This window comes from Jaculus jaculus, chromosome 12, assembly GCF_020740685.1.
Source record: "Jaculus jaculus isolate mJacJac1 chromosome 12, mJacJac1.mat.Y.cur, whole genome shotgun sequence".
Classification (NCBI taxonomy): Eukaryota; Metazoa; Chordata; class Mammalia; order Rodentia; family Dipodidae; genus Jaculus; species Jaculus jaculus.
Window position 1 is genome coordinate 104374615 of NC_059113.1, and position 72089 is coordinate 104446703.

The 72089-nt window shown below is 44.6% G+C and overlaps 1 protein-coding gene across 1 annotated transcript; it reads right to left on the reverse strand.

Annotated features, from left to right (window-relative positions):
• Positions 1–13261: 13261 nt before the first annotated feature.
• On the reverse strand, positions 13262–59094 carry Gask1b (golgi associated kinase 1B). The gene is made up of 5 exons (XM_045131924.1): positions 58887–59094; positions 57049–58158; positions 39812–40026; positions 18421–18647; positions 13262–13793 (listed from the first exon to the last, which is right to left on the reverse strand). The coding sequence occupies exons 2-5, from the start codon at positions 57923–57925 to the stop codon at positions 13586–13588; spliced, it is 1527 nt and encodes a 508-aa protein (XP_044987859.1). The 5' UTR covers positions 57926–58158; positions 58887–59094; the 3' UTR covers positions 13262–13585.
• Positions 59095–72089: the final 12995 nt, after the last annotated feature.

The window sequence follows — 72089 nt, forward strand, 5'->3', positions numbered from 1 at the left end:
TGCAAACAAAATCCAGACACATGTGCCACCTTGTACATCTGGCTTACATTGGTACTGGGGAATTGAACCTAGGTTCTCTGGCTTTGTAAGCAAGTGTCTTAGCCACTAAGCCATTTCCTCACTTAGCACTTAACACTGAGAAACTTGAGGCAGTAATTGCATATCAAGTCGCAGGCACATCAACCTCAGATAGGAACTCCCGTCCTAATGATAGTCAATTATTTCGTTTGTAAATAACAATGATAAGAATTTACCCTGTTTATCACAAGCAAGGACAAAGAACATTACCTATCACTTTGAGTTGATTTGATGTGTGTGTGTGTGTGCACCTGTTGGTCTGTGTTCTTCTGAATCTCAGGTTGCCCTTTTCTGGTTCACATAAGTCTCTTGAGAAGCTACTAATATGACAGCTTTCTTCAGCCTAAAAGATTAAAGCAGCCTGTTTTTGCAGTTTCTAAAATATATTTTAAGCTATCTTCCTCAGTAATATTTTCCTCACAGGTTAGTAAGTTTGTTATCAATCTTAAAACATGAAATGGTCCATAATTACCTATGAAAAACATGTCAAAACTACATGCATCCTACCTCCTTCCCTGATTATCTCATGTTTAAGAAACTTCTAGGGCTGGAGAGATAGTTTAGCGATTAAGGCACTTACCTGTGAAACCTAAGGACCTAAGTTAGACTTCTGAGGCACATAGGCGCGCATGGTATGACACGCATCTGGAATTCATTTGCAGTGGCTAGAGGTCCTGGCACACCCCTTCTGCATCTCTCTCAAATAAATAAATAAATAAATATTTTTATAAAAAGAAACTTCTAGAGCCAGGCGTGGTGGCACACGCCTTTAATCCCAGCACTCGGGAGGCAGAGGTAGGAGGATCGCCGAGTATTCGAGGCCACCCTGAGACTACATAGTGAATTCCAGGTCAGCCTGAGCCAGAGTGAGACCCTACCTCGAAAAACAAAAAAAAAAGAAAAAGAAAAAAAGAAACTTCTAGGGCTGGAGAAATGGCTTAGCAGTTAAGTCGTTTGCCTGTGAAGCCTAAGGACCCATATTCAACTCTCCAGATCCCAAGAAAGCCAGACACACAAAGGTGAGGCAAGCACAAGGTCACACAAGCCCACTAGGTGGCATATGTATCTGGAGTTCAATTGCAGTAGCTGTGGGCCCTGGTGCACCAGTTCTGTCTGTCTGTCTGTCTGTCAATCTCTCTCTCTCTCTCTCTCTCTCTCTCTCTCTCTCTATTGTTCTCTTGCATAAAAATGCCAGTCTGTTGAGCTTCCTCAAGAAAAAGAAATTTCTAGCGCTTCCTCAATTAGTCCCCATGTCGTCCCACTCCTTCCACAACACACTAAGGTCCAGTATAACACTACTCTGTCACACAGCTGCCTTCCTCAAAACTAAAGGCCCTCTATAAATCATGACAGGAAAGATGTCCTAACGCTTAGCAGGAGCCACTGAAATTAACAAAGGAGAGAAACATGGGAAAGGATGTAACTCTTTAGGCTGACTACCACCAAAAACAGACTGTGACTATCAAAGAATCATTCCCATTTCTTCCAGTTGAAGAAGGCAAAAAAAAAAAGAAAGAAAGAAAGAAAGAAAGAAAGAAAGAAAGAAAGAAAGAAAGAAAGAAAGAAAGAAAGAAAGAAAGGGCATGAGCTTATTTCCCAGTAAGCACTGTGTAGGTCTTTTATAGTAAGTGACAGGGTTCTTTGTGAGTGCATGTGGGGCAGCACCCAGTAGCTTGCCTGAGGTGAAGGGCACTCACCAAAGTGACCAGAGCAGAACACTGAGTATCTAGTGTGTGGAAATGCCAGTGATTGGCAGAGAACCGTGAGTGGGATTAGAACTCCCACACCGGAAGCTCTCAAGTTTTGAGTTCTTATTTGCGTTAGCAAAGAATTGAAAACAGATTCATGGGAGGGTAAATTATGACATTTATTTTAAGAATAGTTAAGATAAGAGGGAAAACAAAGCAAAAGAAGTTCTCCTTCTCAGAAGGCTGAAAATGGGGAGAATCTCCCCCCACCCATAGGGAAAAGTCTCTGGGGAGGAAGCCTTTGGGCAAGGGAAGGGAGGAGACGGAGCTCACACACATGTTCCAGGCCCTTTTATATGAATCAGACATCCAATTAGAGTGAGCCTCATCACCAGGCCCAGGTGTGGAGAGATTAAAATATCAAGTGAGCAGGGTGTGGTGGTGCACGCCTTTAATCCCAGCACTCCGGAGGCAGAGATAAGAGGATCACTGAGAGTTCGAGGCCACCCTGAGACTGCATAGTGAATTCCAGGTCAGCCTGGGCTAGAGTGAGACCCTACCTGGAAAAACCAAAAAATTAATTAATTAATTAATTAATTTAAAAAGCGGTGAACCCAGCAGGAATACTGACTCGGGAAGGCCCCCTCATGGGGGGCTGAGTCCTGGAAATTGGGGAAGAAACAGGAAGCTGTTACTATTGTTGAGGAGTTGTCTTCATGCATCTTGGATGACACTTGACCAGAGAGCAGTTCTAATCTCGTCAGGGCAGCTAAGGTGGCATCCATGTCTCTGTGGGCCAGTCCCTAGCTAATTACCTGTCAGGAAAAAGCTCCTTTACTCCTAGCGGGTATCATGAGGCCGTTCCGAAGTCTTCCACCCAAGGATGGAAATACCTGAGCTCTTCCATCAGCTTGGGTGCTGGGAGTCCACAAAGGGCAAAAGTTCCTGTCCACCTTGGAGGCGCTGCGCTGCACGAAGTCACTGAGACCTTGTGGCATTTTGTTCCTGCAGCGTGACTAGCCTGTGGTTTCCGAAAGTGGCCTCAAAGGCCCATGTGTTGAAGACTCCATCCCCTTTGAGCAGCACTAGGGAGACTGTGGAAGCTTTTGAAAGTGGGGCATAGTAGAAGGTCCTTAGGTCATTAACAGATGGCCCAGCGGCTAAAGCTGCTTGCTTGCAAAGTCTGACGGGCCAGGTTCAATTCCCCAGGACCCAGGTAAAGCAACATAAACCAAGTGGTGTATGTCTCTGAAGTTCATTTGCAGTGGTGAAAGACCTCACCTTCTCTCTTCTCTTTCTTTCTTTCTTTCTTTCTTTTTTCTTTCTTCCTCCCTCCCTCCCTCCCTCCCTCCCTCCCTCCTTCCCCTCCTCCTTCTCCGCCTCCTCCTCCTCCTTCTTCTTCTTCTTCCCTCTCTCTCTCTCTCTCCCTCCCTCCCTCTGCTTGCAAATAAACAATAAGTAAAAGCTATTTTTAAAAATTAAAGAAGAGGGCTGGGGAAATTGCTCAGTGGTTAAGGCACTTGCCCACAAAGCCCAGCAACCTGGGTTTGATTCCCCAGTACCCATGAAAAGCCAGATGCACAAAGTTGTGCACCTTTCTCTTCCTCTCTCTTCTCTCCTCTCTCTCTCTAATAATAATAATAATAATAATAATAATAATAATAATAAAAGATTTAAGAAAAGAAAATCTTCTTCTGAAGCTCACTGGGAGCAGACAAAGAAGAAAGCTCCAAGTTTGTCTTTTAGGAAAGAGGGAGGAGCTGAAAGGTGACAGTGACTGCAGCATCTGGAGCCTCACGTGTCTCATCAGAGGCAGAGGCAGGGACACTGCTCAGCCACCAGCCGTGGTCAGCGCAGCAGACTTCCACTAAGACACGTCTCCAGCGCTGAGCTCGAGAAACCCAAACTGAAGTCAAGGCTTAGTTAGAAACGTTTGTCTTAGAATACATGCCTGGCACTGAGAACCTTACCAACAGCCTGTCATGGGGGAGCTCGTGAGCCGCAGCTGTGTAGCGTCTGCTCTTGTCTGGCTAAATGCATCCGTTATGCTCACCAAACTGCCCTGTAAGCACTTTACTTAACGTTCACACCCATATATTAATGCTACTCTCACTTTTTTTGGTTAGAGCAGTTTCTCTTTTCAGATGGCAGTGACCACTGGGATGACTCAAAAGGTACCACGATGCTAAGAAGTGACAGAGGAGCACTCAGCACTGAAACATCTCTACCACACCTTCACACCATCCGAGGCTCAGGGTCTATTGTGGAAGAGGTGGTGGAAAGAATGGAAGAGCCAAAGAAAGGACAGGACTCCTTACAACGCAATCGACCAGACAGGTATTGGCCTTCATGTCCATGACCTCTCAGTGCCTAGCAAGACTTTCACAAGACCTTCATAATAGGAGGAAACAATGATGACATCAAAATAAGAGAGACTAATGGAGAGAGGGAGGGGATATGAGGGAGTGTGGGTTTGTGAAGGGGGAAGTGAGGGAGGGAATTATCATGGTTTTTAATCTTAAATTATAAACTTGCTAATCTGGATCTTGCCATGTTACTCTGTTTTTAACACCTTAACATATATCTAATTAAAATTTAACATAAAATTTCAGGATGAACAGAATATCTCAATTTTATATCATTTTAAATGCCATACAAAATACTGCTTATGTTACTCAGTGTATTGCCACCCATTCAACTCTATACCTAAACAAAATGCTTCAAGTGCCACACCCTAGTCCTGGCCCTTTAGGAAATCTGGAAAGCCAAGGATTTCTTGAAGTAAGGGATCACTGAATAGTTGGTGTTTCACACTATTTTAATCATTGTCTGGTGTGCTCTATCTAACATGCAAAGGGAGATATATGGGATTTAAATGTGTTGCCCTAAATGCCATTTCTTTCACATAGTAAACAGAAAAAAAGTTTAGAATTAAGAAAACATTGAACTTGGACTTTTGGCATATCCTGTTCCTCTCCTCCTTCCCCCAGGCAAGACCCCAAATATATTGAGTATGGTCCACTAGCATTTCTATGACAACCTTAAAATAGACAAGCCAAAAAGTTCCAGTACTATTTATTGCCTTGCATCCTGGCTAAGGTTAGAGGCAAACAGCATCTGCCTCTCAAGAGACTTAAGACGTCACCCCTTCCTTACACAAGTCCCCTCTCGGCCAACAAGGAGGGTAAGACAAAGGAAATGGTGTGGTAATCATACAAATTTATACTGCCACAGTAACCACATTCATGGGAATGCCTTACATTTTAAAACTGTGGCTCGTTAACTGATTAGACACATAGGTTCTTCCTCACAGAAGAAGGTAAGCTGTAAATTATTTCATGCCTCATTGTCATTGTTGTTTTAAGTAGGGTCTCGCTCTAGCTCAGGCCGACCTGGAATTCACTATGTGGTCTCAGGCTAACCTCAAACTCACAGCAATCCTCCTACCTCTGCCTCCTGAGTGAAAGAGAATAGACACTTTACATGGATATTGGGGAATTTCATGGACAAGCACCTTAATGGCTGAGCCATCTCTCCAGCCCTCATTCCTCTTTTTATTTATTTAAGAGAGAGAGAGAGGAAGAGAGGGAGGTAGAGAAAATAGGCACACCAGAGCCACCAGCCACTGCAAACAAACTCAGAGGCATGTATCACTTTGTGTATCTGGCTTACATTGGTACTGGGAAACCAAATCTGGGTCCTTTGGCTTTGCAGACACTAAGCCATCTCTCCAGCCCATCATTCCTCTTTTTAAACACACCTTAGTCTTCAAGACTCATCCAAGTTCTGAGAAGTGACAGCAATGACCCCAGCACCAAATGAGACATATTTATCACATCCATCAAATGTCAGGGAACATTGCAAAAGATGTGGTGTAAGGAATGTAAGAGACAGGATGGGGAAGAGTGCTTTGAAACACTTGAGGCCATTGCATTTGTGACCTGACAGCAGCTGTTGTTACCTGAACAATGTTGGGTCCATCAAAATGTCTCCTTGGATGATGGAAGAAGGTAAAAAAAAAAAAAAAACTCAACTTCAAAGTAGAAGAAGTAGTTGGAAAAGAAGCTTAATTGAAGGAGTGTGGAGGAGGGGAGAAAGGAAACTAATGGGAGGGAAGTATGATCATTTTGCAAGCTTAATAGTGCATTCTCACAAAGTTAGAAAGGGTATCTGGATCATAGTTGATTTTTTTTAAGTTTAAAAAAAAAATTGCTGACCTCGGTTTGCAATACTCCTGGGAGCCTGATAGGAGAATGGAGGACAAAGTCTTTTCTTCTGCTAAACAGAAGACAAGCCAATAACACGTAGCACTTTATAAACCAAATAGTGCCTCTTGTCTTGGAGCTAAAGAAACTGTTGGCAGAACCTGCAAAATCGCAGCTGTTGGAGTCTCACTTAGTGGCTGGTCCCGTCTCAGAAGTCCATGTTGCGTTTTGAACTACAGCCCAGCTCGCTCTTCTGTAGCTTGCTTTTGAGACAAAGGAGGCTGTCTGTAGAGCTTAGTTCTTGGTTTCAAGAGCTTTAGAAAAAATCTTGACAAGTACTGTTAAGAAATACAGACCCCTTTTTCAACTTAAGACAGACACATAACGTTGCATATGTTTATCAACAAAATAAATGCATTTTAGAAATCATGAAGTGAAAAGGGTACCCCAAACCTTTCCACAATGAAAAATAATGTTGAGTTCATCATATGTCACACCCTTATAGGAAAGGATCTCTGGGATTTCGTTTACTCACCATGTGCATTTTTAGATGCTGGAAAAGGCTGCCAGCAGTTCTGAGTCAGACCTTTCTGACAGCAAAGCCCCGTCCCAGGGGACTAACGAGCCTAAAAAGTAGGGAAAGTGCCACATTTGGACAGAATGCGGCTGTGTGTGAATGCAGAAAGGGCAAGAAGGGAGCCAGTGAGGACACGACACTTGCCTGAGAGCCAAAGGCACAGGGAAGGAGGCTCAAAGGTTTTTGCAGTATCAACTAATTCCACTGGAAAAGTTCCTTAATTTGTTTAGGAAATCAGTTTATTAAATGTGGAAGCATTGTACTAATGTCCAGTAAGCCATTAGCAATCATAGAGTAACTTTTTTTTTAGTTCTATGTATTAACTTAGCCCCTCTCATCCTCTTAAAACAATAATAAAAAGGAACCAAGGGCTTTGGAGATGACTCAGTGGCTAAAGGTGTTTGTTTGCAAAGCCTGATGGCCTGAGCTCTGTTCCTCAGCGCCCTCATAAAGCCTGATGCACAAAGTGGCACACCCATGCACTCTCTGACTCTCTCATTGCAAATAAATAATATGCTTAAAGTAACTAGCCTTTAGTAACTCAGAGGAAGAAAGATACAAAATAATCATTAATAAATTAAAATGTTAAATAAAAATGAACTCAAAGGATTTCATTCAATAGTAATTAAGTTATTGTCAGCAGATTGAGAACTGGTGGTACTGACTGAAAAGTTTAAAGATTGCTGAAATTAATGGTTCCTTAACTTAGTGTGTTATTAATTTTTTCCAAAAGTGAGGTGTTGAATTTTGTACACAATTTATTTTTTGGTTTATTGGGGCAGAGTCTTACTCCAGCCCAGGCTGATCTAGAATTTACTCTAGAGCCCAGGCTGGCCTCGAATTCAGAGATCTTCTACCTCAGCCTCCTCTGAGTGCTGGGATTACAGACATGATGACTGTGTCAACCTGCATAGGTAAAGAGCTTTGTAAAACATATGATATCATTTCCCACCCTGCTAATTATGATGGAAGGCAAGCCTTCTCAAGCTGGAAGACTACAGGCCTGGAGGGAAGTTTCTCCACTGAGTTATTTAGACAGACTGTACTTTCAGCAGTTCTTCAAAGGGACCAAGAGCTCACACAAGCTGCTGGGCCTTGGTGCAACACAGAACAGAAGTGAATGGACTGCTTAGCGGTCAGGGGTTCAGTGTGGGTCTCATCACCACACTGGTGCATGGTGAGGCATGTGGGACACAGTGAAGTTACAGAACAGCTACAAAATGACTCAAGACCATCACGAAGGACAGCTAGCGAAAAAGAACAGGGACGTTAAATCCACTAACAGTATAAACCCTTCTCAGATCTGAACTTTATTTAATTTTTGGACAGTCCTCAAAAGAGGACTAAGACACAGAGGCTTCCAAGACCTCCTGTCACTGAAATAGACCTAAAATGAGCCCAACATGGCTCAGGGAAATCCACTGAAGAGGGGGCGGAAAGATCGTTAGAGCCATAAGTTGGGTCATTATGCACAGAGACATTGCGTCTCCCCCATAATTGATGGCCACCCCTACAATGCAACACTCACAATCTGCAGAGGGGTATGACAGGGAGAAAGCTAATGATGGTACCATCATGGCTGTATACACACTATATACATAACTAATAAAAATAAATAAATTGATTAATTAATTAAAATTGCTTTCCTAAAATTTGTTACTAAAGATGTAGTCTAGCCATTGAGACTTAGGACATTAAAGGTCTGCTTATAGTTTGAACATTTTCATTGCCTAACATTCTAGATTTCATGTCAAGTATGCAAAAGTGATTATCAAAAATTTGTGGTCATTTCACTCCTGAAATTTTACAAAAAATATGCCCTTAAATTATTACTACACCTGAATATGCCCACATAAAACCTTCAGGGTTGGGCTGAGGAGATGACTCAGCAGTTAAAGGTGCTCAATTGCAAAACCTGATGGCCCCAGTTCAAATTCCTCAGTACCTGTGTAAGATGCACAAAGGGACACATGTGGCTGGAGTTCCTTTGCAGCAGCAGGAGGCACTAGTGCATACTTTCTGTGTGTGTGTGTGTGTGTGTGTGTGTGTGTGTCTCATAAATAAAATATGTTTAAAACCTTTAGGGTTTATTCAGATGGGATTCCTTCTTTTATTGGTAGATAATAAAATCTAAGTCAATTCAAATAATTAATATTCTAAGTCAACTATTAGCAGAAAGTAGAGTAAGTCACGTGGCCTCATAGCTCTACAACTTTATCCCCCCGGGTGAGGGCAAATGCTGACTCCATAGTATCACTAAGTTATAAAGTTATACAACTGTGATGTCATGAGTGCAATGGCCACTTCAGGTCCAAAGATGATGTTCCAATGCACTCCTCTCCATGCCCTGGCTCTTACATTCTCCCAACTCCCTCTTCCGAGTGTCTCCTGAGCCTTGGAACGGGTGATATAGATGTCTCACTTAGCACTGAGCACTGGACAGTCAGTTATTATCAGCATTTTGATGATTTTAAGTCTTCCCAGCAGTCACCTCTATCTGAAAAAAGAAGTTTCTCTGACCAACGGTGAGAACAGCATTAATTTATGAGCATAAATATTTATAGGACAATTTGACGGGCACAACATATCCAGTTAGCCAAACCACAGTAGTAGCTTCCTTCCCAGGACCTACAGATTATAAATATTTTAAGAATAAATCTAAGATATTTATATACTTTTTAAAATATTTTATTTTTATTTATTTATATGAGAAAGAGGCAAAGAGAGAGAGAATGGGCACTCCAGGGCCCCCAGACACTGCAAACAAACTCCAGACACATTTACCAGCTTGTGCATCTGGCTTACATGGGTCCTGGGGAATTGAACCTGGGTCCTTTGGCTTTGCAGGCAAGTGCTTTAACTGCTAAGCCATCTGTGTAGCTTGATATTTTATATTTTAATAAGTTCTCTAGGCGCCTAACAAATTGAATAAATATGAATAATACAGAGAAAACCTTAAACATATTGTAAGACTTATGTCAAACAAGTAAAGTGAACCAAACATTAAATTTTCTTAGAGTATGTGGTATCCACCCTTATAATGCTATATGTTCACCAAGAGAAAGCATAAGGATCCTAGTGACCATATCAAATATATGCATGCAGAATGCAACCCCCTTTTGGGGTTGAGAAGGTGAAGTAGGGTCTGTCTTAAAATGACCTGGAATTCATTCCATAGACCAAACTAGTCTCAAACCCTTGGCAAGCCTCCTACCTCATCCTCCAAAGTGCAGGGATTACAGACATGAATGATCACACCCAGCCTAATAAAAATCTTGACCATTAAGTTGCTTCTTTATTTGTGGAGAAAATAACATTTTCTTGTATTTAACTTTTTATTCCCAGAAGTTGTGTTTAGCAAAGTAGAGGATAGTATGCCCCAGAGAGAAACTGGAGTGTAATGACCTAAAGGGTGGGGTTAGTTATATTAGCTTTTTAAAACAAATACACACACACACACACACACACACACACACACAGTCATATATACAATAAATGGGATATGTGTATACACACAAAAAAAATGTTCACATATTTTAATAGCTAGGATTTTATTACAGATGTTAAGATATATATTCATTTTCATATCATCTCTAATAAAAAAGAGAATAAGTCACACTAGAATAATTTCTTGTATGTCTGCCAAGGTCAGTTATTCTACTTTAAATTTGTTATAATAGTACAAAAACATCACATAGTGTACTTATATAAGCAACAGCAAACGTAGGTACACTGGAAATGCACAAAATCTCCTCATTGTTCCAATCAGAGAAGAAGGTTATTAGAATTAAATGTTTGGACTTCAGCTAGTCATTATTCAAAAGTAATAATCCATCAATTATTCACTGATTACAAAATGCATTGTTAATAAGTAAATGAAACTAAAATAAACATGTCTTCTTGGACGATTCATTTAGTATTAAGTGCTCTGGAATAACTGGAGGTAAATACAAGCAGACTCACGTATCGTCGCACCAGGCTGCCCAGAAGGATAGCTGGAGACCACATTAAAGCTTGCCTCTGGGGCTGGAGAGATGGCTCAGTGGTTAAGGTGTTTGCCTGTGAAGCCTAAGGAACTGTGTTCAATTCCCCAGTACCCACGGAAGGATGCACAAAGTAGCACACAAGTCTGGAGTTATTTTGCAGTGGCTAGAGGCCCTGGTGTGCCCCTTCTCTCTCTCTATCTGCTTCTTTCTCTCACTCTCAAATGGGGAAATAAATAAAATATTTTTTAAATGTTAGCTTATAAGGAGCTTGGAATTCCCATCATTAATATCACAATTTGAATTAAAATGGTAAATTCTGGGGCTGGAGAGATGGCTTAGCGGTTAAGCGCTTGCTTGTGAAGCCTAAGGATCCCGGTTCGAGGCTCGGTTCCCCAGGTCCCACGTTAGCCAGATGCACAAGGGGGCGCATGCGTCTGGAGTTCGTTTGCAGACGCTGGAAGCCCTGGCGCACCCATTCTCTCTCCCTCCTTCTATCTGTCTTTCTCTCTGTCTGTCTGTTGCTCTCAAATAAATAAATAAATAATTTTTAAAAAATGGTATCTGTTTCAAAATGCAAATCTGTCACCTTGATAAGGCATGAGGCACTTTGCCCCAAAAAATCCTATTTCAGTTCAGTGGCACAAAGTAGAATGGGCAGTCTTCAAACATTTTGGGGGGTGGGAGGTTGAGGGAGGGACTCACTCTAGCTGACCTACAGTTCACTCTATAGAGTTCCCAGAAGGCCTTGAACTCACAGCAGTCCTCCTACCTCTGCTTCTCAAGTGCTGGGACTAAAGGCGTGCACCACCACACCAGGATCATGAAAATTTGTTACGCTAACTTTTCATGAAGGTGGTTTATGAGAGAAAAGCTCATAAAGGGCCAAGTGGGGACTCGGGGGAGCTAACAACACGTTTTGGTTTTGTGGGAATAAAGAGAAGCACTTAGTGCCATAAAGAGGAGATGGAAGAGAAGAATATACCGAGTCTGCTTTCCAAGGGCACACAATTATGTTGACGAATATATTGCCTGGATGCGAGCCTAGAAGAGCTATAATTGGATAATCAGTTGATTCCTCTCTCCTTGTTCATCTCCTCTTACACTTCACATGCTATTTGACAATCTGATGCATTTGTGTTAATGAGAATCCACAGAAGTGTCTTTCTTGTACAAACCTAGCCTTTCACTACAAATGTCTCTAACAGAAAACACTGATGACGTCATCCTTGACCAGAACACAGAAAATGTGGTGCACATTAGTAACAACTGAGAAAAGAGAGACTACAATATATTATAAAAGTTCATTATTCTTTTTTTATTTTTAAGCTTCCAAGGAAAGAAAAAGTCACTAAATCTGCTGGGGGTGAAGGAGCATGTCAGACAAGACCTCACGATGCAGATCGGGCGGATCGTGGACTTCCACTCCACCTACCGCGGACGCCTGCGTCTGCTGAACCTCAGGTTCGCATCAGCAAGCCGAACTAATGAATCAGCTTTTAAATATGGGATAGGAGAGGGGACAGTGGGAGAGAAATGATGGCTTGTTCTAGATTTGTACCTGTGACACGTGACAGCCTTGCAGATGTCCCAAGGGCAAGGTGACACACACATAAGCATTGTGTGTCCAAGTCCTTCCCACCCAACAAGCAAGTTGGCAGAAGAGTCTGAGGAAGAGTTATTTGAAATTTGACTTTGCCCAATTTGTTTTGGCTCCAGTCATGAGCTCTCCTTGAGAAAAATTGATCAGTCAGGTTTTATTTTGTTTTTACTTCTCATAGCAATTGACTTTAATAATAGATTTAAATGCACTTAGTAGCTGGACATATTGTCAATACCTGGGTAATATCAATTAAATCAGATTAAATCTAATGACACAGGAAAGTCTTCTATCATCAAAACATATAGAAATCATCACATGTCCTTTGTAAGATGACAGCTTTATAATGTGCTCATTAAAAATGATACTCTGCAAGCATGTTTTCAAAAAAGGTAATATCGTGCTTTATACTTGTTTGATTTCTAAGCCTCAAGGTATAAATTAAATCAAAATTCACAGAGCAAAACTAGCTAATAGTAAATTGTTAGATGTGGATGTATCCATGCTGACAATAAGTTTCTAAATAGGAATGGACTGTGTGATGCTTGGGGGTCAAAGATGACTGATTGTAGGAAATGTTATGGTGGTTTTCGATTCATTTTCCATTTCTATGGAGAACATACTTAGAGACTGGTGCTTCCGCAAATGTGCCTCGATTGTCCAACGCAAAAGTGTCTGTGGATAGTGTCAGGGGAGCTGTTTGGCCATTGGCAAAGAAGGAATGCCAATAAAGTTTCCCATTAGCAGTTGGTCACATCAATCAAATGTCATAAAGTATAGCTTATTAGAAGAGTCAATCCTCTTGTGCATATTGATCTATTAAATGGCATGAGAATGATTTAACATTAGTTGAAAAAATAATCAAGCTTGTTTGGTAAGAAATATATTAAGGCACACATGGCATGGTATGGGGCAAAAAAAAAAAGTTGAGGTGATCTGATTCAGGTGTTCCCCATAAACTCAGATGTTGTGAATGCTAGGTTCCCAGCTGATGGAGATTTGGGAATTAAGGCCTCCTGGAGGCCCTGTATTGTTGTGGGCGGGCTTATGGATGTTAAAGCCAGTTTCCCCATGCCAGTGTTTGGTACACTCTCCTGTTCTTGTTGTCCACCAGATGTTGGCCAGGGGGTGATGTCCACCCTCTGCTCATGCCATCATTTTCCCTGCCATCATGGAGCTTCTCCTTGAGCCCATAAGACAAGCTGCTCTTGGTTGGGTGTTTTCTGCCAGGAATGCAAACCTGACTGTAACAAAAGCATTTGTCAGCAGTATGTTTTTCTAAACCTTCTTAAATCTGCACAGCCTTCATCGCTTTCTTAGTCAGGTCCATCATATCTATCAGATCAAATTCATTTGTTACGTGTATCCATCTCACTCCCAGGAGGACTTGAAGCAGATGTACTTGATTAACAAACAAAACCAATACGGGGTAGCACTGTAGCCAGACCTTTCTGTCAGCCGCTCATAGGCAGAACTTTGAGCCCACGTGCGTTGATATAAGTGACGAGAATCCTGGCTCTCTGTTCTATGACGTCGATGAGCTTCTCGATGCCTTGCCTGCCACCTTGGCTTTCCCAGAAAACCTTGTCAAGAAACAGAGACTGGAGGAGCTTCTGCCGCAAGCTCTGGCTCTTCAAAACAGAAACTGCAGAGTCAGGAAACCTGAAACGACAATGTAATAATAATTGCTTGGAAAATATTATTCCATCCTTCAATTGTTCTGCCCTTTATTAATTTAGCATAGATCACACTATCAAATGACATCCTTAGGAAAAAAACATGTTATTTATGTTTATTATATAATAATAATATAATATAATGGATTTTTGTTTTGTTTTGTTTTGTTTGCCTTCCAAACTGCCCTCCAAACACTTATGTTTATGCCCATATATTAATGTCATTCTCACTTTTGGTTGCAGAAGCTACTCTTTTCAGTTGGGTTGACTCAAAACTCATGATAGTGACAGAGAAGTATTCAGCACTAAGTGAGACATCTCTGTCACATCCTCAAGGCTCGGGGTCCATTGCGGAACAGGAGGTGGAAAGAATGTAAGAGCCAAAGGAAGTATAGGGCTGCTTACAATGTTGCCTTCCAAACATAAAATGGTCTTGATATCCATGACCTCATAGTGCCTGACACTACCTACCCAATACCTTCATAATAGGAATGAAAACAAATGATGACATTAAAATAGAAGAGAGACTAATTGGAAAGAAGATGTAATTTAATGGAGAGTGGACAGTGGGAGGGCATTGGGTTGGTAGAGAGGAATTATCACGGTTTATTGTCTATACTCATGGAATTTATCAATAAAAAGTTTAAATAGAACTGGAGAAAAGGCTTAGTGGTTAAGGTGCTTTGCCTGCAAAGCACAAGGACCCTAGTTCGATTCCATAGGACCCACATAAGGCAGATGCACAAGGTGGCACATGTGTCTGGAATTAGATTGCAGTGGCTGGAGCTCTGGTGTGCCAACTCTCTCTCTCCCTCTTTGTCACATAAATAAAAATATTTTAATTTTTTAAAATATTTTTTAAAAAATTTAAATATGCATATATATACATGTATGTATGTGTGTGTATATATATATATATATATATGTATATATATATATATATATATATATATATATATATATATATATATATATATATGAAGTTTTAAGTGAAGTAAATTTTCTAAACCATTTAGAATCTGGCTGGAGTAACTTGAATGAAAAAAATGTCCCCATAGCCTCAAGTGTTTGTGATTCAGACTCCCAGCTGGTAGAGACTTTTCTTTGCAGCAGTTAGAGGTCCTGGTGTACCCATTCTCACTGTCTGTCTTTCTCCTCTATCTCTCTCTCTCTGCTTGCAAATAAGTGGAGTCATTGTCTCCACCCCAAAACTGACTGCTGCTCCCACAACACATAACCCACAACCCCCTGGGGATTACCTGCAACCCCACTGAGGGGGGTCCCCAGCAGAATGGGGATAGGGATGAGGGAAAAGAGAGTACCCACACATGATGTGTCTATACAAAATGTGTTTTTATGTTATTAATAATAATAAATAAATAAAAGAAAAAAAATATTTTTAAAAACTACATTAAGGATATACACTTATTTAAAGAGTAAAAGTAACCAAAATCTCATGCCTTTCCACACTGTAATGCGTGACCAGGACAGACCCCAGAGTACAGCGTTATGATGCCGTTATGGAAGGTCAAAGGCCACAGAACTGGACACACTTAATGAATCTGAGAACTATAGAATTAAATGATAAGTATTGAGTGCTTTGGGTTCCCTCAAGATGTGCACTATGTAGTCTGTGGTCTATAGTTTTATCTGGGTAGCACTTTGGCTTTATAAAGTACTATTAATCCATGATTAGTAAATTCCACAGCCCTTCAACTAATTTCGCCGTGGCAGGCGGCATGGGATGAAAGTGGGGCACTGTTAGCCTCCTCAGTGACTAATGCTTTTCATAAAAGAATTACTGGTCTTTACGTTACGTTGATGAATGGGAATATTCAGTGCCTGAAACTGGGATTAGCAAAGTCTTTCATTTTTGCTTCTTAATATATGAATTATATATTCAAAGAAGGCTTAACCTTAAACCCATTACTCCTCATAATGCATTTAAGATTTAATCCTCTTTGAAAGAATAAATAAGGGAATTCATATTTATGTGAATGTTGAGATGGATAGACTGTATGCCCCAGAGACACTCAACTCTGCAAGGAAATTTAAGGCCTAGTAGTATCAATCCAGTAAGTGATGTCTCCAGAATGTAAATGTTTCTTTACATAAATTTTCCTTAGCTTACACACTAGTTCGCCTTGTGTTCACAAACAGATGTGAGGAACAGGTATGTGGAAGTTTCAATGTGAAATTCCACCCCACCCCCGCACAGCCTCATGTTTTGTTTTGTTTTTTGTTTTCCGAGGTAGGGTCTCACTCTAGCTCAGGCGTACCTGGAATTCACTATGTAGTCTCAGGGTGGCCTCGAACTCACAGCGATCCTCCTACCTCTGCCTCCCGAGTGCCGGGGTTAAAGAAGCCTCATGTTTGTGATTAACCCTTATCTCAATCCCCAGCTGGTGTGGCTTTTAGCAGATGCAGCCTTGCTGGAAGAAGTGTGTCTCTGGAGGCAGACCTTGAGGCTATTAGTCCAGCCCACTGGGTGTTCAGGACCAGCTCGCTCTTGTCTCTGCCTCCCAGCTGCCCTGGGACGACGTGACGCCTAGCCTCCGCTCTTCCACGCCATGATGAGACTCGCAACTGTAAACCTAAGTAAACCCTTTCCTTGTGTATGAAAGCTGCTGCTGGTCCCAGCAACGGGAAGGCAGCTGTACAAGGTGCCAGTGGAGAAGCACAAGGCAAAATTAAACTCACAGGAAGAGTATCACTTTAAATGTGGAAGTCACATGAAATCTCCACTCTCTAACGCCATACAATTTAGTAAAATATGCTGTAGAGTCTGACTAACAGAGTTTTGTGCTTTTTGCGTTTTTATGCATTTGACTGTACTTTAAGAGCTGAGGATGGAACCCAGGGCCTCACGCTATGCAAGTGCTTTACCACTGAGCCATGCCCAGCCCTCCTTGATGACAATAACAGTGAAGTTATTGCAAGAAGAAGATGACTTGGGCTTGGAAAATCTGATTTCTACCCTCAGTTTAAAGCCATAGAGGTGATTTTCTTACTAATGCACCCCTATATTTTCTAGTTTCCAACTTACCCCAGGTCCTTAGTCGACCTGATTTCCAGCTAAGGTGGTAGTGGACAGGGCTGGTTCTATTTGCTACAGAGTGAAGCTTGATGTCTAGATACCAATTCCACAACTGGGCAAGAATGGCTCAGACTTTACAGCTATGTGCCTCTATCTCAGCCTCCCCCGTCTCCCCATCAGTGGACGAAGATCGGGGTGCCATAGTGTGTGTTAACTTCGGCCATGCAGAGCTGTTGTCACTTCACATTGATCCCCTCTCTACTCTGTACCCCTCCTGAGCCCTGACAGATGTTCCCAAATGTTTGACATCTCCCTTGAATTCTCGGCTGGTCCTGACTATGTCAATACTTTTTAAAAAAATTATTTATTTATTTATTTGCAAGCAGAGAGAGGCAGACAGAATGGGCCTGTGAGGGTTTCCCCAGCTGCAGATGAACTCCAGATGCATGCACCACTTTGTGCATCTGGCTTGATGTGAGTCCTGGGGAATCAAACCTGGGTCCTTTGGCTTTGCAGGCAAGTACTATAACTGCTAAGCCATCTCCCCAGCCCCTGAGTATATCAATACTTTCTTTTCTTGTTTGTTTGTTTTTTGGTTTTTTGAGGTAGGGTCTCACTCTAGTTCAGGCTGACCTGGAATTTGCCATGTAGTCTCAGGGTGGCCTGGAACTCTCGGCGATCCTCCTACCTCTGCCTCCCAAGTGCTGGGGTTAAAGGCGTGTGCCACCATGCCTGGTTTATGAATACTTTTTCAACTACAGCCCCCTCTCCTTTCTAATGTTTAAGGTTTTCCCCATAATCAATGTGTTCTGGGTGGATTTCCAAGTCCCCAATAGCTTTCCTGCCCATCCACCGTAAACAAGCCAGCTCTCCTTCAATCCTGCGCCTTGCTCATCAGATGGCTTTTTCCACTGTATTCAGAACAGCCAGTCGGGTTTATCGTGGGTTTGGACACCGCATCATGCCCACTAGTTCTACTGACGTGCCAGTTAGTTTGTTGGGAATCTGGACATCTGCATATCTATTGTTTCCCTCCACAGTCTACCATGCGCCAATAATAGCCTCGACCACCTGCTTATCCCGACTCGACCAGGCCTGACTCCACCATCCCTGCACCCTTCCAACCTCACCCACGTGGGTGCTCACAAGGGCCGAACAAGGTGCTGAATGCAAAATACAGAAGGCGCTTTGCAGTCGTGGGCCACTGGGGGAGCCCGGGCTGCATCCAGGGTTTCTTTCCCTCCCCTGAGTCTCTAACACCACATACATACTCACACTGCCTTCAAGGGGTAAACCTATCCGACATAGGGGGACAGTTTACCTGAGAACCTTATGACTTATTTGGCATAAACATTATAATACTAGGGTGTCACTGCACCCTACAACTTGCCCCTTATGTCAGGTGTGCTGGCGTCCACCTGTTATACCTGACAGACCAATGGAACTCTGGTGGCTGACGCAGAAGGATTGCTATGAGTTCAAGGCCTTCCTGGACAACAGAGATGTCCAGGACAGCCTGAGCTACAAAGTGAAACCCTGCAAAATAATGGTAATGATAATATAAATAATCACTTACTCTTTGATGCCTTCTAACAATTTGAAGTTTAAGTTATCTTCGCTTCTGTCAAAGAAGCCCTTGTTGTCTATAAAGACCAAATGCCTTGGGTCATGCTTTCTCTGGATAATGTGTGCTAGTATCACAGAATCTTGGTCATCACAGTGTGACCTCAGTCTGTTCACTACACAGGCATCTTCCTTGCGAGGTCGGAATCCACAGCAATTTGTATCTAAGCGGTTATAAATCTGAAAATGCAAAAAAAAAAATGCAATCTGAGATATAAGTAAAATCTTGAGAAAGTCAGAGCACTTCCAAGAAGCTGGAGTCCTCTGGATTGCTGACTTGCCAGAAGCCAAGCAGGCCAGGCGTGTTTAATCAAAGACAACTGTGAGAGTGAGTCCCTGGTTCACAGCCTTCCGACCCAGGCATGGATCTCAGCATTGCCAGCTTCCACCAACAGCTCCAAAGTTAGGCCATCCAGGCCAGGCATCCCCACCCTGACTATTCAAAGTTTCCACTGACATCGTAGCCAGCAGTATCTTGAAGTCCATTCAGAAAAGACAACTGTTGTACTTTTACATATCTAAGAGGGTAGCTCTTGTTTTCCCCCTGAGTTGAATTACACAGAAATTGATGATCTCATTGACTATCAAGTCTGTTGCACTGGACTTCAGTGTGATAGTGCCTAACCTGAAATAATATAGGAGTCTATTGGAAAAGTAAGGGATTTGGTAATGAAGGACAAAGCCATTAGCTGCATGGAGGTTAGATCTAGGTTCCGAATAAGTGAGCAAATTGTGGGGATTCTTGTGGGGAGCAGAACTATGATCCCAGAGAAGAGAGTAAAACAGTAATTAGAACATTGTGTAACTCCATTTCTTTGGGCCAGGGAAAAATTATTTCATAATCCCATTGAAATAAAGCCTGAACTCAGGAATTAGGTCATCTTAAAAGTCAAATCTCTTAAACTTGTTAGATCTGTGGTTTGTGTATGTTAATGTGTGTCTCTGGCACTCAGTTAGTCACCCGTGTGATAGGAATGACATTATTTATGTTGCAGAGTTGATAGGGAGATTAGTGAAAACATCTGGCTACCTTCCAGCTCTGACTAGAGTGCCTTGGGGACAGTGGCTGTACTTTGGTTTTCTATGTTCCCTGTAAGGTCCATGTGCCAAAGGCTTAGTCCCAAGCTGGGCAATATTGGGAGGTGGTGGAGACCTTTGGAGTTGAGGCCCAGAGGTTACTCCTAAGTAATTCCAGCCATGCCTGAGAAAAGGATTAGGGTCCCTAACACTCCTCTCCCCCCCCTCTCCCTCCCTCCCTCCATCCCTCCCTCCCTTCCTCTCTCCCTCCTTCTCTTTCTCTCTCTCTCTCTCTCTCTCTCTCTCTCTCTCTCTCTCTCTCTCTAATTTTTATTTATTTATTTGTAAGTTGAAATAGAAAAAATGAGTATGGGTGTCGAAGAGCCTCTTGCTGGTTCAAACAAACTCCAGATGTATGCACCACTTTGTGCATCTTGATTCATGTGGGTCCAGGGGAATCAAACCCAGGCCAGCAGGCTTTGCAAGTAAGTGCCTTTAATTGCTGAACCATCGCTGTAGCCCTGACTGTTCTGTTTTGCTTCATTGCCACCATGATGTGAACACCTTCCTCCACCAGGCGCAACAAAGATGTACTAGTTTCCTGACACTTTAACAAATATCTAAGAAAATCATTTTATATAAAGAAAAAGGTCTCTTTGGCTCAAGTTCTAGAGGTTTCAGTCATGATTGGCTGGCCTCACTGCTTTGTGCCTGGGGAAGCAACCCTGGCGGGTGGGACAAAAGCAAACCATTTATCTCATGACTGAGATGCAAAAGAGAGGATCACAAAGGAGCTTGTATCTCATACACCCAAGGGACCTGAAGATCCCAAAACGACACCAGCTCTTGAAAGGTTCCAACACCTCCCAACAAGTTGGGGGAACCCAGCCTTTAACACATAGGCCTGTAAGAGAGACTTTAGATCTAAACTATAACAAAAGCCCATGAATATTGAATTCATTTCTTTAAATAATAAGCTCTTAGGTGTTCAGGCCCTGGGCTAGAGAGATGGCTTGGAGGTTAAAAGTGCATTTTCACAAGGAAGAATGGCTTTAACTCCCCAGGACTCAGGCAAAGCCACACGCATGAAGTAGCGCATGTGTCTGGAGTTTGTTTGCAGTGGTAGGAGGCCCTGGCATACCTATATTCTCTCTCTCTCTCTCAAATTTTTTTTTAGTTTTTCAAAGGAGGGTCTCGCTCTAGCCCAACTAACCAGGAATTCACTAAGTAGTGTCAGGCTGACCTCAAACTCATAGCAATCCTCCTACCTCAGCCTCCCAAATGCTGGGATTAAAGTTGTGCACCACCAAGCCAAGCCTGGCTCAAATAATTTTTTTTTTTTCTTTTTGGTTTTTTGAGGTAGGGTCTCACTCTAGCCCAGGCTCACCTGGAATTCACTAGGAGTCTCAGGGTGGCCTCGAACTCACGGTAATCCTTTTATCTCTGCCTCCCAAGTGCTGGGATTAAAGGCATACGCCACCACGCCTGGCTCAAATAAATATTTTTTAAAAAAAGAATTCAAGACTGGAGAGATTGCTTCGTGGTTAAGGCACTTGCCTGTGAAGCCTAAGAACCCAGGTTCAATTCCCCAGTACCCATCTAAGCCAGATGCACAAGGTGGCGCATGTCTGGAGTTCATTTGCAGTGGCTAGAGGCCCTGGTGCACGCATTCTCTCTGTCTCTATCTGGCTGTCATTCTCAAATAGATAAATAAAATGTTGTTTTAAAAAGAATTCAGACCCTAACATTCAATATTTCTATAAATATTACATTTTATATTTTTAGATGACATGAATTCTTGGAGTTAACAGGCAGGAAAGGCAGATGTAGGTCATCGTTTTATTGCCTTACCAGTTAGACAGTTTCCTACAGTGTGTTTTTAAAGTGTTCTGTCTGGTCTAATTTTGAATCACTCAACATTCCAATGATTTCACCATGTTTCTGACAGCCGGTCACCCCATGCAAGTCTAACAAACATTATTCTTCAAAACGGGCCTGTGGGTTCAGTTTAACTCCTCGGAAATGTCAACAATTGTTTTATTTAGATTTACATATCTACTTGATGGTATATTATCATGTGTGTAAGAGAATGCATGTGCATGTGTGTGGATGTATGTATATGTGTGTGTATAGAATCAGACTTCAAAGCCTCAGATAATTTATTTCACTGTTTTTCTTATCATTCAACACTAGTAAATTATGTCTTTATATTTTGCCCTTGTCTAGAAAGGCTTCGGTGCCTATTAAATCATGCTCTCTAGTTCTTCTCAGAAGTTTTTTATGTTCTATTTATTTGCAAGCAGAGATAGAGAGAAAAGAGACAGACAGAATGGGCACAACAGGCATCAGCCACTACAAAGTCCAGATGCATGTGCCCCCTTGTGCATTTGGCTTTTGTGGGACCTGGGGAACCACATTTTGAACAGGTGTCCTTAGGCTTCATAGGCACGTGCTTAACCACTAAGCCATCTCTCCAGCCCAGTTTAGTAGTTGTGGTTTCTTTTTTGTTTGGTTGTTTGTTTGTTTCTCAAGGTAGGGTCTCACTCTAGCTCAGTCTAACCTGGAATTCACTATGTAGTCTCAGGGTGGCCTTGAACTCACAGCGATCCTCCTACCTCTGCCTCCCAAGTGCTGGGATTAAAGGCATGCGCCACCATGCCCAGCCAGTTTACTAGTTTTTAAAAGATAATAATGCATACCCCACATAGCTATGAGTACATAATAGGGTCTAAATGAACTTGTCCCCACTGCACACATTGCATTAATCATTTCATTTAACTATTTCATGGCCAAGCACCATGGTTCACATCTTCATTTTATACTCCTGGACACTTTCCCAACAATTACAGCTGATGGGGGTATGTTTATCCAGGTAAACAATGGTGAATGTTAATTACCACCACTACTTGCTGGAATTCACTTCTCCTCATTCTTTTTAAAAATTGTCTATTTATTTTATGAAAGAGAGAGAGAGAAAAGCAGATAGAGAAAGAGAGAGAATGGGTGTTCCAGGGCCTATAGCCACTACAAACAAACTCCAGATGCATGTGCAACCTTGTGCATCTGGCTTTACGTGGGTACTGGGGAATCAAACCTGGGTCCAAACGCTTTGTAGACAAGTTCCTTAACTACTCAACCATCTCTCCAGCCCATCTTCATTCTTTAAAACAAGGAAAATATTTTGGCACAACCAATCTGCATCTGAGGATGGCTGCCAATCACCATTTTCCATAAAAGTGACTCTTTCCTTTTTTTTTTTTTTAAGGAAAATATATCTTTTTCAGTGTTTACTTAACTAAAATTAGACTTGGAAAAATCCAGGTGTTCCAGCCAATTCTTTTTTCAGGGATGGGATATTTTTAGACGTTTTTCCTTCTAAAGGTTTTAATCCCATTTTCCTTTGGTAAAAATGGTTTTGCCTGTAGGAGCAAAGTTATCTGCTGAGTGAATTGTGTTTGGCTGGCAACACTTAAAGGAGGGTCCCTCCCCCTCACTGCACAGCCCCCCGGGTGCCAAAAGAAAGCTGCAGAAACCCAGCAACCGTGTTCACGTTTGCACACCGCCCACCTGTTTTCAAAAGTGGGCCAGGTGAGGAATTTGTTGAGTTTCTTCATATTTTCTTTTTCCTCAGAGCAATGTGATTAAATAATTCATCTCAGGCAATGTCAGAACAAAGGCAATAAAAATTATCTTAAATTTGCTCCTAATATTAATAATCAGCAACACAATACCGGCCGTGTACCAAGTGTGTACAGTAAGAGCCCAGGGCTGTACCCTTGACGTTTCTCATACACCAGCTTACTCGGCCCTCACCGTGACTTTAAGAGAAAGCTATGCCCAATAGTCTCACTGCATAAATGAGGAAGCCGGGACAGAAACAAGCTAGGTGACTTCCCCACGGTTTCTCATCTTACTCACCAAGGACAGAACTCAGTGTTCCCACCCAGATATCCATGCTCTCATCCACCAGCCATACAACAAAACAGCCCTGTCCTGCACAAAGTGTAAGTGGTTGAAGGTTCATTAGCTGTTGAGCATAAGGGCTTCGACGGAGTGCAAAGCAGTTCTGCACAGAGCGTCGCGGGAAGGGCTTGACGGAGAGGGTATGACAGGCGCTGGGAAGACCTAGGTAGTATGATCTGAAGGCCAAATGTTCACTGCATCCTGTGGACAAAGCTTACTCTACAACAATGGAGCACATGCAGTCACTTAAAGAGTCCTCCAGCTGGACTGGGGAAATGACCACCATTAAAGTCACTTGTTTGTAAAGCCTGCTGACCCGGGTTCAAGTGCCCAGCTCCCACAAAAGCCAGAGCATGCAAAGGGCATTCACTTGTGGTGGCAAGAAATCCTGGCACACACACAAAACAAATAAATAAATATTGGGGGAAAAAAAGGGATTAGAGAGATGGCTTAGTGGTTAAGATATTTGCCTGTAAAGCCTAAGGACCCATGTTCTATTCTCCAGGTCCCACGTAAGCCAGTTGCACAAGGTGATGCAAGCATCCAAGGTCACTCATACGTACCAGGCGGCACACATGTCTGAGTTCAATTACAGTGGCTGGAGGTCCTTGTACTTCTCTCTCTCTCTCTCTCTCACACTCTTTTGCATTAATAAAAGGCCAGTCTGTTGGGCTTGCCTCAAAAAAAATTGAAAAAAGATACTGGCTGAGAGCAAGGCCAGGGTCCATGCTGTCCAGGCTGAGGCAATCTTTGGGTCATAACTTTACTCTCTTATCTCTGCCCCGTCCTGCCCCACCCCAACCCTATCAGGAGCAGGAGCAGAACAGCTGCCCTCTAGGGACTTTGAAGGACAGATAGAGAGGCCTTCTTCATGCCGCACTCCCTCTTGTCTCCATGGCTCCCAGTACGAATAGGCCGAGTCATGTGGAGTAGAACATTCCCTCCTCTGAAAATATACAAATAGGGTACCACCTCACTTTGCTCAGATTGCTAGTCTCTCTCTCCCTCTCTCTCTCAATTTAGACCCCACCATGGCACACTGGCATGATGCCATAACTCTCTGAATAAAGCTCTGATTCTCAAGGGCCACTTCGTCTCGACTGCCTCTCATCAAAGCACCTGTGCTCCCACGCTGCCCTCTCGGCATGGCCCGTCCATCTCTGCGCGCTCACAACCACGACCTGCGCCTGTGTGGGCCGGCAGAGCTCGGTCACAGCACAAGATGGCATGCACTGCCGGGGAGAACGGGAACTTGGAGGCACATTGTCAGATCAAGAGAAATTAGAGTGCTGTGCCTACAAAGAAAATCTGAACAACAGGTTTCTCTTACAACTTCCTCACATCTGAACTGTAAAAGAGAAGGTCTGGCGTGGTGGCACATGCCTTTAACCCTAGCTTTCTGGAGGTTGAGGTGGGAGGATTGCTGCGAGTTCGAGGCCAGTCTGGGCTTCAGAGTTCCAGGTCAGCCTGGGCTAGGGTGAGGCCTTGTCTCAGAAAGGAAAGAAAGAGATAGAGGAGCTGGAGGGATGGTGTAGCAGTTAAGGAGATTGCCTATAAAGCCTAAGGACCCAGGTTAGATTCCCCAGGACACACGTAAGCCAGATGCACAGGGTGGCACATGCATCTGGAGTTCGTTTGCAGGGACTGCCTCCCCCTCTCCTCTCTCTCTCTCTGCCTGTCAAATAAACAAATAGAAAGAGATAGAAAAAGAGGGAGAGGAAGAGAAGGAAGAAAAGAAGGGAGGAAAGAAAAAAAGAAGGAAGGAAGGGAGAAGGCAAGGAGCAGGGGGAAATCACTACAAAAATGGAGATGTGGACTGAAGGGTTTCCAGAAAGTGGCACCGGCATGAAGCAACCCACAAGGCTGGTTGGTGACAATCTGGGTGACTGTGGAGTGGCGGGATGGAAGGGGACATCTCTACAGCTAATGATCTTGGGCAATCTCAGCCACGTTGATGTCCATTTGTCCTCCACCTTTGTGTGTGACCCAACATCCGGTGTCTAGGAAGTCAGTTCTTTTGGAATGTAGGAACAGACGACCCTCCCCTTAGCTTCCACCCACTGGGAGGTTGAGAATGACGTCATATGACATCTAAAGCCTGGAGCAGAGACTTGCTTGCCTTGCTGTGACCACCCACCTGATTTTTCCACCAGTGTATTTGAAGAGTGCCTGACTGATGACCGTCTTTTGTTCCATGACTACAGAAGCTTCATGAAATCGTTATCACATTGGAACATGGAACATGAGATAACCCAATTCCGTATTCCTAGTCCATGGGCACTCATCTTTGGTTCTAGAATAAACCACCACTTTGTGGTGAAAGCCGTGGGTTCTTTTTTTTTTTTTTTTCTTTCTGTTATCACAGGTAACACAGAAACAACAAAAGGGAATTCTTTCCTCTAATTGGAGTTTTCTGACAGATCCCACTGAAGCCAAATTACTTGACTGACATCTTATTTGCTAGTAAGAAAGCCATGCAAAAACATAAGCCTCCGTTTCTACAATGACCAAGTATTCCGAAGCCAACAGTGATCGTTAACTATGGTTAGTGGAACTGCCCCAGGCAAGGACAGATGCAAAGCCTATGTGCTGGTTTTGTTATGGATTGTAGATGTAGGAAAACCCTCTAGAGAAGGTCACTTTCTGTCACCCAGAGTGGTTACATACTACAAGTGGAACTAGAGCTAGGTCTCTAGCCTAGTAAGTGTGTAAAAAGCACACCAGGGCTGGGCTGGAGAGATGGCTTAGTGGCTAAGGCACTTGCCTGCAAAGTCAAAGGATCCAGGTTCGACTCCCCAGGACCCATGTAAGCCAGATGCACAAGGGAGCGCACACATCTGGAGTTCGTTTGCAGTGGCTGGAGGCCCTGGTGCACCCATTCTCTCTCTCTCTCTCTCTCTCTCTCTCTCTCTCTCTCTCTCTCTCTCTCTCCCTATTTCTGTATATCTCTCTCTCTAAAATAAATGAATAAAACTAAATCTTGAAAAAAGCACACCAAGTCATAGACAAGCACAATCTTGAACAAGGCCCACAATCCCCCAGTTTGAACCCAAGAGCAGCCTCCTACTTTGGCAACTAAGCACTGTTCTCCCCTGCCTGATCTCCATCACTTGAGAACTGTCACTTTTGCTCTCTGTCACCATGAAAACAGGTGTCTGATAGATTAACAAGCATACACAGAGAAATTAAGGGATCATGAAAAACCTAAAAGTGGCATACCATTCTATGCATCCGACAATGAGCAGGGTCCCACAGTCTCCACCTCTGTAAATAGCAATCGCCGCTCTGCTTCGCCTCTACCCCAAAATTCCACACTGAGATCACTCAATTAGAACAGATTCAAAGAATCATTCTCTGATTTCTTCCATTACTAAATCACAAGTAAAGACCAGTAGCATTCCTTTGTGGATGAGTAAAAATATCTTTAATGTTGTGACGTGTTTGGATCTGATTTGGTACATGCCCTGTTACAAATCCATACAAATCCACACTCTCTTGGTCTGGAAAAATTGCTCAGAAGTTAATGTTACTTGCCTACAAAGCCTGCAAGTCCAAGTCCAATTCCCTAACACCCGTGTAAAGACAGATACACAAAGTGGCGCATGCATCGGGAGTTTGTTTTTACCAGCAAGAGGCTTTGGCATGCCCATTCTCTCTTTTTCTCTCTCTCCCTCTCTCTTAAATAAATACTTTCTTGTGTTTTGAGATAGGGTCTTTCTCTAGCCCTGGCAGCCCTGGAATTCACTATGGAGCCTCAGGGTGGCCTCAAACTCATGGCAATCCTCCTACCTCTGCCTCCCAAGTGTTGGGATTAAAGGTGTGTGCCACCACACCCAGCTAATACATTTAAAAAATAATCCACACTCTCCCACTTGCCATCTTTAGATCATTAATCAAAGCCAAGCATCCTTGCAGCATAAAAAGACTCAGGAGAGTCACAGGGCAAATGACAATCTATTTTTAGGGAAAGAAAGTTCACATTCTATAATTTGAACAAGCAGAGCTGTGTAAAAATAACCTCAGCCAAAGGCACACCCACCTTCCTGTAAAGAGCTTAAAAGAGCATGCAATTAACAAAACAATAATTTTTTCATCTTGCAAAATTCTGACTTATAAAATGAACTTATATTATGAAAGAAATCTAAAATATAAATGAAGTAAACCTAATAATTTTTTTTCCTTAAAATGTATTCCTTTACTGAAATGTAGTAATACTTTTAACTTACATCATTAACTAGGATGTAAGTCAGCTGAGCGTCATGCTTGCTTGCATATGAAGGAATTCTGTCACTGAAATTTTGTCTTGTTTAATGTCATGTGTGTTAATATTTAGCATTCATATGAAATTCCTATCAGGTTTGTATTTCTGTATAACATTGATCGTATTAAAAATAGAGTTACCAGCTTGGGTTAGAATGAGACCTTACCTCAAGCAACTAAAAAATAAAACAGAGTTAAAAAAAAAAAATAGAAACGAAAGGACTACATTCAAGTATCATTGTCATTATGGTTCACAGAATCTGATGTGACAAATCCAACAGTTACTGATATTTTTCTATGGGATTCACTTCTTGTTTTGAAAAAAAGAAAAGAAGCTAATACTGACAAATATTTGATTCTGGTCACTGAAAATAATTTTTGCTTTCCTGAATTAGCCTTGCTGCCAAAAATTATTTTTTCACGTGTCAGTGTTTAGGGAAGCACAGCTTTCCAACTGGGACTATCAACAGCAACTCGAGGGGTACCTCTAAATTTTTAGACACCTTGACTCAAACCAAACAGGAATTTGTGGCTTTGGTCAGAGAATTCCAGGGCGAGCCAGTTTACGAAGTGGAGTTAGGGGTCTAATAAGGATACCACACCAGGCTCAGGCATGAGTGAAGAGAAAGAGGGTCTCAAAAAAAGACACACCTTGTGGCACCGAGGAGGACTTCTCTAAAGACAGTCACATCCCGTTGTCTTTACATTAGTCATACACAGCATTTGGGAGGGTTCTGGAGTTAATGTATTTTTAAGGGTTAAGAAATCTAAATGAATCTGGACCTAGTGGTGTACCTCTTTAATCCCAGCACTCCAGAGACAGAGATAGCAGGATTGCCATGAGTTCAAGGCCAGCCTGGGACTACAGAGTGAATTCCGAGTCAGCCTGGGCTAGAGTAAGACCCTGATCAAAGAAAGAAAGGAAGGAAGGAAGGAAGGAAGGAAGGGAGGGAGGGAGGGAGGGAGGGAGGGAGGGAGGGAGAGAGAGAGAGAGAGAGAGAGAGAGAGAGAGAGAGAAAGAAAGAAAGAAAGAAAGAAAGAAAGAAAGAAAGAAAGAAAGAAAAAGAAAAGGGAGGGAGAGAGGGAGGGAGGAATCTAAGCAAGATCAAGATCACAGGGCGGTATCTGAGAGATACCTATCAGGATTACAATTGATAAAATCCCAGGATGTAGCAAGGTAGTAAATCATTTTAGTAAATGAAAAAGTCAGCAGCATTTTTTTGAGATTCCCAGACAATATCCGAGGGAAGGAATGGGGCCTTTCCCAAGGCTATAAACACACAGGCCTTAAGCCCAGGTCACAGCCGCTCCATCATAAAACATCTGCGTAGGCAAGGGATATGTTGTGTCTTCACAGCGAATGTTGTAACTTGCTCTGGGATGCTTGCTTTTCAACTGATGGAGGGCGGGTCCAATCAGACTCCAGGACAAAGAGCTCCTTTTCTTTCCCACAATTGTCCCTGTCTTTCTACCCTGCCTCATGCACACATGCAGACCTTCCCCTGAGTTGTAGCTCAGTGCCTGTCTATTTTCTTCTTTCCCACCATGTCAAATTCTTGAAGAGAAGTTCAGTACAAGAAGTGTGCTCCGTGTAAGGCTCACAAAAAAGGCAATGTATTTGCCTCTTTAGTGTAGACCCCTGTAATCCCACAGTTGGTTTCCCCACTTTTGAAGTTTTTGGAAATCTTAAATCAAAACAGGGTAAAGATGTGTCCCAGCGATGGTCAAGGTGTAAATGGATATGAGGACTAGCCAAGATTCAAGAGACAACTTCCAAAACCTCACACGGCGCCCACAGATGAAATGGGAATTTTCTAGATGTGACACAGAAATCCCTCAACATGAATGCACTGAACTTCATCAAATCCTTCAGACACTTTCCTGGATGTCTGTAATTCTTGGTTTTGTTGCCAAAGCAAAAAAAAAAAAAAAAACTGAAATATGCTAACAGGAAAGAGAATAACTGAGTCTAAACAAACGAATCCAATAAAATACTTGCAAAGCCAGAGTATCTGCTGTGTTGTTAAACGGCCTCATGCAGTAAGTGAATGCCCGTGGAATCCATCACGCTGAGTCTGGTTTCAGTCTAGAGCATGTTTCCTGGCTTCCGCCTTGTACACATGTTCCCAGGAACAGACACTCCCCAGTATTCACCGCCCGCTGCCCTCACTTTGGCATCCTAAACCCTGAGACTGGGCGGACTCTACCTTCCCTGAGTGTGAATCCAGGAGGAGATGAAGAACATGCCTGCAGGCAACACTTTTACAGTGCGCAAGTTGCTTAAAATATTCCATAGGGTCGCATGTAGATACGCAGGAAAACGGGCTTGCCATCAGCTGAAAAGGTACCTGCTGATTCCGGGAGAGGGACCACTTCTGGAGACAGTGGACAAGGGAAGGTGCCGAAGAAAGAGACAGAAATCAGATGGCCTCAATTTGTGCCTCAATATCTTTACATTGAAGGCTGAAAGCAAAAGTACAAAAAGTACTGACAGAAAATACAAAGGAGGGCAATGAAAGATAAAAAGATAGATAGATAGATAGATAGATAGATAGATAGATAGATAGATAGATAGATAGATAGATAGATAGGCAGATAGGCAGATAGATAGACAGACAGACAGACAGATAAATAGACAGACAGACAGACATAAAGAAAAATAAAAATCCAGGTGTGGTGGCACACATGTTAAATCCCAGCACTCAGGAGGCAGAGGTAGGAGGATCACTGTTGAGTTCAAGGCCAGCCTGAGACTCCATAGTGAATTCCAAATCAGCCTGTACTAGAATGAGACCATACCTCAAAAAAAGGAGGGGCTGGATAGAAGGTTTAACGGTTAAGCACTTGCCTGTGAAGCCTAAGGACCCCGGTTTGAGGCTCAACTCCCCAGGACCCACGTTAGCCAGATGCACAAGGGGGTGCACGCGTCTGGAGTTCGTTTGCAGTGGCTGAAGGCCCTGGCGCGCCCATTCTCTCTCTCTGTCACTCTCAAATAAATAAATAAAAATAACAAAAAAAAATTTTTTAAGGATAAAAAGAGTGCAATATTAATTCCTAGCTTAGTTTTGCATACTATTTATTTATTTACTTATTTCTTTTGGTGCTGGGATGGATCCTAGAGCTTCCCACAGGGTAGGCCTGAGCTCTGCCACTCAGGGACACGACTCACAGCAGTAATAATTTTAACAGTACTGAAACATTTAAGCTCTATTTTCCTGTCAAACAGAAATATTCCCGGATTGATTTTGGTTTTGCAAGAGGCAATCTGATCGAAGTGGGAAAGATGGATTCAGCAACAGTTTTTGCTAAAATGGTTGCTGGGGAGAACCCTGCCTGAGGTCAGTCGGGAGCCTGCAGGCACCCCACCTGTAAAGATAGGGGTCTGGGTGGGGGCGCACAAATTAGAAAGGAAAGGAAAAAGTGAGCCGAGCCGGACGTGGTGGCACACACCTTTAAAGTGACCGGGAGTCACTAAGGAACTGTTCAAGTTTTCCTGCGACCTGACAAGGAGGCACCAAGCAAAGGAAGATTAACAGATAACTCAAAATATCCAAATCTGGCAGATTTTAAATACTCGTGTCAGGCTTCGGAGATGCTAAGTGGAGTAAGGACTTGCTGTGCCACTCTGAGTACCTGAGGTCAGGTCCCCAGGTCCCAGGTAAAACCTGGCATATATATGCACACGTCATATAAAACATGCATGTTGTGAAAAGAAACGGTAAGTCAACAAAGCAAGTCATTAGGGAGGAGGTGAAAAAAAAAAATGTCCCCTGTCAGAGAGCTTGAGATGCTGAAGTGACCTCTGGCTATTTCAAGCAAATGGCATAAAAAGAACACCCTACACGCTGTCTACTCACATGTGTGGTTTATTTATAAATAAAGTGTCACGAATTAAACTTACCATAATGAAATAATTGGATAAATATAGTTGGGTGTGGCAGGGAAAGGCTATCATTCCACGCTCATGAACTTGAGGCAGGAAGACCATGAGTTCAAGGCTAGCCTGGGCTACGTAGCATCGCTCTCTGCAGTAGAAAAAGAAAGTCAAATTTTCTTGGAATTAATGTTTAAATAGCCCAATCCTTCTTTAATAAAAATAGTCTCTGTAACCACCTGGCTAGTTCAGAGCATGAGACTGTTAAAAATAATTTCTTAGTGCGGTTTAACCATTTCATTTTTTTTTTCTTTTCTCCACTGCTTGTTCTCATGAGTGCTCCTTCTTGTATGTCACTTCCAGTGTCTCTCCACACTTAAACATTAAAAACCAATGACACAGTGTGAGCACCCAATAAATACCCAGATCTCTTGGCAATCCACCCATTTATTACAAGAAGCATGGAGAAAAAGGAATTGTGGTGTCACAAGAAAATGTTTAAAGTCTTGGGTATCCTCTTGAAATAAGAAAACATCAAGCCGGGTGCGGTGACGCACACCTTTAATCCCAGTACTTGGGAAACAGAGGTAGGAGTCTGAGGCCATCCTGAGACTACATAGTGAATACCAGGTCAGCCTGGGCTAGAGTAAAACCCAAAAGGCCAAAAATAATAATATTATTATTAATAATAATAAATCAAGATGATATCATTATCTTATTAACTAGCATCATTAATTTTACTAATAAGTACCATGAATACTGCAATATCTCCTAAATTTCACTTATGACACAGGGCAGTCTTATGCAATCAAAATTCTATGCTAGTCACAGCTTGTTCAATACCTAGTATCCTTGTGCCTACAAAGTTTGGAATTAGTCATTTTTTTTTTTAATTTTTATTTATTTATTTGAGAGCGACAGACACAGAGAGAAAGACAGATAGAGGGAGAGAGAGAATGGGCGCGCCAGGGCTTCCAGCCTCTGCAAACGAACTCCAGACGCGTGCGCCCCCTTGTGCATCTGGCTAACGTGGGACCTGGGGAACCGAGCCTCGAACCGGGGTCCTTAGGCTTCACAGGCAAGCGCTTAACCGCTAAGCCATCTCTCCAGCCCTGGAATTAGTCATTTTTATTGATTAGAAAAACACAGTAGTCGTATCCTTTGTGCTGAAGTGCCTGGCTTCTTGCAATGAAGAAAACCACGCAGACTTTCCCTAACAGGAAACTGAGATCATATCTCGACCAGCAGTAAGTAGAGTCTGGGGAGATAGCTGAGCTGATAAAGTGCTTGCCTTGCCCGCATGAGGACCTGAGTTCAAGTCTCAGAACCCACAGGACAGCAGAGAGCCGGGCAGCCATGGGAGTGTGTACTTGTAACCCAGCGCTGGGCAGGCAGGTCTCTGAAGCTCACTGGCCACCCTGTCTTGCCTACTGGGTGCATCCCCAGCCAGTGACAAGCCATGTCTCAAAAACTGTGACTAGCATCTGAAAAACAACATATGATGTTGTTATCTAGCGTGCACACACACACACACACACACACTCACACACATTCATTTGAGGAGGGAGAAGGGACAAGAGGAGATAACAGGTAGGGATTTATTAACAAAATGCATCATATACATATATGAAAAATGTCAACAAAAAGGTTTTAAAGGAATGGAGAGATGGCTTAGCAGTTAAGGCACTTGCCTATGAAGCCTAAGGACCCAGGTTTGATTCCCCAGGACCCATGTAAGCCAGATGCACCACATGACGCATATGTCCAGAGTTTGTTTGTTTGCAGTGGCTGGAGGCCCTGGTGTACCCGTTCTCCCTCCCTCTCTCTCTCTTTCATAAATAATACATTTTTAAAGGTTTTTAAACTACTAAGAACTGTACTGGAAAGCTCTGTAAAGCCCCTGGCCATGGACACTCCTTTGTCCCTAGATTCCAGACTGTCCATCAAGCTCACCATTATCACCAAAGGACACTGCACACTTCCTTTACCACTGAGAGCTAAGACTGACTCCATCTGACTCCATCATCCCTCCCTGTTTGCCAGCAAACAAAATGGGAAACCACGTCAGTTGATTGTTTGGACTTACCAAAAAATACATGATTATCTGTCTCTGATACTAAATTAGATAACTGTTAAGGGCAGAAAGATGGTCTCTTCCAACTTTTCCTGCAGCACTTAACCTACTTTTAGTGTCTAGGACAGACAAGAGCTCAAAACTTCTATTCAAATGAAAAGAAATGTATAACTATTGCTGGGAGTGGTGGTGAAAACAAGCATTTCCCAGTGTGTAGCTCTGCCAACCCCCTCACCAGGAATCTATAACTCAATAAATATTCTTAGAAAGTGTAAGTATATAAAGGGCTCTATCCAACAACAAAGATTTTAAATATTTTCTATTCACGCGAGTCGTTGGCTTTTTAAGTTTCTAATTCTCTCTATGAAAAGTAGTTATTTTGTGTTTTACAAGTAGACTTTTTTCACTTTTTAACAGTTCTAATTTGATACTTTGGAGTTAATATTTTAAATAACTAGATAGCTTTCTTTGATCAAAAAAAAAAAAATCCTGATTAACTGTGACATTTCCAGGCATTCTGCTAGTAACCAAAAGGTTTCAGGTTGAGTAAGACAGGGGCTTGCCCTTGAAAAACTCACAGTTTATTGGAGAAGACAGACTAGTCACAAGTAACTAAACCTAAATAGGTGAAGTAAGACTTAGAACTGTGTGGAAGTCCACAAGAATTCAAAGAAATTAAATTATTTGAGGAATGACTTGCAATTTAATAAATAATACTTTACAAAGACTTCTTTGATTCATTTCAGGATGATCTCTTTGCTTAATTAGTAACTAACAGTTATTGATTATCTATCAGCATCATTCTAATTTGCGAGGTGGGCTTTAAAGTAGGGTCTACCTCTAGCCCATTCTGACCCAGAATTCACGCTGTAGTCCAGGCTGGCCTCAAACACCCAGTGACCCTCCTACCTCCACCTCCCGAGTGCTATGATTAAAGGCGCATGCCCAGCCTCAGGCTTCATCATTCTAAATACACAAAGGTGTTTATAAACAATGTCTCATTCACTCATTGGCCCTTACCTATGTACTGCAAATGTTCTGTTTTACAGATGGAAAAATCAAGGCAGGAGCAGTTTAAGTCACTTCTCAGGATTAGAAACTGAGTAGAGGCAGAGCCGACATTCAGATTTTATAGACTGGATCCAAGGTCTGTTTCCAACCTTTATATAGAGATCTCAGAGACCAAAACAAGCTTTCCATCTGCTGAATTTCCTTCTGTGATTCTTATGTAACCTTTGGAGAGAAATTTGACCAACGCTTAGAAACTTAAGTGTTCACTGAAACACTTCTTGTCACCCTAATGGTGGTGGCTCTTATGCAGCATATGATCCATGCTTCAAGGAAGAAAAGAGTTAAAAAGAATTCTTGTGCCTCCTTTGTACTTTACAGGGCCCAGCCTTTGTGAATGTAGTTTTTTTTGATTGAGTGAAACAAAAAGAATGTTACGTACAGAACGTCAACACCTGGGTCCGATGTGCCCTTGCCCTTGCTCTGGTATCATACAGCACAGGATTTTAGTTTGCTCTAGACATAACTTGTCTGATCACATCTATCCAATAGTTTCCTTAAGGCATGTTTCTGATTTCAAAATTAAATTGACACCATTATAAATAGGAAATATGTTTATACAAAAAAACCTATTTACTATGATGCTTATGAAAAACCTAACCTCAATGTGTACATTCTTTATTCCATAAACTTCTTCAATTAACATATTTTGCTAAACATCTTAAGCCATCAAATGCTCTACCTCTGCCCCTGAGCTATACTCCTTGACTCCCCTAAACTTCTTATGTTGGCAAACAGAAGTAAAAAAGGCAATAAGGATATGCTTTTACATAAAAATGCAAAGCTCTTCCTTCTATACAAAATCTACCAAGAGCTGAGTCCAAAGAAAAAATATATATATAAGAAAGATGATGCCTCCATAAATAATGGGGACTGAGAAACAACAGAGAAATGACAGGTGTTGTGAAGGGAACTGGGTGTGAGGGAGGTGGTGTTTAATGCACAGTCCACTGGACCTGATGGGACTGTGGTCATAAAAGAGATAATTCCAAGCTAGAGAAATGGCCTAGCGGTTAAGGTGTTTGCCTGCAAAGCCTAAGGACCCAGGTTCAACTCCCCCAGAACTCACATAAGCCAGATGCACAAGGTGACGCATGCACACAGTCAGGCATGCACACAAGGGGAACCACGCGTCTGGGCTTCGATTGTAGTGGCTGGAAGCCCTGGCGCACACCCATTCTCTCTCTCTCTCTTTCCCTTTCTCAAATAAAGAAATAAAAAGGAGGTCAAAGAAGGAGCAGAAGACAGATTGATACTGATGTAGGTGAGAAGAATTAAGGTAGCCCTAGAAGGGGGCAGTTATAACCCCTCAAGGGTGTGCTGTGTTTATCTGCTCCCGCCCCCCGCAAGAAAATAGATTGGGGTAGAAATTATCCGCTCAGCCCCAGAGTTCTTTGCAGCAGTGAGATGTGACTGACTGAGGGGTGACAGCCATGGTGCTTGCTGCAAAGCCTATCCTAAGCTGGGAGGCAGCCGGAGCAGCAGGGGAGAGTATCCACGCCTCGCCCTGGGCTGCATCATTTGAGAAAGCCCCTGGGAGCCTAGCTAGTGTGGGAAGGCGCATGGTCACCCCACAATAGCACCCCGGGATGAGGAAGTGATATGGCTCATGGAAACGACCGCGGATTACAGAGAGCGAAATTCCGCTATACTTCCCCTCTGGGCTGATCTATTCGACACTGCTGTTTTGATGGGACAATTGATACAGGAGGTGAGATCTTTTTATGCTATATTGGGCCTGAACCCTAGCTGCTGAATGCCAAAACCAGTGAGATCCTGCCTCTGTACTTCATTGCACAGGGCATTAACCCTTTATTACCCAATAATTTTAAAAATATATTTTTTAATTATTTATTTATTTATTTGAGAGCGACAGACACAGAGAGAAAGACATAGAGGGAGAGAGAGAGAATGGGCGTGCCAGGGCTTCCAGCCTCTGCAAACGAACTCCAGACGCGTGCGCCCCCTTGTGCATCTGGCTAACGTGGGACCTGGGGAACCGAGCCTCGAACCGGGGTCCTTAGGCTTCACAGGCAAGCGTTTAACCGCTAAGCCATCTCTCCAGCCCTTACCCAATAATTTTAGCCCTTAAGTATCTTACAGATTTGGAAACACACCAAGAATAACAGTGAAAAGAGAAGTTACAGATTTTTGAATGAAGGCTCCCCGTGCGGAGGGGGCAACGCTCTCTCGGAAGCCGTCGATCACTGAATGGGAACCTCAGCAGCAGGACTAGTTTGCTTTGCTGCAAGTTGCTGGCCAAGAGGGCCATGAGGCACCACTAACCATAAATGCTTTTACCTCTTCTGTTGGAAGCACCCCAGAATTAGACTGTTAGTCTCTCTTGCTGAAGAAACAGCACACTTTGGTTTCGGGATAGGAGAAGTCACGCTGGAGCTGAGCTGGAAGCGCCCTCCCTGTGGGTTGGCGGGCTGCTGTAGTGGCCGAAGGTGTTTGCTGTTGGAGCTGTTGGTGGAAAACATCAACACAAGTCCTGCTCGGCACAGACCATCCTATACTACCAACAGGCAAGATGGGTCCACTGGCGCAGTAATGACGATACTGAAACCCAAGGAAAAGACCTGTAGCCTAGGAGGGTATAGGCCACAGTGGGGAGGCCATTGGCGTTTGTTTAGAAAGATAAGACATGTCTCTCAAATTGCCTTCTAAAATCTGTGCTTAAACACATGCACCACTGCTGCTGTTAGGCTCAGTCGAGGAAGGAAGCTTTTTTAGTTTTGTTTTTTGTAGTGCACAGTGCTTACTGTGACTCATACCTGCTCAAGCTGCTGAAAATATGTGCTATGATGGCTGAGTGTGCACAGGACCTGGCCATAGATGGAATAAAATAGCCAGACATTTGCACCACCCCCTCCAAGACTCAAGAAATATCAGAGAACAGGGAACAGAAAGGATGTAGGAGCTGAAGGAAGGGATGGACTGTTGGACAGCAATCTCCCAAATTGAAACATTCCTTCCTGGAAGGCAGTGGGAAGCCCACAAGACTCAGGAAGCTATGAAACTCGGGAAGTTCAGGAGGCTGTAAGAGTCACAAGGCTTCTCTCTGAGGTCACGTAAACAGTAAGTAAGTTCTGGGCAGTGAGACGCTCTGGAGTAGCCGTCCACCCAGTTAGACAAGGCGCTCCGGGACACAGCTTTCACAAGTCCTCGCCCACGCTGGGGTGAGCTTGTCAGTGATACAACTGCCCCTGAGTGACCCAGTCACCTGTAAGTAATCCTTTATCCATGCTCCTGTAAGTAATCCCAATAAGCCATTGGTTCACCAAGCTAAACCTGGGAGGAATCACTTCTTTGATCTGTCATTGATGCCTTATCTGGGGTGAATAGACGTTTGTTCGTGGCTGCCCAGAAGTCAAACAACCCAAGCGCCACTCCTTGCTGCCCCCAACCCACCAAACTGTGTGATCTTGAGAGGCGTTACAATATATAGGTTAACTAAAGGGCCAGCCCCATGACGCAGATTCCTAGGGATGTCACCCAGGACGGGCTGCGGCTTGTTAGTGACGCAGCTGGTTTGGAGTCACCCACGTTCCTGTAAGTAAGCCCAGTAAACTCATTGGCTCTTGAGTTGGACTTGGGTAGAACTGTTTGTTTGGTCTGTCATTGGCTCCTTCTCTTCCCAGGAAATCTAACATACAGGGACTGTGACTCCTTCCTCCTCCTTGTTTGGCGTGCTGACCATGTGGTACCCAATTTTGCTCAACCACTCCCTTCTGCTACTGTGCGCCACCTCCCACAGGCTCAAAGCCACAGAACCAATCAACCAGCGAAGTGGGCATGAAAGCAAACCTTTTCTCATGATACATTGATTATCTCAGGGATTTGTTACCGATGATGGAAAGCTGACCAATGGAAACTTAATGACGGCTCATTTTCCTGACACACACTTTTCAAATAATTTTTGAAATGGCAACATTTAAACATGCAATTTGCTAAAAACAAAGTAAATACTTGAGCGTATATATGATCAACCTCACTCATATGAAGAGTTAAAATATAAACAATGGAGCTGGAGAGATGGCTCAGCAGTAAAAGGTGCTTGCTGACCCAGGTTTGATTCCCTGCGGCCCACGTAAAGACAGTTGCACAAAGTGATGCACACGTCTGGGGTTCGTTTGCAGTGACAGGAGGCCTGGCGTGCCCTGTGCCTGTGTTCATCTTCCCTCTCTCAAATTAAATAAATAAATACCATATATGTGTGTCTATGTGTGTGTATATATACATATGACACACACACAAGACCTCATCACCTTCCATAAGACCAGCAGAAACAGTACTTTACTGCCCACTTTCTCAGGTAGGAAGAAGAGAGAAACAGGTCCTTAAAGACCTTATCCGTGAACTTGTAAAAATACTAGAAGAAATCAGCCTCCTGCCTGGTCACTGTGGGACATGAATAAATGATGAGCAAACAAAATTTGCAAATCTCTTCCTACACCGTGTTTGTATATATAATTGAATAGACCTCTGTAAATGCCAGTCAAGTTAACTGCCAACAACTGGGTCCTCTGAGTCTTAGATTTAGTGCTTTTAGTCACTGCTAAAACTGAGAGCTCCAACGTGGTGTTATAGCTTGAGAAACTGCTGGTAAAGCCTCCCACAGCCCGTGCACGCATTTGTGGATTGTTGACGGGGAAGGAACCACCCTGCCTCGGGCAAAGGGGGCCACAACGTAGACTGTGGGAGTGGATAGAGCCACGTCCTGCAGAAGGCCTGTCTCTCTCACACGTGCTTTGGGTTCTTAGTGGATTGAGTGAGTCCTCTGGGTGAGTGAAGAAAAGGAGGTAAGTCAAGAAATAACAAGGTTTTGGTTCCTGTATGGTTGTAAGACTGTCTCAGAAGCACGCAGATGGCTCCTATATTTTTGGTCTGGTACACTGGCTGGCGACGGGACCGTACACCATCCTTGTATAATAAATAGAAGGGGATAGTCAGAGGCTTGATTGTTGACAGAACATTCTACAACTAAAACTTACTTCATAAAAACTCCAGGTGCTGAAAATTCCTAAGTGTTGGGCTTACATGGCTCAGTCTTAGACAACCACTTAGTTGGTTTGATAAGCTTACCTGTAACAGGAAATCGAAGAGAGCCATCTTGGACCACTCATGGTGATGGACTTCAGTGCAGCCCCACTCGGGTCTGGGCACCCGGCCATTCAGCCAGCACTTCTGTTTCAGCAGCTGCTGGTATGTCCCCCAGGTGAGCTTAACTGAAGAGTGGCTATCATTGCTCACTGGAGCTAAGGATGAGTCCCAGAGAACGACAGGACGTGGGCGGCCATCTACAGAACCAGAGAGACAAACGGGCTTTCAGCATGTGGGTAGAACGTGGATGCTGTCCTGGAGAAGAGCACACCCTCTTGCCCTGCTTCACATACATACCTGCCCAGTGTGAGGCAATTTACATCCCACAGTCCCTTTTTCTTGTTGTTTTGTTTTGTTTTGTTTTTTCGAGGTAGGATCTCACTCTGCTCCAGGCTGACCTGGAATTCACTCTGTAGTCTCAGAGAGGCCTTGAACTCACGGCGATCCTCCTACCTCTGTCTCCTGAGTGCTGGGATTAAAGGCATGTGCTACCGCACCCGGCTCCACAGTCCCTTTTGTCTTTGGAAGTTTTAATGTTTTATGTGCCAGAGATCTTTCCTGTTATAAGTCTTATAAAGTGCTAAGTTATTGTAGACTATGAAAAACATTTTATAAAGACACTTTGTAGGAAAAGGCTAATAACCGCCAATAACAATGTCTCCTGGTTAATGTGGTTTTATTCCACATCTAAAAGTAGACACCACAAAATAAAAAAATAAAATAAAAAGTGAAAGAATTCCAGACATTTATAATTGCCTCTTCAGTGTCTGCATGGAGCTCTCTCTATGTGGAATAACAACTGTCTGATTTTTCTGAGGCCACATTAGAATGCAGGAAGAAAAGGAATTTTTAGAAGTCAAATTTTAGATTTCACAGAGAAATTGGATGGCACACAGCTCCAAAGAAAGATCTCCAAAGAAGGAAACTAGAGTACGAGGTGCTCCTGTTGTTTGCTTTTCTTTCCTGAGAGAAATCATGCGAGCCTAGCTTTATACAGGATGAGTGAGCAAGGTCAGGAAAGATGGCTCAGTGGTTAAGCACCTGCCTACAAAGCCTAGTAAAATGGGCCCTGTTCCCCAGGACCCACATAAATCCAGAGGCACGGCACATGCATCTGGAGTTAGTTTGCACAGGCTAGAGGCCCTGAAGCACCCATTCTCTCTCTCCTCTCTCTCTCTCCTTGCAAATAAAGATAAATATTTAGAAAAAGAATGTGTAAGCAAATGTCATTCTTCTGCTGCATATGCATAGCTAATATACCTTTTTTTTTTTTTTTTTTTTTTGAGGTAGGGTTTCACTCTAGCCCAGGCTGACCTGGAATTCACTCTGTCGTCTCAGGGTGGCCTCGAACTCATGGCGATCCTCCTACCTCTGCCTCCTGAGTGCTGGCAGATGATATATTTTTAAGTGTCACTTAAATTGGCTTTTTGGTCTCATTCACTCTTGATAAATTAGAAATGTGATTGCTTGCACTGCTGAACTGTATAAGAAGTGATATGCCCCTGTGACATCATGATAAATAAGGAGCACTATGATGGAGCCCACCGAGCAACACTCTAAGCCTAAAACCAGTGACATCACTCCCAAGCACCCGTTTCTGCCAAACGCAGCCACAGAGAGACCCTGAGTAGCTCTGCTTATAACTCAATGTCAGAAGGACAGGATGATGCACTTGAGAAAAGAAAAAAAAAAAAATCTAAGCTTCACGGAGGTCCTCTTAACCCATCCTGAGCAGGCCTGAACAACAGAGCCCTCGGAAATTATGACTGGAATGTCCAGACATGCCCCAGGAATTTTTAAAGCTCTTTTAAATAGCCCTAGATGTCTCTAACTTTCTTTGGTGTTTGCTGGAAACATTTATTTCCCCACCTTCCCACTGGCCTGCCTGTGGAGTCCCTATCTAAGGGATCATCAGTGCTGGAACCAATCTTCAACCTGGTGGCGACCAGTCTCGGTAATTCTGACTGCACTCCCTTAGCTATTCTAATCACCCACATTCCAGTCAGTTCCAAAGAAAAACTTGTTCATTTTACCTCACAGTTTAGAGTAGAAGATGAAGAAAAGTCCTATAGCCTGTGCAAAAATATGCTCCAGGGCTAGAGAGATGGCTTCGTGATTAAGGCGCTAGACTGAGAACCCTAAGGACTCAGGTTTGATTCCCCAGGACCCACATAAGCCAGATGCATGAGGTGGCACATGCATCTGGAGTTTGTTTACAGTGGCTAGAGGCTCTGGTATGTTCAATCTATTTGTCTCTTTCTCTCCCCCACCCCAAATAAATAAATAAATAAATAAATTTTAAAATAAAAATAATGCTAGAGCCACTGACAGCTCACAGAGAGAAAAACAGGACCCATCTCATCACTAAAGAGCATCGCTAGTACCATCATGTCTTTTCTTGCTACTTCATTTTTCCTGAGTGATTTCTGGCTGCTGGGACCTGGATAGAAGATCATAAGTGTGTATATCATAAATACTATGCTGGTTTAAAAAAATAGGGAAAAAATAAAATCGGTCATTCATGTAGTGAAGTAAGGTGTGGACCAGTGTGACTACATGTGAATAGGAAAACAGCATTCAGGCTTCAAAGATGTGTACCTCAGACATTGAACGCCAAGAAGCTGGGCATCAGTGCCTTCGACACTGTCATCCAGAAACAGCACTGCGCTTCTCAGGGGGCTCAAGGGGGCTTAAAGCCTAATTAACACTGGACTTCAGCATCACACATCAATACAAGCGACAGGCATCCGTTTCCTCTACAATCTAAGTCATCAGTAGGACAGGGACATGCTCTATAAAAGCAATAGGAACCTTCTAGGCTATTTTCTCCATCTATGGAAACATTACCTTTTCATTAGAAAACTAATTAACTACATATCCCCTCTTCCTAAGCAATGCAGAAAAACATAAGCGTGAATAGCTAGAAAATAAAAATAAAAAAAATAATCATCCTAACCCAGCATTTGGTTATGTTATTTGTATTTCTCCAGTATTTTCCTGCCTGTTCACCCTCACCTGAACATATAAATGCCTTTTGTAAGCTAAGAAAAGCATATGAGGTTAACTTGTGGTTACAGCCCAGGCTGTGGTGCCCTGCAGACACGTTCCATAGCTTCTCTGAACCTTACTTTTACGTTCTGTGAAATGGTTGGGAGCAGGAGCAGCGATCGCATACCTTCTCACTCTGACTTTTCTGGGATTAAAGGAGATGATGCGTTTAAAATTATCTCCTTAAAGCTTAAGCAGCCCTCTCTCTCTCTCCCTCCCTCCCTCTCTCTCTCTCTCCCTCCCTCCCTCTCTCTCTCTCTCTCTCTCTCTCTCTCTGTCTCTCTCTCTCTCTCTGAAAATTTTCATAGGTGCACATACTGTAATTTGGTCACAGTCCCCTCCCATTAGCCTGTTTTGTCTCCCCCTCCTCTATCCCATTGAGCCCTCTCCTCTTCCTGAGTAACCCCTCTTCTATTTTGACATGCCATCCTTCCTCAGAATGTTGAAAAGCTCGGTACTGTGCATGCCTTATGATGGCATTGATGCCACTGAGAGGTCGTCACCAACTCAAGTCTGGAGAAGTAGTGCCCCACATTGCTGCCCGCGTCCTCTGTCGTACATTCTCTCCACCCTCTCTTCTGTGATGTTCCTTGAGCCTTGGACTGCATAATGATGTCTTTAAAAAAAAATTTAAAGGTATTCAGAAACTACCAAAGATGATGTCCAGCTGGCAGAAGCAGCCTATTTTCAGCTGGCATCTGTGTCTGATTCCATAGCCATCCATGTCCCCTCAGCAAAATGGCCTGCCTGGTGAAGAGCCCGGTGTGAGGAGGGCAGCGGAGGGAGCAGGGCTCCCCCTGGGTGGCGTTCTCGCCATGTCCACGTGCCATCGTTGCTAGATCTGAAGTCATGACAGGAACTGGCCTCTGAGCAAGGCTGGCTCGAGCCACTCACCCCGAAGGATTTCCGAGATGAGCAGCGCTCATGTCCCCTGTCCACCTTTGTCGGGCTGATCAGCGCCATCCTCGCAGGAGGAACCCTAACGGTGAAGCGATAAAACTAACTGTCAGAGTGGTCTGAAAGCAGCTTTTAAAAGATATGTGCGTGTTCCTGTGAACTAGAGGTTATACAGCTGTCTTAAAAAATGAGACTTGCCAGTAAGACTCCTTTCTTCCAACATCTGAACATTTCCCCCGAATTCCGATGCTTCTTGAGTTGCTCTTTCCTCAGTGGCACAAAGAAAACATTCTTCTGGGAAGATGGACATGGAAGCGAACCAAGAACACACGCTTCTCACTGTCTCCCTTGTCCGGAGTTATTAACTGCCCTCCAGTTTGACCATCAGCAGACAAGTCGTTGCTCTGTGTAGGTGGATGCCAAGCAGGGTGGGGGGCGCTGGGAATGTCTGTCTGCATTTGCCACTGAGCAAAAATAAGGGAAAGTGAACTGTGCTCTGAAATCAAAAGTCATTCCTTTCACATGGGCCAAGTTCCAACGCTCCTTGTGAAAAAGACAAAAGAAAGTGACCGAGTCCTCCACCAGGACAGCCAGGAAACCCAGGAAAGAAAACATCCACCCACCCCTCACCCATCACTGCGTGTGCAGCGGCTCGAAAACGGGAGACACATTCCGTGGGCTCCAGCAGAAGCCGCAGTAAGGCACTGCCAGAGAGCACCGATGCTTTTCTTTCAATATTTTATTTGCATGCAGAGAAGAGACAGAGAGAAGAGAGACAGACAGACAGACTATGGGCACACCAGGCCCTCCAGCCAGTGCAAAGGAACTCCAGATGCATGTGCTACTTTGTGCATCTGGCTTTACACAGGTACTATGGAATAGAACCCTGGATCGTTAGGCTTTGCAGGCAAGCACTTTAGCCACTGAGCCGTCTCTCCAGCCCAGAGCCTCAATGTCTTATTCTCCTGTTGCAAAGGGTGAGAGCTCGGTGCCCACCTTCATGCACCTCTGATAGTGTTACAGCAAGTGTTTAGATATTATGATCCCCTTAAGAGCTGCCGGCTCTATTAATCTTTAGTACTTGGCACAATAGGATTATGCCACTCAGAAGGCAGACATAGGAGGATCACTATGATTTCCAGGCCAGCCGGGGACTATATAATGAGTTCCCAGGACAGTTCGGGCTAGCGTGAGACCCAACCTCCAAAAACACTACCCTGGATATTGGACATCTGCTTTTATCCAGTAGAAATTTGCAGACTCTTTCTTGTCTTGGTGTTTTATTTAAAAACAGGAATTAGGGGCTGGGGAGATGGCTCAGTGGGTAAAGACAGTTGTTTGCAAAGCCTGCTGGCCCAAGTTCCATTCCCCAGTACAGAAAGCTACATGCACTAAGTGGCACATACATTTGGAGTTGGTTTGCACTGACAAGAGACCCTGGTACCTCTCTCTCTCTCTCTCTCTCTCTCTCTCTCTTTCTCCTAAATAAAAACAAATTTGTTTCAAGGCAGGGTCTCACTGTAGCCCAAGATAACCTGGCACTCACTCAGCAGCCCCGGCTGTCCTTGAACTCACAACGGTCCTACCACTTCTGCCTTCCAAGTGCTGGAATCAAAGGTGTGGGCCACCACACCTGGAAATACGAGTATTTTTACAACTCAAGAATGAACTTTGACCAGGGAAAGGGGAAGTGACGATGTAGAAGCTGTGCTGGGCTACACCACCAACCACACTCTGATCACCTTGGAATGACCTTGCCCGGAGAGAGTCAGTGGTTTTCATGAAAGAAGCTCTTCCCGCCTGACCAGAGCAAATACTGAGCCAAGTGCATCATCCATCCCCCTTCTCCAGGTCACCCAGTTATTCCCCACCTTGTACGAGGCCAAGCTCATGCCCCAGCAATCTCCACTAACCCCAGGCTTCTCTCACCTCACCCCCAAACTCTGGTGTCCAGTCCTTCAAAACCACTTGCAGTTCCCTGAGCACTCTGCCTTCACAAGCTTTGAAAGCCCCATGCCTGTCCAACATGCCCACCATCTCCTATTCCACACACACCTACTTGTGAGACACAACCCTATATTGCCTGATCCACAAATCCTTATTCCTTGCACACCAACACCAAGTCCCTTATTTCTTGTGTATTTATTGTATATTATGAGATAAATGTTGTTCTCTCTCCCTCTCTGTCTGCCCTTTCTCCTAAAGTTCTTTCTCCTTAGCACCAAGGGTGCCTGTCCTGCTCTTTTGTTTGTTTGTTTTTTGTCTTTTTTTGTTTTTTGTTTTTTTGAGGTAGGGTCTCACTTTAGCTCAGGCTGCCCTGGAATTCACTCTGTAGTCTCAGGGTGGCCTCGAACTCACGGCAATCCTCCTACCTCTGCCTCCCAAGTGCTGGGGTTAAAGGCATGCGCCGCCACGCCCGGCTGTCCTGTTCTTTCTGTGGGTGGTTCTGTGTAGCCCTCACATGTCTTCTCACGTGTCTTCTAAAGCTGGGAGGCCGGACAATATTTCTTGAGTATCTTTGCATGTCTCAATCCTGAGCAACAGCTACACCAAAGTAAGCACTCGAATTTTGTAATTAATGAATGATTTTTTCCGAATACCCAATGCTTTTATACTGCCCTTGGGTTCTAAGAAGTGGCCATGGACTCAGAATAGCAAGGCATTTGGTGTGACACCGTAGTAACCCTCTCACGCAGGGCCCTCGCTAAAATGAACGCGCATTAGCGTCCATGAGGAGCGCGGCTGGGATGTGCAGAGACCCCCCGGGCCCTCCTTCCGCTCCGCTGATACTCCCCCGGCCCACCCGTGTCTCCGTGACTCCATGCGGCTCAGGACAAGGAGGAGACAGTGGAAAGAGCACACCCTAGGCTACCGTCAGGATAGACACTGAAGGTACCGCGGCTGCACCAGGAGGAAGTGAACTCAAGAAGAAAAGCAACAGAGATCTGGGAAGACACGGCACAGGAAGGAAGGATGGACAGATGAGGCTACTGAGACCTCCCAACACCTCAGTGACCACCACCTGGGGACCTTCAGAGAACACACAATTCCTCTAAGCCTCACTTCCCCCCCCCCCCCCACAGGAAATCTGGATAAGAAAATCACATGGGCTGGGCAGATGGCTCAGTGGTTAAAGGCTCTTGTTTGTAAAGCCTGCCAGGCCAGGTTCAATTCCTCTGTACCCACATACAGCCAGATGCACACAGTGCTGCATGCGTGTGGAGTTCACTTGCAGCAGGAAGAGGCCCTGAAGCTTGCACTCTCTCGCTCGCTCTCTCTCTCTCTCGCTCTCTCTCATAATTAACTAAATAAACAAAAATTAAAAATAAATCACATGTATGAGGACTTGAGCGATTGCTCAGTGGTTAAGGCAATTTTCTACAAAGCCTAACAACCAGAGTTCAATTCCCCAGTATCCACATAAAGCCAGGTGCACAAGGTGGTGCATGAGTCTTGATTTCATTTGCAGTGGCTAGAGGGCATGCCGTGCCCATTCTCTCCCCCCCCCCCGTGTGTGGTGTGTGTGTGTGTGTATTCTGCTTCTTTCTCTCTCTAAAATAAATAAATATAAATAAATTTAAAAGTCACATGTATGAGACTGGATGTACGGAGCTTGATGACCTAGTAAAAGTGCTCCACAGATGAGGGGCAATGTTAGTTTCCACTGTAACTCCAAGATCTTTCCCTTTTATTTAGCTTACCTACACATCAATCTAGATAAAGAAAAACAACTAAGAAAACCTAAAGAAACACATCAGAAAGAGCAAAATCCACTTAGAAACAAGAGCCAGCGAGGCCTGGTGGTGTACACCTTTAAACCCAGCATTTGGGAAGCAGAAAGGGAGGATTGCCATGAGTTCAAGGCCAGCCTGGGCGGGAGTAAGATGCTGCTTCAAAGGAAAAAGAGAGAGAGAGAGAGAGAGAGAGAGAGAGAGAGAATAAGAGGCAATATTTAAGAGTCCTACTGTTTGTAAGCACTGTTATAATATTTTTTACAACCAACTCAATATTCATGGTGGGTCTGTTATCATTTTTGTCTCCATCATCCTTATTGTAGTAATGAAAAAATAAGGTTCTGTGGTAGTCTAAGTGAGAGATCCCCAAGAAACACATGTGTTTCGAATGCTTGGTCCCCACCTGGTGGCCATTTCGGAGGTCGAGCCTCGCTGGAGAAGGTAAGTTGTGGGGGGAAGGCTCCGGGTTGTTATAACCAGCTCCCCTTGCTGGAGCTCGGCTCACTCACTTGCTGCTGTTGTCCAGCTGCTGTGGCAGAGGCGATGTCCAGCCTCTGCTCATGCCTTGCTCTCCCTGCCCCCATGAAGCTTCCCCTCGAGACCGTGAGCCAAAATGCAAACCTTTCCTCCCATCAGCTGCTTTGGGTCAGGTACTTTGTCCCAGCAATGAGGTACAAAAAGATTAAGTAAATTAATGATCACACAACACCAAGAGATGGAATCAGGAATCAAACTCAGGGAGTTGACAGCCTGAGCCCCAAGACTGGGGGAAGTAGAGATGGCGCTGCTTCCATCAGTTTGGCAGCAGCGCCTCACACACGAAAGTAACTGCTCCTGGGTTGATTACGGCCAAACTGTGTCTGCATGGTAAGCCCTTTCACTGTGGTAGGAAGGAATGTCCAGCGCTGCTACACCTACGAGGTCCTCAGACCAACCCGGAACTGCAACAGATTCAGTTCCCATGGAGAGTGGCCATGACCTTGAGCTCAGGAAGATGCTGAACGACCTGTGTGAGACAGACTCACGAATGTTAGGTCTCAGAGGACAAGACTGTGTGGTGCAGGGCTGCGGCCCCAGGGACTGGAAGAGTAGCTGGCCCATAGCAGATGCTCATTCACTATTTGTTCAAAGAATAAAGACAAATGTGATCCCACAGAAGGGGACAGAATACACAGAGTCAAGACACATGCATCCTTGATGCTCTGAGTATAGTGGCAATCATTTAATGCCACTTGTGTCCCAGCCCACTGAGACCAAGGGAGAAATCCCAGAGGCACACCAGAAGGTTGCCAGGTCCCCAGTGTGCCTGTGAAGGTATGCAGTGGACAAACAGACAGTCGCTGCGTCTAGCCAGCACTACTCAGAAGAGATTCTCAGCAGACTTTTGTTCTCTGAATGAATGTAAGCATTAAGATGACCAATTCAATTAGATTACTTTTTAAAAAAAAAGGTTTGGGACACTTCTGATAACACAATGTAATTTCAATCCAGATCTTCCAAGAAAAGGCAATGTATATGCACCCCCAAATAAATATTTCAAGAAAAGCTCCAATATGGCCAAGACTTGCAGGATTAGGAAGTCAGTATGTTTCTAGATTGTGGGGACATCTGAAGCATTTTCAATACTCCATTCAGAAAGTCCCCATAGTGCTTATCTGCACCCCGAAATAGCATGGAATGCCAACCTGCCTTGCCTTCGCCTGACAGCTACGCCACCAACCATAGCTCAGAACTGCTCCAGCCAGCTTGAAAAGACAGCAAAAAACTGCACAATACATTTCTCCTGCTCTATAATAAGAAGAAGCAATACAGGCTGGGAAACAGTGAGCAACTGGGGATCGACAATGAATTTTAATGGAAGTTTGTGGGGTGTCATTTGTCATCCAAGCAGCCCACCACGGAGACTCCTTGGAACGAGCCTACCTTAATTCAGTATGACAGCTCTGTGGCAAGAAAACAGCACCCTAAAAATAAAGCCTGCATAAAACAACTTCCATGCTGGGCATGAAGAATAGTATGATGCTTAAATGTTACCACAGATGTCCCTGGGTACCCATGCACAATGTGCAGATTGAGGGGAGCTTCAACAAAAGCATTACTTCAAAGATCACAGAAGGGTACTGAGCTCCCTTTGCTTTGGGCCTTGACTTTTACACAGACACTGTCTGGTTTGTCTTATGCTAGATGAAGAGCTGAAAATGTTTTGTTCCAAAGGTCATCTAAACGTATCAACGCCATGAGCCATCTGGTGGCCTTTGTAATAGTCTGAGACCCTTACAGGGACAGACAGCCAGGAAAACAAATATATCCCACTGCCCTTGCAAACTTAGGGTTGTCTGTGGCAAACAAGGAAGCCTGCTGAGTATGGGAGTTTGGGCTCGCACTTTGAAACTGCAGAACGCACATCAGTTCTTCCCTGGTGGGCTGGAGAGGTGGTTCCGAGGTTAAGAGCTCCTTCTGCACCGGGGAGGCCTGAGAGGCCGGGCGGGGGGGCGGGGGGTTGAGTCTCAGGACTTCTAGAAGCAGCTGGGCATGGCCATGCACAGCTATAGCCCTAGTCCTGTGAAAGCAGCCTGGGGCATGGGGAAAATACTGCGGGCTCTGGAGCAGGTAGGGAAGAGGCTCAAGTAAGAGCGGGTCGAGGAGTGATGGAAGGAGAGCCCGCTCAGCCACCACAGGAGGGTACAGCCTGCCTTTACAGGCACGCATGGGCCCCACATGGCACGTACATGTGCGTACTTCACACACTCACGCATGCACACATGCCCGCCACACTACACACATACCCATAAAATATATGCTTCCCTCGAGTAAAGATGTCAAAGTTACATGAAGTATTAGCACCGAGGTGAAATCAGAAACCACCGTGCTAAAGTTTGTGCAATGTGCTCAATGCTCCATAATTGTGCCAGATTATACTTGGAAGATGATGTCAGTTAACAGAAGAAGTCTATGGAGCTGTCAGTGTGTGAAGAATTGGGAACAAATTCCATTTCCTCTGCTCACTCATTAGTTGGCTCAGGGAAATTTTCATAACCTTACAACGGCCTCAAGATTCCCGTACTGAACAGGGCCAGAAGCTGCCTGCGAAGCTCAGTGACAGAACACTAGCCTGGCCTGCACAAGGTCCGCAGTGCATCTCCAAGCACTCCACATGACATTAAATAGAACTGTACAGACATAAGTACAAGACATAACTACGGTATAGGCACTGTGTGACGTATACTAGATTCTTTGTTGATACACAGTTGAATTTTATTGCCAAAAAAAAGGGGTGGGGAGTCTTTTAACCAGACATGGTGGCAGTAAGGAGGCTGAGGAGAGAGGATTGCAGTCAGATGAAGGTGAAATGGACCGGACCATACTCCATAGGTGAAGGGTATTAAATCCATACCAACTCCCCGTAGTTCTCAAGACACAAGCACATTGTACGTGGAGACATGTCTGGAGTAGAACACCCTGACCTTTGGACTGAATCAGTGGAGGACAGCAGCGGACAGACAGAAGGTGGCCAAAGGTTCAGAGCACAATGCTCTCTTCTGCGTTTCCTTTGGAATGTCAGACATACCTTTCAGATCTAGGCTAGTCCTGTGAATTTCCTCAAAGCCTTTATTGACTCTGGGCTTCCATGTTCCTAAGTCCCAATGCCTGCCGAGGAGTATTCAGGCTCTGACACACCTGAGTTCAAGTCCTGGAGCTTCATGTGCACGTTACTCGAGAATGGAAATGCAGTGTTTAGATGAGAGCAGTGCCTGGTGTGATGGCATTCCGGAAGTCTCCGCTGCGGTGGAGGTCACTGTTCTCTTGAGAAAAGAAGTCCCCACAGCGTATGACCTGTGCTCACCTATGCTGCCGTATTAAATAACTAGATTCTGATCATTAAACCTATGAAGAAAGAAGACGTGCCTCATGCCCCGCTACGGACTTGTTCAAAGAGGAAGGTTGATGAAAACAGGGGGGGAAAAAGCTTCAATTATGGTCTTGAAAATTCATCCTCACTGCAGGACGGGAACGTCTTCTTAGCATCCTTTCATCTCGAAATTGAGGTTTTATACAGAAATGCCTACTGCACGGGATTTTTGGAAAGATTAACTGGGATAACGCAAACAGCTGCACTGGACTGGCAATACAGGCAGGCCACCTTCCTTGTACTAAATGTGAATGTGCTTTCAAAAGCACTAATGAAAAATCAAAGAATTGCTGTGTGTGGTGGCACACCCTTTAATCCCAGCACTCAGGATGCAGAGGTAGGAGGATCGCCGCGAGCTTGAGGCAACCCTGAGACTACAGGTGGAGGTCCAGGTCCGCCTGAGCTACAGTAAGACCCTATGTCAATAAATAAATAAATACATGTAAAAATAAATAAGATCAAAGAATGGTAACAACATTTAAGGTGCATTACTTATTAGATTTGCTGACTACCCCACTATCCTCAATATAAAAAAAATGTCGTTCTAGACCAAATCAAATCACCAAAGAAATGTATAGCTAAACAAATCTTATTGTTACTCCTGCGGAGAAGCCATGATCGAGTTACACCAGAGCACGGCTGACACAATGATGTACATTATAAAGAGACTACCCGGAACGCCTTAGTCACCTCCCCAAGGAGCTCTTTATTTTTATTTATTTATTTGCAAGCCTAGAGAGGGCATGGACTAGCCAGGGGGCCTCTTGTCACTGCATACCAATTCGAGATGCCTGGGCCCTTTTGTGCATCTGATTTTACATGGACACTGGGGAATCGAACCCAAGCTGTCAGGCTTTGCAAGCAGTGCCTTTAACCACTGAGCCATCTCTTGGGCTCCAGAAGGAACTTTTCGTGAGCTCCTCCAGAAGAATCCTAGCCTGGCATTAGGACTACACCCACTGGTACTCGTTCTGGGTACCGGAAGCTGGGGGCAAATACAGATGCACGGTTTAGAGTCACTAGAACCCGCCCAGCAAGGAATGTCTGCGTTCACTTGGTACATTAGCAGAGCGCCTACTGCTCAGGAACTCTCCAACAGAATCCAGACGTGCAACGAGGAGGCGGCAGCAGAGCCTCCGTTGCCAGGTCTGGGGACTGACAGGAAGGAAAGGACAGACAGCAGTGAAGACACATATGCGCAAGAGAAGGATAGAATGAGCCAGAAATGGACTCCGGGAAACTGGAATACACAGAGAGGTTCATAGAAAACTACAGTCAAATCATGGCTGGAGAGATGGTTCAGTGGTTAAAGGCACTTACTTGCAAAGCCCGAAAGCCTGGGTTCAATTCCCCTGTGCCTGTATAAAGCCACATGAACAAAGTGGTGCGTACATCCGAAGTTGGTTTGCAGTAGCAAGAGACCCTCTTGCACCCCATCTCACTTCTCTCTCTCTCTCTTTCTCAAAATGAATAAAAATACTTTTAAAATTAAGCTCAAATGGAGAGATTAAGGGGGCCCGTGAAAGAAAATTCACACTCTAGAAATCAGGAGAAAAAGTCTGGTGTGGTGGCGCACGCCTTTAATCCCAGCACTCGGGAGGCAGAGGTAGGAGATTGCTGTGAGTTGGAAGCCAACCTGAGACTACATAGTGAATTCCAGATCAGCCTGGGATAGAGTGAGATCTTACCTCAAAAAGAAAACAAAAAGAAAAGAAACCAGGAGAAAAAAAAGTACATAGAAATAGGTGTTTCCCATGGTTAATCTCCATTGTCAATGTAATTGCATCCAGAATTTCCTGGGAGACAGATTTCTACAGAGGTCTGGGAGTGAGTTTCTAGTGGGGTTAAGGGAGGTGAGAAGACACCACCCTAGCCGTGGGCAGAATGATCCAGAAGGAGGAAGCTGGCTGAGCAGCAGCCTTCCCACTCTGTGGCTGGGCTCAGCTTCCCACCGCCCTGCTGCCCTGGCTTCCCGCCCTCACGGACCCGCAGTCCCTGAACCACAAGCAGAGACAAACCCTCCCTTCCTCCCTTACGTTGCTTCTTGGCAGACACTTTGTCATAGCAACAAGGAAAGTAACTAATACAGTGGATAAAGACCGAGGTACTTCCATGACCAGAACCTGGACCAGCACACATGCCTGAAAACTATATTGCGTTGAGTGAGCGCTAAGACACGTGCGTCATTTCATGGGCTCCTGAAGAAACGGGCCAGACTATGACTCCAGGTAATTAAATGGAGAAGACCGCGAACAAAGAACAAAAGGAGGACTGGAGCAGTGTTGTGTGGAGCCTGGGGGATTTAACTCATCACGTTGAGTCACAGGGCTGTGATCCTGTTGATTTCTTTCCATCACCTCTTGGAGAGGAACACTCCAGCCACATTGGTATATAAACTTCCTCTTCAAATTGAGTCATTTTTAAAGATGACTGAAATCCAAGGCACAGAATCAACTATTCTGGAAACATGCAAGTTAAGTAGTCAGGAGACTGGAGTTTCAGTCATAGTTTTTCACATGAAGAAATAATCTTTTTTTAATGTTCTATTTACTTATTTGCATGTACAGAGAGAGAGAGGGAGAATGGGTGTGTCAGGGCCTGTAGCTACTGCAGACGAACTCTAGAAGCATGCACCACTTTGTGCATCTGGCTTTACGTGGGTGCTGGGGAAGGGAACCCTGTTCATTGAGCTTTGCAGGCTAGCGCCTTAACCACTGAGCAACCGCTCCAACCCAGAGGAATAATTTTAAAGGCTCCCAGCAACTCAGTGAATTTGGTACTTCGTGTGCATGGTAACTGCAATAGCTAATACTTAATGAAGGCCTTTGGGTAGGGGCCACAATTAAGCATTTTCCATATATAACTACCAGCAACCTCATGAGGTAGACAGCATTATCATTCTGTGGCTGGAGAAACTGAGGTAGACGGAGATATTATCTTTCCAGATTGCGTGGCTGACAAGTTAAGAGCAGGCAGTCCAGGAGTCAGCTTCAGGCTCCTCACTATTGTCTTGTCTATACAAGAGCATCCCCAGGGAAGCTTAACGGACATCCCAAGAACTTCCCTCACGATAGACCCAAGAGTTCACCTCCTTTATTCCAAGCCTTTGTGACGTGAGAACGAATGAGTAAACCGCTCCCACGCGTGCCTTCCATGCCAGTGGCCCCTGGGTCCTCATTCACTGCCCAGTGCTCTGGTCTGGATAATGAGCCGCATCGTCTCCGACGTCCGCTGGGTTTATGTTCCAAAACCTGCTGCACCCGCACTGCAAACCCACGTGAACCAGCCATGGGAGAGGAGACTGATTATCTTGCCTAAATAAACCTCAATTTTCTCATCCAGTAAGTGGAAAGAATAATAGTATCTGCTATTATAGCATTACTGTGAGAACTTCCAGAGCCTACACTTAGACGAACTGTGCAAAATGAACTGGGACAGCGCTTTGCAAGTGATGGGTGATGGGTGCTGGGTGGAAAAAAAAAAAAAGATGAGCTTTTGCCAACACGAGGTTAAATGCTCAGCGGGGGTTTTCCCACACCACTGTATTTATGACAGGTTACTGTATGGCATCGGAACCCACCTGTGAATACGGAGCTCCTAGAGATGAGCAAGTTAAGAAAGAGCAGTATGTAGCTGGGCATGGTGGCGCACGCCTTTAATCCCAGTACTCAGGAGGCAGAGGTAGGAGGATCGCTTGGAGTTCAAGGCCACCCGGAGACTTTGTAGTGAATTCCAGGTCAGCCTGGGCTAGAGTGAGTCCCTTCCTCAAAAAAACAAAAAACAGGGGCTGGAGAGATGGCTTAGCGGTTAAGCGCTTGCCTGTGAAGCCTAAGGACCCCGGTTCGAGGCTCGGTTCCCCAGGTCCCACGTTAGCCAGATGCACAAGGGGGCGCACGCGTCTGGAGTTCGTTTGCAGAGGCTGGAAGCCCTGGCGCGCCCATTCTCTCTCTCTCCCTCTATCTGTCTTTCTCTCTGTGTCTGTCACTCTCAAATAAATAAATAAAAAAAAATTTAAAAAAAAAAAAAAGGCAGGGCTGGAGAGATGACTTAGCAGTTAAGCACTTGCCTGTGAAGCCTAAGGACCCCAGTTCAAGGCTGGATTCCCCAGGACCCACGTTAGCCAGATGCACAAGGGGGCGCACGCATCTGGAGTTCGTTTGCAGTGGCTGGAGGCCCTAGTGCACCCATTGTCTCCAAATCCCCCTGTCTTTCTCACTCTCTCTCTCTCTCTCTTATCTGCCTTTCTCTCTGTCTGTCACTCTCAAATAAATAAAAAATGAACAAAAAAGAAAGAAAGAGCAGTACGTCAACCAGTGATGCCAGGAATTCCTATTCTACGACTCATTTATAATTCCAACACCAACAGAAGCGTGCTTTGGTTCCCAAGCACTCCCAAGAGTTTTAACCTGATCCATTCCGGCTGTCTGGGAACCTTAGTGAGATGCTAACTTTCCTGGTAGTAGAGATAAAGGGAGTCTCCTGCTAGCATGTAATCTCTTTGAGGTTCTGTTTAGACTCTTGGGCCATCCTGAATTCATAGTAGGAACTGCTGGAGTCATTCTGAATTCAAACACAAGCCACTAATTCACTAGACTTTGGAGTCTGACTTTGGCATAGCCCCACATTCATGGAATACCCTTTATGTGGAGTGACCGTGTCCAGTGCAGCACCATGACCTTGCATGGTAGTGACTGGAGACTTTACCATGGACATACTAAAATCTCTGTGTCCCAAGAAAAGACAACTATCTTGGGAAACCAGGCTCAGCAAAGCACAGACACAAAGCTGTAAAAAAAAAAAAAAAAAAAAATCACACAGTAGGCTAGAGGGATGGCTTAGAGGTTAAGGTGCTTGCCCGCAAAGCCAAAGGACCCAGGTTCAACTCCCCAGGTCGCACATAAACCAGATGCACAAAGTGGCACTTGTGTCTGGAGTTTGTTTGCAGTGGCTGGAGACCCTGGTGTGCCCGTTCTCTCCCCTTCTCTCTAAGAAAAACCAAAACCAACAAGAAAATGAAATAAAAGTGCCAGTTTAGTTCATTAAAAAAAAAAATCACACAGGTAATATATAGAACACCTGGGCTACTTTGCCTTATTTTCTTTGTTTAATTAAGAGACTAAATCTATGGGGGGGGGGGGGGTGTTAAGGGGTTGGAGCTGACATAGTCTGGCCAGGAGCCTCTTACAAAGATTGCAATTGACTGAAGAAAGATAACTCACTTCCCTCTTGTTCTTAAAAACTCCCAAGGAAGGAAGTCCTCCTTCCACAGAAATCTATAATAACATGCCTGGCTGTCAGCGAGTTCTCCTGCGCCTCCACCCAGCTTCCTCTGTTCATCATGCAAATTGCCACCGGCTTTAATTAGATTTAATAAGCCGCTGGGAAGTGCCGGGAGGGAAGTGGGAGAGCGTGGGCTTACTCACGCACGTCCAGCCCACGGCTGCCCTGGACCGCTCACGTCCTCCCGGGCTGGGACGATCAAGAATGCCAAGCGTGTGGGAACATGCTGCTGCTGCTGTCCAAATGTGAAACGTGGGTGGAGAAAAGTCATTTAGGGAACAGCAGCGAGAGAAAAAGGAAAATGGACCTGAAGTCCAACAGCTGCAACAGAGAAGAGAGGAATCACCTACCTTGCACGAACTCGGGTCTCCTGCTCACAGACACCAGGGTCCTGTTGAGGCCGAGGATCCTGTCCAAGTGGAAGGCGAACACCTCACTCATGTCCAAAGGCTGCTTGAGCAGCCCACGGGGCCTAGGCTGCGAGCCTGCGCTGCCCCCCTCCAGCACCAGCAAGCGGGCACCGCTGTTGGATGCCACTGGCTGGACGCTGGCCACGGCGCCGTCGGCCAGCAAGCGCATCCTGCCGATGTCGTCTTTGCTCAGCCACGAGGGGGCGCGCTCGCTGTAGAGCCTGATGTTGCTCTCCGGGCTGCGGGGCAGCTGCAAGTCTGGGCCCCCGGCTCGGACACCGGGGCCCCGCGCCAACCTCCAGGCCGACTCTGCAACCCTAGGCAGGCGTCCCTGAGCATACAGCGCCCCTTCAGCATCCTGCGGAGGCGGGGATGGGCCAACCAACGCCTCCCGTCCAGGGGGCACGGATGCCACGGCGTACTTTTTTCTGCGCTTGGGCTTCACCGTGCCACGGATGTTGGCAGGCTTGCTGCGCTTGGAGCGCAGGGTGATGTAAACCACGTTGGGCTGCAGCGTGGTGCCGTTGCCCTGGGGCTCTGGAGGGGCCAGGGTTCCATCCAGTGGGATCTCGGGGAAGGACGCCTTGGTGATGTCCTGGCTACGGAGAGGTCCCCTGTTGGCATCCCGCCCGTGCTGGATGGAGCCCCGGCCCACCTGACTCACCAGGAAACCCAGGTAGATGGCACAGGCGGTGCCCAGCAGGAGGTTCCGCCGGGTCCTGGGCCGCCGGCTGCTCCACAGTTTACAGGCCCTCGGGACACACAATGAGCAAAGGAGCCAGTTTATGAGCTGTCCCGGCTTGTCTGGACAGGTCATTTCTCTGCCCTCTCCACATCTTGGGCAGAGTTTAAAGTCTGCAGCTGGCTCCTGCCGGCATGATGCATGGCTTCCCGAACCCCGCTGCCCAGTCCACTTCAGTTTCCAAGTGTCCTCCAGTGGGCAGGGGTGGAAGGAAGGGTCGAAGATGCGGCTGGAAATAGGTCTGGCATTGGCTACAGCAAGACTTTTAAGCCACGATCAGCTTTCCCAAGGAGAAGTGAGGGTTGGATCTAGAAATGAATGAAAACATAGTTCACTGATTCACCATCTCCACGTCGCAGTTCCTTTACCACAGGAACACGAGTAACCCTTTCCTTCCATAAAGAGCACCTCTAAACGTGACACGAAGTTTAAGACATGGAAACAAGAGAGATGTGTAAGTTTCATTCCACTATAAAGTGGTGAAAATAAGCCACACTATGCACCAATAATAATAATAACAACTAGGAATGTTTTTTGGAGCTAGAGTCATTTAATTTGATTGTGAAATATAGCAGTAAAATTTGATCAACCTGGGATTTTTTTTTTTTTTTGCAAGTCAGAAGTAAGTAATAGTTGATTCTAAAAAAACAGATGTATAGCTATCCCGTATGGTTTTTAAAAGTCGTTAACTGGACAGAAACAGCAACTTCTCAATTTATGCTCATAAACAGACTCTCTTAATTTAATTCTCCATGTTTTATTCATTCTCTTGCATCAAATTTTACTTAATATAAAGCCATAAATATCTATGTATATGTAACTTGGAAATAGCTACATTTATTCATGTTCATTCCCCCTCTCTCTCTCTCTCTCTCTCTCTCTCTCAAAAGAAAATCACAAATCCAACAACTTTGTATTTATCCCATTTCTTTCAACCAAGTCTGCTGCAAGAAAAATTTTTAAATCTTCATTTCCATTTTTTTTTTTTGCCATATTATTAAGTAGAAGCAGAAACTGATTAAGAGCCTTTACTTACACAGCTGGCCCCACGGTGCTCCAGGAAGAATGGAATCTCTGACTCCAACGCGAAGAACTTTCAAAGGCGAGGGCACGTGAATACAGCATATTTCATGGTCAAGAGGCTTCCCACATGTCAAACATTTCAGCTTAGTTACCAGCGCCTCTCCACTGGCGGCAAAACCAACCTTTGATTTTAAGCTGGATGGGTACTGCATAGTTTTTCAATCTATGAGTGACTTAAAAAAAAAAAGAGGTGATTTAAAATAAACTTTAAGTTTAAATTCAGAAAGGCAAACGCCATACAAACTAGCGTTCATTCAAATAACTTTCGACTTCTGGGAGCCCCCTAGCGGCCCTTCTGCAAAGCTGCACAGAAGCGTCAGTCACGTGAAAAGTGATCTGAAGTATTTGCCCAGCTCCTGGAGACTTCCAAATACCTTCCTGGTAAAGTGAAGACCGACGCCGCCCCGCTGCCCATCCCTGGTAGCTGGGGCTCGGGGCACCGCCGGGGGTCCAGGGCCTGCTGCTCACCTGGCCATTTCCAAAGTCACATTTTTCTCCCACCCATCCTGCAAAGAAAAGGCCCCTGGGAAGGTCAGGGAAGTTAAGAAAGGGTAACTGGGGGTGAGGCAGGAAAACAGAGGCGTCAGGTAAGAGGGTGCTGGGATGGAAAGACACTTCTGCCTCGCAGCTGGCCGCAGGCCAGACACAGAAAGCCGCCCTGGTCGTCTGATCGTCGGCTTTGAACAGCGCCGGCTGGTGACTGGCCTTGAGTGTGGGCCTGTCCGGCCGCAAAGGCGGCAGCAGGTGACCTTGGGGTCTCCCGGGCCACTCTTGCTGGTACTGCGAGTACAACCAAACAAGAAGGCACCAAGGGACACAGTTGTTTCTCCCCTTCAGAACGCTGCCATGCTGGGGTACAGTTCTGAAAATACTGCGAGAGAGAGAGAGAGGGAGAGAGAGAGAGGGAGGAATTGGAATAGAAGTGGAAAAGAATAGACTTCCAAGTGGTGAAATGTCAAAAGTTGTAACTAGGGCCGGGCGTGGCAGTGCACTTCTTTAATCCCAGCACTCGGGAGCAGAGGTAGGAAGATCACAGTTGAGTTCAAGGCCATCCTGTGACTACCTAGTGAATTGCAGGTCAGCCGGGGCTAGAGTGAAACCCTACCTGGAAAAAACATAAAGAGCAAAGAAAAAAGAAAAGTAACTGTCGATCTTTGGGGCTGGAGAGATGGCTTAGCAGTTAAGGCACTCCCCTGCAAAGCCAAAGGACCCAGGTTCGATTCCCCAGGGCCCACGTAAGCCAGATGCACAAGATGGCACACGCGTCTGGAGTTCATTTGCAGTGGCTAAAGACCCTGGTGTGCCCATTCTCTCTCTCTCTCTCTCTCTCTCTCTCTCATAAATAAAACAAAAATAAATAAATAAAAGTTATACCTAGACTGCCACTTCTACAGCCTTCAACTCAGCCCTCTCTTCCTCTTTCGAAGTCCTACCACACACTGGAACCAGCCTAAGCCATTCCAGTCTTGACTGTGGCCTGGAAGCTGCTGCAGGCTTTGGCTGAGCTTAATGGGAATTCGGGCACCAAAGCCATATTCATTACTCTCCAAACTATATAAAGCACACACTGCCATTAGTACAGAATTATTTTCTAGATACTCACTATGAGCTTTTGGAAAGGGAACTGTAACCAAGCTGATTTTTATACCTATCTCGTGATTTCCATATATACAAAAGAATAACTGACCTGGATCTTTATAAGTTAAAGCTAAGTGCTGAGTGTAGCTTACCAAAAGCACTTTCTAGCATGTGGGAAGCCTTGGGTTTCATCCACAGCAGGACAAAAATTTTTTTTTTTAATTTTTATTTATTTATTTGAGAGCGACAGACACAGAGAGAAAGACAGATAGAGGGAGAGAGAGAATGGGCGCGCCAGGGCTTCCAGCCTCTGCAAACGAACTCCAGACGCGTGCGCCCCCTTGTGCATCTGGCTAACGTGGGACCTGGGGAACCGAGCCTCGAACCGGGGTCCTTAGGCTTCACAGGCAAGCACTTAACCACTAAGCCATCTCTCCAGCCCATGGACAAAATTTTTTTTAAAAAATTAAAAATAAGCCGCCCTCAGAGCTGTAGGCAGACTGTCAGTCTCATAAAAATAAGTGCTTGACAAAAGGCAGATTAGACTATCATAAACAGAAGTCTCTTCCAGTCATTTTAAAAGCAACTCTGGGGGCCGAGATGACTCAGACAGGGAGAGTGCTTGCTGGGTAATTAGGAAGAGCCTCAGTTTGATTCCCGGCACCCACATACAAAGCCAGGCAAGAGTACCAAGGAGAGGCAGCTCAGGGGCTGAAATGCCCGACGTCACGCTGGGCTGAGTGCCTGCTCCTTACTCTGCTAACCGAGGCTAAGAGCGAACGAGGCTCTTCATCTTTTCTCAATGTGGAAACCGCCTGCCTTTTTCCGTTTGCCATCATTTCCCTGGGAATATTGTTACCTTTCGTCTAAGTTGATTAGGATAGATCTGCCACACAGCCAAAACTGAGCCAGGTTTATAAACAAACCATACTGTAGCACACAACCAAAACACACAACAGGGGGACTGGAGAGATGGCTCAGCAGTTAAAGCACCTGCCTGCAAAGCCAAAGGACCCAGATCTGATTCCCCGGGACCCACATAAAGCCAGATACTCAAGGGGACACACGAATCTGGAATTCATTTGCAATGGTTAGAGGCCCTGTCACACCCATTCTCTCTATATATCTGCCTCTTTCTCTCTCTCTTTCTCTTTCTCTCTCTCTCTCTCTCTCTCTCTCTCTCTCTCTCTTTCTCTCTTAATGAAATAAATAAAATATAGTTGAAAAAATACATAGCATCCAATTTGACTTACATTGGAAAAAAACAAAGATTTCTAAGATTATTTTACATTTTACTATCAGATCACTTATGCCTATTAAAACAATTAACATTTTTTTTCATAATTCCAAGTTCTAATAATACCATCATCACAGCAAAAAAAAAAAAAAAATGTGGTAAGTTGAAGGTTTCTCAAATAGCTCCTACTAAGAGGCCCCCAGAGAATCTAGACAGCTAAGCACCTCTATTTCAAAAGTGGGCCCTGAGTACTCAATAGGCTGCTCCCATCCCTACCTGCTCCAAGACCACACAGAGGGGACAGCATGCTGGCTCAAGGTCACTGTTGGTTTAGAATAATACTTGGGGCTGAGAGACGGCTCAGTGCTTAAAGGCATTTGCTTGCAAAGCCTGATGTTCTGGGTTCAGTTCCCCAGTGCCCAATGTAAAGCCAGATGCACAAAGGGGCACATGTATCTGGAGTTTATTTCTAGCTGCAAAGGGGAAAGGAGACCCTGGCATGCCCATTATCTTTCTCACTCTCTCTTCCAAATACACAAATTTTTTTTGTTGTTTTTTTTTTTAATGGAATAACACTTGAGCAGTCGTTTTGTGTCTTTAATGATGAGTGAAATTAGGCAGAAATGTCCTAATCCTTGGCTCCTTGCAGGGTGTCAGTCTCTCTCGCCTCACCTTGCCTAAGGCAGAAGTTCTGCAAGAGAACATAATCTATGGAGTTGTATTTTAAAAGGAAGACCTTCTTTAAAGGGCTAGGCTAAATCAAATCTGACACATTAGAAATGCATTGGAGTTATAAATAAACACCACCCAAGGCAGGAGAAAAGAGAGAAGCTAGAATCCTTGATTCGTTTGCGTCTGGTGATTTGGAAAGTCCAGGGTTCACTCAGTCATGTGTGAGGTGTTTAGTAACTGGTTGGGGTGTGTGACTACAGACATGCGTTATGAACTGATAGAGAAACTGAATGAGGAAAGAGTGTGGGTCACGATCACAGCCCCAGCCCAGCTCCTCAGTTCTAGCGTACCCTTGCACCATGGAAGATGGGCCACAGGAAGACACCATGGAGACACTTTCAAGTATTAGCCTGAGCGCCTGGGACATCAGCGGAGCCTCGGTTTCCAGGTGAGGAGCAGTGATGAGGCCTCCGCACTCTCCCGCCCGTGCCCAGGCACGTCTAGGCGTTGGCTCCTCTGGGAGCCTGGCAGGGCCCAGGGCCCCAGGAGGCAGTAAGCAGTGACAGCGGGCACAACAGTGAGCTATCCCTAAATAGCTGCCCAAACCGAAAACATGCCTGAGCTTGTATGTATAACCAGAACTGACGGGGTTAAGAACACATGAGTGACAAGTTCTGACACCTTGGAGACACATCCAGGGGCGTCACTGAGAGGTGCTAAGGACGGCAGTCAGTGTGACTCCGGGCCTTCCTGCCCAAGGAGCGCTTGGAGTCTACAGGTGTTGCAGTTACTTGACAGAATGCCCAATCCAAAGCAGCTTAAGGAGGGAAAGGATTAGTTTTTGGCTCACAGTTCAGAGAGGAAGCTTCACCGTGGTGGGGAAGGCAGGACAGGCAGTGGGCATCCATCTCCACAACAGCAGGAAAGAAGTCTGGGTGACTGGCTAATAGACCTCAAGCCTCGCCCCCGGTGGCCCACCTCCTCCTGCAAGACTCCACCAGCCAAAGGCTCCACAACCTTCCCCAGCTGCCATCAGTCGGGGACCAAGTACTCAAAACACATGAGGCTATGGGGATGTTTCACATTCAAGCCATCACAACAGAGAAGTGAGGCTGAGGAAACCAGATATGAATTTCTAAGGCTTTGCTTGGCTCAGTAGTGTCTTAATAAATGTTGGATGAATGAATTAATGAGTGTAAATATTAAAAATGGCAAAGTAAATTCCCTTACCTATGTTTCTCAAAGTGTGTTCCTACCTCAGCACATCAGCCTTCTGGGAATCTACTAGAAGTACAAATCCTTGGCTACCACGCAGATCCAGTGAATTCAAAGCCCTGAAGGAAAAGCTCCGTGACATGCATGGTCACAGGCCCTCCACGTGACCCAAAATTTAGGAACCACTGCCCATGATGAGAAACCAAAAGCAGAGCTAGAGCTACTCAACAGTGAAAGGCACCGGCTGGCAAAGCCCGCTAGTCCAGCTCGGATTCTCTGATACCCGCACGAAGCGGTGCATGTAGCTGGAACACGTCTGCAGTGGCAAGATGCCCTGTGTGCCCATACTCCGTTCATATCCTCTCTCATAAATAATAAATGCACTTAAAAACAAGAAACGGGGCTGGAGAGATGGCTTACTGGTTAAGGTGCTCTCCTGCAAAGCCAAAGGACCCAGGTTTGACTTCCCCAGACCCACATAGGCCAGAAGCACAAGAGGGCCCATGCATCTAGAGTTCGTTGGCAGTGGCTGGAGGCCCTGGTATACCCGTTCCTTTTCTCTTCCCCCATTTTTTCATTTTTTTCTCTCATAAATAAATACAGGAAACAAACAAAAAAAAAGATGGGTCAGGACACAGGAAGAGAGAAGATGCGAAAGAGGAAGAATCAACAAAGCAAAAAAAAAATGCAGGAAGACTCAAAGTCTCATTTGCCATTTCCCTATAGTTGTTCCACACGTTCCCTTTTTTTGTGGAGTTTCACTTCCCTCCTGATGCCTCAGCCATTGCGTTACCAGAAACAGAATATGTTAATGTTGCATCCCCTGCCCAGCCACCCATTCCCATTCCCCCAATGCTATAGATCCAGACTCCTTCTCCCAAGCTAGCGTACAGTATGTGGGCATAACTCATGCTGTCTTTCCTGATTCAGTCCAGCAGCTCATAAAACAGGTGCACAGGGTTACATACCCCGACACGTTATCAGACATGTCACACATGTCTGAATCACAATGAGAAAAAGAACCTGAGAGAGACAAGTCACAGCTCATGGAATGCAAACCAAGAGATTTCGGCCGGGGACGGAGGGCCTATCTAAGGAGATGGCCAGGAGAGAGGAGCGTACTGCGGCCATCACACCTCTGCCCTGACAGCAGAGCCTTCTCGAGTGAAATCATGCTGCTACCAGGATCCCAAGCACATAACGTATGGCACAGCCTAAAAGCTTCTAATGAGAAGCCTGGAGTGGGGTGGGTTCTAAAACAAAAAGAGGTAAAGACACAATGGGGTATCATTTTTTAAAAACTGTTAAAAATTTATGATTTTGTGTCTTGAATGTCTAGTTCCCAGCTGAGGGCAAGTTAAGTGGTAGAGCTTTGTTTGAGGAGGTGTGTTGTTGGGGTGGGTTAAGGGATGTGTTATAGCCATCTCCCCCTTGCCAGCACTCTCTCGCTACTGTTCTCCACCTGCTATGGCAGGAGTGATGTCCAGCGTCGGCTCAAACCATCCTTTCTCCTACCATCATGAAGTTTGTTCTTTGCAACTAGACTTTAAGTCAAAATAATAAACTTATGCCAGGCATTGGGAGGCAGTGATAGAAGGAGTACTGTGAGTTCCAGGTCACCCTGGACGCCACCTCAAAAAACCAAAATCATGAAAAAAATAAAATCAAATCTTTCCTCCCATCTGCTGCTTCTAGTCCAGGTGTTTTGTCCTAGGAAGAAGAAGGTAACTCCAATTGCAGCCATAAAAAGTGACTGTTCACTTACATGTTCATTTTCATGTTTTTGCAACAGCTAAGCATTCTCCAAAAAGATGACTGTCAGAGATGCAGGAGATGTGGGGGGGAGTCACCCACCCACGGGAGTCGGAGGAGTTCCTTGAATCCTTTAGGGACCTCAACTCAAGCTTCAAAGTAGAAAGGAATTTCAGGACTAGACAATATGAAGCAAGATTGGGTTTTATTAAAGTTATTTTTATAAAGACTTTAAGCAAGAGGATGAAGAAAAAATAAGGTGCTTAGAAAGTAAGAAAGAAGCCAAAGCCTGGGTATGAGCTTCTCACAGAAAACTTGCAAAAAGGAAGGCGCACCCAGGTGGGGCAGGCAGGCTTCTCTAGATAGAGACCTTCCCATTGTCTTTAAGATAATCATCCATAGCATTTGGATGGGTTTTCAAGCTACTATCTTCCAAGGGGCCAAAGATTCTAAATGAGGTCACAGTCTGGTTCCTGAAGGGCACCAGACAGAATACAATTGACAAGGTCACTAGGATGCAAGAAGATAGGATAGCTTTAGTGCAAGTAAAGCTAACAGTCTTATTTGAGATTCCCAGAAAATGTCCATGGAAAGGAATGAGGCCCCACCCAAGGTCACATGCATTCAGGCCAGAAGCATGGATTGTTGCTATGTTAACATAATATATATATGCAAATGGAATGTTCATTGTGCAGGAATCCTTGCTTCTCAACTGCCCTGTGCTTTCCATCTGACTCTTGGGGGAAGGCTTTCTTTCCCTTCCCATGTCCCCATAATTTTCTGTCTATCCCGCCTTATAAAAAATCATCCATAAAGGTTATTAATCAACACACAATTTCATGCTTGCAAAATAATCATCAAAACTTCCTAATGTAGGGCTGGAGAGATGGCTTAGCAGTTAAACGCTTGCCTGTGAAGTTATTTTTTTAATCTTTTTTGTTTACTTATTTATTTGAAAGAGACAGAGAGAGAAAGAGAGAGAGAGAAGGAGAGAGAATAGGCATGCCAGGGCCTCTAGCCACTGCAAATGAACTCCAGATGCATGCACCCTTGTGCATCTGGCTTTAGGTTGGACTGGGAAATCAAACCTGGGTCCTTTGGCTTGGCAGGCAAGTGCCTTAACCACTAAGCTATCTCTCCAGCCCTCATTTAAAATATTTTTGAAGCAACTATATGATGTGCCCTGTCAAGTTACTTGAGAAGCAGCAGAAAGAAAACAGAATGTAAGCAGTGGCCACCCATCAACGAGTTTAAAGGACCCTACCTTCTACACGGCACTCCATTCTCCCAGCCCCATCCCATTCAGCCCTTCGCTCCTTCTGCCTCCCTTAGCACTTAGGACCTGCCCAGGCCCAGCAGGAATGTCAGAGTTCAGATCTCGTTTCTTCCCATTCTCTCTTGTCTCAGTATAATGAAGTACATCATGCCTATCTATAACCTCAAAGACGGCAATTCTAGTCAGGCAAAGTTTGTCATCTGCTAAGTGACAAGGCTGACAAGAGTTGGGTAGTTGCAGAGTGAACTCATTTTAGTTGATAAATAACTCACCTGCCAATCTGTCATGAGCTTCAAACTGAACCAAAGTTTATCTTCACTTAATCATGTATTGGGCCCTGGGGGGAAAAGATATTCTCCTTGTCCTTAAGTAAGAAAAAAGATCCTTTAAATATAGTTGAACTTTGACTAGCAGCTAGGTATCTTTTTTTTTCAAGGTAGGGTCTGGCTCTAGCCCAGGCTGACCTGGAACTCACTCAGTAGTCTCAGGGTGGCCTTGAACTTAACAGCGATCCTCCTACCTCTACCTCCCCAGTGCTGGAATTAAAGGCATGCGCTACCACACCCGGCTTAGGTAGCTTTTTCTCTAAAATCGAGAACTAAAAGCTAAATGAAGGACTAGAGAGATGACTCAGCCATTAAGGGACTTGAATACAGAAAACCTATTGACCCAGGTTCAATTCCCCAGTACCCACAGAAAGCCAGATGAACAAAGTGGTACATGCATCTGGAGTTTGTTTGCAGCAGTTAGAGGCCCTGGTGCACCCATTCTCTCCCTCTCCCTCCCTCCCTCCCTCCCTCCCTCTTTCTCTCTCTCTCTCTCTCTCTCTCTTTCTCTCTGTATTAATAAGTTATATACATAGTTAAAAACTAAATGAAAATGTTTAATAAGACATGCCTGGAACTTCTGCAGCAAAAGTTTATGTATATGAGAAGCTTGGTGAATCTAAGTTTACTAAGCATTTTTATTACTTTTCAAGTTTTCCATGGAGAGCACAATTGAAAATTAGAATATATAGCTTTCTGCTTCAGTAAGTAATTCAAGCAAGAAACTCCCATAAGTCCTGTTACTCTAAGACTGGTCTCAGAACAATGAAAGAAAAATGCATATGATCCATTGTTTACAAATTCCCTAAAAAACTAAGATTCTCCAGTGTATAACCTTCACACACTGATATCAGTTTCTTATGCATATGAGAAATGACACAAAGAAAAAAAGAACAAAGACCACCAACTATAAATGTATGAAGAAAATATTTAAGGAAAGACAAAGGGGTGCACATGTATCAAGTAATCTTTTTATATATTTATTTATTTATTTATTTGCAAGCAGAGAGAGGCAGACACAGAGAGACAGAGATAGACAGAGGCGAAGGAAAGAAAGGAAGGAAGGAAGGAAGGAAGGAAGGAAGGAAGGAAGGAAGGAAGGAAGGAAGGGAGGGAGGGAGGGAGGGAGGGAAGGAGGGAGGGAGGGTGCCATAGCCTCTAGCCACTGCACATGCACCACTTTGTGCATCTAGTTTTACATGGGTACTGGGGAGTTGAACCTGGGTTGTTAGGCTTTGCAGGCAAGTGTCTTAACCACTGAGAAATCTCTCCAGTTCATCAAGTAACCTTTTAATCATTCCTCTTTGCATATTCATCTTGCCTTTCATTTAAAAAATAAAATAAAATTTAATGGATGAAATGTTGAGCCCAAGACCCAAAGGTATAGTTTATATTGAACTAAGTCTACTAAGATAATTTTCTGATTATAAAAATTGGGAGTACATATAAGTAAGCCTCTGAAGATCTAGTGCTAAGTAAACACTGAGCATCTAGAATCTTTGACAAGGAGACGCACACAAGAGGTATTAATCACTCCAAGAGACTTCCTGAGAGAGTTTTCCAAACTGTGATGAGGGTGGAGAAAAGCTGAGAGAAGCAGCAGTCTCCTAGGTCTGAGGCGAGACTCAAGTTCCAATGCCAATGGAGCCCGGGTCTGAGGAGCAAAATGGGGAAGAGGAAGGAAACCACATTCTACTTTTCTTTTTTGTTGTTTTGTTTTTGTTTTTTGTTTTTTGAGGCAGGGTCTCCCTCTAGCCCAGGCTGACCTGGAGTTCACTATGTAGTTTCAGGGTGGCCTTGAACTCAACAGTGATCCACCTACCTCTGCCTCCCAAATGCTGGGAATAAAGGCGTGTGCCCTACACCCAGGTCTACTTTATTTCTTTTTATTTGTTTTTGTTTTCCAGGCAGGGTTTCGCTGCAGCCCAGACTGTTCTGGAACTCATTTTGTAGCCCAGGCTGGTCTGGAACTCATAGCAATCCTCCTATCTTGCCTTCCCCAGTGTTGGGACGAAAGGTATGGGCCACCACAACCAGCTGCATTCAACCTTTGAAAGGCCCAAGAATTCAGAAGCTCAGAAATACTATCACGCTCCAAGGGGAGCTTAAGCGGGCTCCCTGCATACCTCAAACTCCAGGCTTTACTCTGTTGGAAGCAAGTAAAGAATCCCTCTTCTCATTATATCAGAGCCCGCTCCTAATATAAAACTAGGTAAAAGGGCATGAGATAGCCCTCAAGGATGGGAAATGAGTAATGAAGTGAACCACTTATTTGGTTTCTGTAAATAGCCTGCACTATAAGCCTTACACTATAAGCCTTAATAGCCCACACTGTAAGCCTTAGTAGCTCGCAACATAAGCTGTAGCAGCCTGCCTCAGACCACCAAGGTCATAGGAGGCTGATACCATACTCTGCTACTCCCACCCAAGGACCTGCGCAAATGCTGACCACCAAGGTCATAAACTAATTGGCTTAGAAACTATGGGGTGGCACCAACTGACTGGCTAACACCCTGCGGGGCTCCTAATATTAGAAAATGATTGGTCTAAGGCACAGGCTTTGTTAGAAACCCTATAAAAACTGTCCTGTTCCTGCATTCGGGGCTCTGCAGTCCTCTACCCCTGTGAGGTGTACGACTGTGGGCCCCAGCGCGCTTGTAATAAAATCCTCTTGCAGTTTGCATCAAGACCACTTCTCGTGAGTGATTTGGGGTGTCGCCTTATCCGGGCAGAGCGTGGGGGCCCCCTGCGGGGGTTTTTTCCTACACCTTCAGTACAGTGTGATCAACTTCTGAGGTGGACAGGCACAAGAGAAGGCTTGAAGAAACGTTGGAAATGAAATGAAAAAAAAAAATCAGACAGAACAGTTGAAAACAGCAATTTCAGCAGGTGAGTGACACTGGAAAAACAGGTTGGAATGCAAGGTGGAGGACACTTGTTATATTGAGTCTTAAGATCCTAAAATTAATGATCACATTTTGCAGTTAAAATCAAAATAAGGCATAAAATCAAAATAAAATAAAACCAAAATCAAAATAAGGTCTTGGTTTGGTGAGATCGATCAATGAGATGGTTTAGGAAACAAAACATTTCTGTGGGCCTTTTTAATCCATAATCTAAAAAATGATGGAAAATTATGAAACTCACTGAAAGAGCAAATGTCCAAAATAAACTGGTCAGGAAGGGAATTTAAACAGCTGTAAATACGTAAGTAAATGGATAAAACCAGGGAGCATTCTCCAGGCCCAGCGAGAGGCAGTGGGACGGCTGGGACAGCATCCTGACCCTGGCCTGGGGGTCTGCTTCCCGGAAGACTTGCGTCACTTCCTGCCTTGCGCACTGGGGTCTCCAGCCCCACCCTGCCTGCTCTGGGGCGCTGGGGACCTGGCTCTTGCCTTTCCCAGGTGCTGGGCTGCCTGGGTAGAAAGGTGGGTTTTTTCTTTACTGTGTATCATTGTTGTTGTTGTTTTGTGTACGTGTTTTTGGGTGTGCACCTGAGTGAGAGAGGAGTGCAGATTAACCATCCCCAGTTCCAGGCTCCATCTCTGCTGCACCCCGTCTATGTTTTCACCTCAGTGAATAGATTCCTCTTTGGCTTATGAGCTCTCTGTGTCAGTCTCGAAGCTCTGGATTCCAGCCGACTGAAACGAGGAGCTAACGCAGTGTTCACGAGTAGACATCAGCAGAGACAAAACAAGCTTTCTGTGGCTCAGTCAGCTCCTCCTATGTTTCTCTGTGAGTTTCTTGGCCTTGCCCTTGCCCAGGAGCTAAATGCACCCACTTTCATGACCAAGTTTTTTAAAAGACTATAAATGTTTTATATGCACCAAGCAAGATTTCTGAGCTTGTGCAGAAATAATTCACTATAGATAAGAGTGTCATGCAGGTTTATACCTTAGTTACATGGCTTGTACTAAACTGATAAAATACTGTAAACTATTTTGAATTGTCCCTGGAGCTGGCTGTGGTCAACCCCACATAAATCCAATGGAAAATAGTTAGAATGGCTCTAGGGTAGGCAAACAAAATGTCTGTAATAATAATCATGGTATATTTTCTTATAGGTTAACCCCATAAAACCATGAGACACTGGAAGACACATATGGTACTAACTCTCACTTGTGCACTTTCTGGTCCTACTTCATAACTAGCCTATAATCAGTAGTTGGCCCAGTGAATAACCAAATAAGACAATAATCAGTTCTCAAAAAAAAAAAAAAAAAAAATACATATATATATATATATATATATATATATATATATATATATATATATATATATATATATAACCAACCATTCCTATAACTCTTTTAACAGCTGAGCCATCTCCTTAACCCATTTCCTGTAACTCTTAAAGCATATGACAATTGTCATGAGATTTACACAGCACCTAATTGCTCAAGCCCACCTTGTGTAGTTATGATTTTTACCAAGAGCCTTCTGGAACTTTCACTTGATCTCAACACATTGCTGATTATTTTTAGAGCTTCCATTAACACAGACTTCAATTGCTGTCCTGTTTTCCCCTTGAGCAGTGAAGCAGTTGCCATGGAAACAGAATCCAGCTCTAGCCTCACATCAATGCAATTCGATAAGAGGAGCTAATATTCGATCTCCTATCTGGATTTTATATGTCTGAAGATCTCTCATCCAAAAAAAGAGGGGGTGCAATTCAGACTGGGGGGAGGCATATTTGGCACAGCGTGGGTGTGACGACTTCTCCAAGAGCATGAATCCAGGCTCTCTTGTGGAAATTCGTCGGCACTCCTGAAAGGCTTGCAGGCTTGAGCTGACCGAGAATGCAGAGTCGTGAGGCAGAGGGTTGCAGTCGCTGGGGCAAAACACCTGAGCAGAATCAGTTCATGGGGAAGTGCTTGTTCACTTTACAGTTGCAAAGGGATGTTTTACCGTGATGGAGAAAGCATGACCCACGAGGCGCCCGGCTCACATGTCCCACCTCAGCAACAGAGAGGAGCAGATGGAGGGAGCTGGCTAGTGACCAGCTAAGGAACGTCAAGGTCCACTCCCCAGCGACACACCTCCTCCAGCAAGGCTCCACCTCCCAACGGCCCCACCGCTGGGGACTGGGAGGGAGGCGTC

Excerpts from the sequence above, each read along its gene's own strand:
- Gask1b (XM_045131924.1), bottom strand. The coding sequence starts at position 57,925 with ATGACCTGTCCAGACAAGCCGGGACAGCTCATAAACTGGCTCCTTTGC. Across the intron at positions 40,027-57,048 it reads GAGACCCGAGTTCGTGCAAG|ATGGCCGCCCACGTCCTGTC; the intron begins GTAGGTGATTCC and ends CTGGTTCTGTAG. Across the intron at positions 13,794-18,420 it reads TTGTTAGAAGGCATCAAAGA|GTTTCCTGACTCTGCAGTTT; the intron begins GTAAGTGATTAT and ends TTGTCGTTTCAG.